At 41.1% G+C, this 70,795-nt stretch overlaps 5 protein-coding genes across 8 annotated transcripts in view; 4 read left to right on the forward strand and 1 right to left on the reverse strand.

Moving 5' to 3' along the window:
- The first annotated feature begins 9,273 nt into the window (after positions 1-9,273).
- sfrp2 (secreted frizzled-related protein 2) lies at positions 9,274-12,300 on the forward strand. The gene is made up of 3 exons (XM_080029042.1): positions 9,274-9,850; positions 10,117-10,197; positions 10,523-12,300. The coding sequence occupies exons 1-3, from the start codon at positions 9,349-9,351 to the stop codon at positions 10,825-10,827; spliced, it is 888 nt and encodes a 295-aa protein (XP_079885168.1). The 5' UTR covers positions 9,274-9,348; the 3' UTR covers positions 10,828-12,300.
- A 1,760-nt stretch (positions 12,301-14,060) lies between these two features.
- Positions 14,061-17,935, forward strand: tnip2 (TNFAIP3 interacting protein 2). Its single transcript, XM_080029213.1, has 6 exons — positions 14,061-14,697; positions 15,274-15,567; positions 15,860-15,949; positions 16,187-16,447; positions 16,595-16,711; positions 16,827-17,935. The coding sequence occupies exons 1-6, from the start codon at positions 14,380-14,382 to the stop codon at positions 17,106-17,108; spliced, it is 1,362 nt and encodes a 453-aa protein (XP_079885339.1). The 5' UTR covers positions 14,061-14,379; the 3' UTR covers positions 17,109-17,935.
- A 4,647-nt stretch (positions 17,936-22,582) lies between these two features.
- On the reverse strand, positions 22,583-43,967 carry fam193a (family with sequence similarity 193 member A). 2 transcript variants are annotated; one of them, XM_080030002.1, is made up of 23 exons: positions 43,593-43,967; positions 41,848-41,922; positions 40,313-40,555; positions 36,347-36,522; positions 36,073-36,240; positions 35,283-35,529; positions 35,049-35,173; positions 34,708-34,855; positions 34,509-34,583; positions 34,338-34,412; positions 34,139-34,251; positions 33,650-33,892; positions 31,936-32,092; positions 31,623-31,763; positions 30,900-31,184; positions 29,884-30,106; positions 29,172-29,531; positions 28,142-28,424; positions 27,495-27,681; positions 26,972-27,211; positions 25,731-26,667; positions 24,550-24,631; positions 22,583-23,616 (listed from the first exon to the last, which is right to left on the reverse strand). In XM_080030002.1, the coding sequence occupies exons 1-23, from the start codon at positions 43,812-43,814 to the stop codon at positions 23,523-23,525; spliced, it is 4,899 nt and encodes a 1,632-aa protein (XP_079886128.1). In that variant the 5' UTR covers positions 43,815-43,967; the 3' UTR covers positions 22,583-23,522. The 2 variants fall into 2 exon arrangements, with proteins under 2 accessions (XP_079886128.1, XP_079886129.1); XM_080030003.1 differs by lacking the exon at positions 41,848-41,922.
- Positions 43,968-45,426: 1,459 nt separating this feature from the next.
- Positions 45,427-57,381, forward strand: arfip1 (ADP-ribosylation factor interacting protein 1 (arfaptin 1)). Of its 3 annotated transcripts, XM_080029787.1 has the most exons (10): positions 45,427-45,672; positions 46,581-46,960; positions 50,477-50,578; positions 52,055-52,163; positions 52,726-52,827; positions 53,882-53,994; positions 54,193-54,414; positions 54,601-54,758; positions 55,043-55,217; positions 55,314-57,381. In XM_080029787.1, the coding sequence occupies exons 2-10, from the start codon at positions 46,583-46,585 to the stop codon at positions 55,470-55,472; spliced, it is 1,518 nt and encodes a 505-aa protein (XP_079885913.1). In that variant the 5' UTR covers positions 45,427-45,672; positions 46,581-46,582; the 3' UTR covers positions 55,473-57,381. The 3 variants fall into 3 exon arrangements, with proteins under 3 accessions (XP_079885913.1, XP_079885914.1, XP_079885915.1); XM_080029788.1 differs by lacking the exon at positions 52,726-52,827; XM_080029789.1 differs by lacking the exon at positions 46,581-46,960.
- Positions 57,382-70,248: 12,867 nt separating this feature from the next.
- Positions 70,249-70,795, forward strand: part of fhdc1 (FH2 domain containing 1) — a gene marked incomplete at both ends in the record, with an annotated part of 11,374 nt that continues 10,827 nt past the window's right edge. Inside the window, one exon of the mRNA XM_080030062.1 lies at positions 70,249-70,740. Within this exon, the coding sequence (XP_079886188.1) occupies positions 70,249-70,740 (492 nt within the window). The remainder of the gene's footprint in view (positions 70,741-70,795) is intronic.

Genomic DNA, 70,795 nt, shown 5'->3' on the forward strand with positions numbered 1-70,795 from the left:
AAGGACTGTGAGATTATATTTCACAACACAAACTGTCAAAAGGCATGATCCATGACTTTATGCCAGAGTGGTAATTTGTCCATGTCATGGGGAACTAAATAGACCTGATTTAATAAAAAAACAACAAAACAAACAAACATGTTTTAACCTCAACTCATTTATCTTTTATTTTGCATTTACATCCATCATACATGTTATTTTTTATTCTTAATATTACTATAGTATATACTTGTAAAAGTATTACATTGATTCAATAAAAAAGTATACAAGAGAATTATCTAAAAAGTTTGTAGAATTAAAAGCTTAGGCTACCCACTGCGCCAGGAGCACCCCCGCAATATGTTATTTTTAGATTTTAATTTAATTTGTGCAAAATCTTTAATATCTCCGACAGCACTTTATATGTTGAATCAACAACAATCCAATATATTTATAAGATATATATAGGGAAAAAATATAGGTAATTCAACAACTAAAAACTCAACTGGTCCGCATTGCCAAGTGCAGAAAATGGAAAGATGGCATAGACTATCAAATCGAACAGCTGTGGTGTTTCCACCCTTTTTAATGCAATCAAAAAGGAAGAAAAAAAGGTGTGAAGGTGAAGTTATTTATTATTATTAGTTATTATAGTTATTAGTCATTGTGGGACTAGCATGACAGAACTTCACATTGAATCTTGAATCTTTCATTTTAAAGCAGGTTATATCCCTCAGATGGCAGATTGAAATGGTTTCAACCCTAACACGTAACACATTCAGTTGAAGCTCATCTACTCATTAAGTAGTGAACAGCAACATCCTCTTTCTGAGGAATGTGTTAAGATGGCGAGGAGCAGGACAACGGGGTGCCCCTTCTCCATATGGGGGGAGATCAGGTACGGGTCATTCAGAAAACACTACGTTGTAAAATATCCCCATCAAGCCCCTTCAAAGTGTGAGTGTTCCAGTTTCAGGATTGCTCAGGGGTCAAAGAGCAATGGCCGACAGAATCTGTTCGTCACACTGATCAACTGACATCCTGCAAGCATAAACCTGCCAGTTTAAGCACTATGTTTTATGGTACAACAGGCACAAATGTGGACTTTTAACCAGCCTTCGAATACAGATAACATCACGAGCAATATGAGGAAATGTATTTACTTTTTGACAAGAGTTAAATGAGAAAGCTGAAATGGATTTATATATTTACGTTTACAGAAAGAAATGTGTTACACAAACTGGCTGCTGATGTTCCAGACAGAAGATGTTGGGTTTCTCAGAGTGCAAAGCTCTCTGTTCTCTCTCCAGTAAGAAGGCCTCACACAGGTTCCTTAGTGACAAGACCTTTGATGCTCTACTGTTACAAACTGGACACTCATGTGTTGTTCTTTCTCTCCATCAGTTCTTCAGACATTCTTAACAGAAACTGTGGCAACATGACAGAACAACAGGAGCTCTAAAGAGGTCATGAAGAGACCGGACAGCAGAAATACTCCTTTAATCTGGAAGCCATTTTGTCTGTGAGTGCACCTGAAAACGCCAGCCCCCCAGGAGCAGCGCCTTCTTCCTCAATCCAGCAGTGCTTAGTGATGAAGCCTGGTATTGAAATTGTTTTGGCTGGCTGTGAACGAGTGGTAAATTCCATACGAGCCCGGAAGCAGATATACCCGTTCACTCCAATACACGTGTCCAACAGGAATGTGTCTCCGCAAAATAAATCGGGATATCATCAAAGGCTTATACTTATCTAAAGACCATGTATTAATAAAATGGAAGTTTTCTCTTTTCAAAACGTTTAATGGCCGTTTTATTTTCAGTTTTAGCCGTTAGCCCGAGGAGGGGTGGGGCCTTCGCCTTGTAGCTTACAATGCTAGAGAACGAGAATATTTCTACATCCGGAACGCCATGCGCTAGAGGCGTGTTAGGCACCCATGATGTGGAAGAAATTCTGATCCTGTATGTTTCTCTGCGCCAATGAGCAGTTTTCATAGCGACGAATGGGCGCCATGTTTCAATCCAGTGTCCATTTCTTTATAGGTCCATGGACAACACAGTTAAAACAGGAAGTCAGTTGTTTCCTTCTCTGCTCAGTTACTTCCCCTTTGAATCTGAATGTTTTTCAGTGAGTTATACAAGTAGTTTAGCCTGTAGTACTGGTCATAAAGGACTGCAACACTCCCCCCTGTACCTCCCCCTAAGATGAAGTCCCAGATCTGTAATGAAGGTAAATCTTACCATGCAGGGTTCAACATAACTTTTTTTTCCTACTGGCCCGCCGGGCCAGTGGATCTGAGTTTTACTGGCCCCTTGTATATTTTCACTGGCCCTGCACACACTTTTTTTTTCTTCATAATTTAGTGTCAATAATTATAATACCTGTATTAGAAAAATAAAGAAAGATAACCAGATCTAAAGGGAATATCTATACTGTAACAGTATAGATATTCCCTTTAGATTTGGTTATTTTTATTTTAGTTAATTATATGAAATGTTGATATTGCTCATACACATAATATAAAACCAGGCAAACATATTGAATTAGAAGCCTACAACTGAAAGTATGTTGAAAGAGTCGGCCAGTATTTTAAAGTCCAGTAGTTTGATTTTATGATTTTTGATTGTTTTTATTCTTGAATTTGGGCAGTTTAATGAATAGTTCACCTGCAGAAGTCATGTTCAAACATAAAAAAAAAATAAGAGATGAAGGTCTGATCATTCTTTGTGGTGTGGTAGGCTGTTTTTTACTTTCTCTATATGCATTAGGGATGTGAATGTGTCGACCGAATGACCGGTTTTCCACTTGCGCTCAAGTTGACTTTAAAAATAGAATAGAAATACGAAAATCAGGGGGTTATGCCGTTTTTTTAATGGGATATTTCACCGTGTATGTGAGTTCACGTCTGGTCGTGAGCGCGCTGCAGGAGTGTCACTTCTCCATGAAGTGTCAGCTTCACATAAGAGTCCGGTGTGGGACCATTTTTTCAAACTATTGATAAAAAACAATGCAGTGCAAAATATGCAGCATAAGTTAAACGCTCGTCTGAGACTATGACGTTAAATCACCTTAGAAACACACAATGCGTTCGTCCGATCACAGCAGCGTTTCACCGTGTGATCTCGCCAGCGAGTGAGCCGCCGCGCAGATGAACTGTGGTTTGTGGCTAAAATAATAACCGGGGATATTCTCCCCGTTAGCGATTTCAATGGGAAAGACTTCCGCGATTTGATTGAATGTCTCGAGCCTGAAAACACAGTGCCAAACTGCGCGACTATAGGAACTGTACAGTGAGCGGAGTCCCTCCGTTCGTTTCTGTCTACAACCGACACAATCACCGGAGACGCATTCACAGCGTTTAAATAACGCCTCTCATTTGTATTACCATTGGGGCTTGTATGCAAATACTGTAACATTACGGTGGCAGATAAAGGAAAAGCGCAGTTATCACTTTCTGCACCTCAACCTCTGCTGTGGGAAGAAAGAAAGGGGGCAAAGCAAGTCGATTGATTTGTCGACTCGCAGGCGGACGGTAGGCAGCTCTGCCAACGGAGCGAGAGTGCACCCGCTTCTTGCTCCACCTGTCAAAACGCCCACGCATCGGTTGTCCATTAAAAAATATATTTAATATTAGGTTTATTATATTGAGTCTTAAATAAACACTGCTTTCATTACGACTCTCAACGCGCATTTCAATGAACCATGATAGTCTACAAAAAAGGTCAACTTGCCCTGCATATGATTTTACTGGCCCCGGGCCATCGGGCTATACGTTATGTCGAACCCATGGACATATAAAGAACCCTGCCATGTGTTCGTCTGTCCGTGAGTCGCTAAGTCTTTTCAGTCAGATCTGAACAGAAAGACTGTTTCCTCGTTTGTCACGGATGGTGTCATGTAAGAAGTGGAGCTTCGTCTGGTCTCTGATTGGTTTCCTCAGCTTTTCTCTTATTGGTGGAAACACACAACAAAATCAAAAATGTTCGATTTCACACATGTATCATGCCTCAATTGGAAGACAGATTTTAGAAGAAGTAGAATTTTTTTTAAATTACATAAGTTTAATATTAGTTTGACATGCTGAATATCAGATTTATAATGGATAAAAGCACATACTTAACATGTAAGCTGTTATGAATCCAAGGACACCAAACATTTGATATAACTCCTTTTATGTATAATATTATATTTAGTCGTTTGTCACAAGGGGTATAATGCTATATATCTTAGCTCTGCACAATGTGAATATTGGAACAAGCAAATCAAAAGATCATGACTTTTCTTTTTGAATCTATATTGTAACAGTCCAGATTATTTGTTCTGTAAAAATCATAAAGATTTAAAATTCAGCAAACCCTGGTTATTAAAAAAAAAGATGCTAAGAAAAACTTGTGCTGTAAACTTAAACTATTGATTTGAAACACCAAACACGTCAATTGATTCATAGCCGTAGATTTACAATAGATTAGTCACCTTCAATATTTAGAAGAGGTAAACTTGTCCCCCTAAAACAAAGTATGAAAGTCAAACGACCCCTTTCTCCCTAAAAAGAGCCTATAAAAGTTAATACCACTCTTGTGTCTTTGAGATAAATGTGAAGTTACTGCCAGCAGCCAGTTAGCTTAGCTTAGCATAAAGATTGGAAACTTTTTTTGACAAACTAAAGGTTACTCAATGTGTTTACTCACCTCTGAAGTTCATTATTTAAAACATTAAATATATTTTAAATCTGTATTAAATGCCTGTAAAAGTGTAAAATGGTTGATTTCTTTACACTTAAATAATTCATATGACCTTGTCCTCTTTGTATTTGCCTACTGCTATGTGCGCATACATCCCTAACATGCTTCTGGTTATCCCACAGTCTGCTTGTCCCACAGCTGCTCTGAAACCCCATACTGAGGCAATTAGACTTGTACAATAGGAACATCAATTACGCCATGCAGGCACAATCTATATGACTTTGGAACTCTAATGAGATTAATTCCTCTTGGATGGGATACATTCCTCCCCAAATCTCAATGTAGAGGGAGTGATTGAAGTTAACAAGCTCATTAGTGTACTTCAGGACAATGTGCAGAGCTGTATAGTTGATTCTCAGTTGGCAGTCAACGGGTCATGGAAGATAAAGCTAGTGGTCCTAACAGTGAAGCCTTGTGCCTTGTACTAGGGCATCCTTATTTTATCTGGCAAGTTCACGCCATATAACACCAATTTTGGAGAGGCGAGACAAATTACAGACCATCTTCACAAAGTCCAAAGAAAGTATTTTGATACCAGGTTTCTGCCCTTAACTCAGAACTGGCAGTGAATCAGCACAAACACATACATATTTCAGATAAATTAAGTTATACTGAAATGTCCGGCACTTATCCCAAAACCCTTTTTGATTTCTATACTGAAAACATACATTTTTACGATTAAAAAATCCAAAAATAAAAACACTTTTTAGAGAATGTTCACTTCATTGTTGGTTTTGTTCGTTTAATGGGGTTTGTTGACCATAAGAAAAATATATAATATCACATAATATAAATATATGGAGCTAAAGCCTGTCTGCATAAAAATGGCACTGTGGGGATACTTCTAAGAAACATGACTTTTGAAGAAGTTGGGTTGGTTTTGGTTTAAATTAAATGTCTTTTCACAAACATTTCCACTGAGAATTGACCTTCCCTAGAACCAGCATCATACATTGTGTGGTTGTTTTGGACATTCATCTAGCCCTTGATTCGCTATGAAAAAAGTGTAAGGATAAGGTCTAAGGGTGGGAGGTAGTGGAGGGCCTACAGATTGACTACTACTAGGTCCAACAAGCTGTGTCTCATTTTCACACAGAGTTGTAATGCGAACCCACTGGGGTGACTTTAAGCACAGGCCTAGGATCAGCTTACCTCTATCCAGAGCCTCTGACCTTAACTGTCTGTGAAATCGTTTTGTTAACAGAGGCTGTGTGTTATCTGTGTTTGGAGAACAGAGCCCTTTATTTGGAAAAGCTTCATCGAATCCTAATTGCATTCCATGTATCCCCATTTTGGATCCTTTCCAACATTTATAGCCTTTGAGCTGTGTTTATTGTCGTTTTAAAATATGCGCATGATTTTGTCAAACAAAGGTTAGCTCGTGACCTGCCACACCGCAGGTGCAGTTTGGCCGGCTGGCCTACTGCTTAGTTAAAGGGAGTCCAGTTGCAGGTTAACAGCATGCTCAATCCTTTAAATGGCCGTGTAAGTGTTTCTACAGAGACCTGAAGAGAATGAAAACACTTTGAAGGAAAAGGGGTACGAGGGGAAGAGTTTCCCTATAAAAGCAAGTTAAACCTTTTACACAGACTAAATAATGAGTTAGGTCCCATCTCAAACGCTCTTAGGCCGTATTCAGGGCGACATTGGCTCTACTTGAGGATAACTCAACACTCTGTTACTCAGACTTGACTTCCTGGATCAAATTTCACGTCTCACTGGTACCTGAAGCAAAACACCCCCACCCACCAACGCAGCTTTATTTCAAAGCAGGGTTTGTCCCTCTGAATGCCATCTTAACACTGGTCGGCTTTTTAATAGTTAAAACAGTAAAAACCAATGTTTTTTAAATTATTCGTAACCTCTTTACTTCCCTTGTAAAGTAGCATCTTTCCGCTCACTGTTTTGGATCACTCTCGTATAGGAGCGTTTTCAGCAAAAATGCTTTACAATCACACTGTAGGCTACCTGAACAGCACCAACCGTTAGACAGTTAAAGTGTGAAGGGACTACAAAACAGCGCTAAAAGACAGAGGATATTGGACTATCATTCTTCCAGTGGCCAAAAACAAAACTCCAAACCAATGCTAAGGTTGTTCCGAATCGGCAGGATGCATAACTAAGCAACTATTTACTAGGAAAAAAAAGATAGCCAAATCAACTTAAACAGTAATACATCATTGTTAACAGCTTGTTTCCTCTGCACCCAAGTGACCAAAAAATCACTCATTGCAGGTTTAATGGGTCAGTTAACGTAAATTACGGACATCATTGCACACAGTTTTAATTGAAACCAGATTCTCCTGTAGCAATAGTCTCTATGAAAAGTGTCCATGGCGTCTTCTCTGGATTTCAACAGAGTGGGGATGGGGATGTTAATGTAATTTTTCTTCTTTCACATGAAATTAGTCAAAGTTTTGAGCTCCACCTATTAAATTCCATGCACTTCCAACTTCAACTTATACTGTGTTGTTGACATAAAATTCTCAGATATAGGCAAGGCAAGTGTATTTATATAGCACAATTCAGACACAAGGCCTTTCAAAGTGCTTTACAGGGGCAAGATTAAAATACATAAAACACATTAGAAGACATTAAAAAAGTGAATGAAAAGAAGTAGAACATTTAAATAAAATAAAAAGTACAGGTTAAAATGGAAACAGAAAAGTCTTCACTCGATTTAAAAGTACTGAGAGTTGCAGCAGACCTCAAGTTTTCTGGGAGTTTGTTCCAAATATTTGGTGCATAAAAACTAAAAGCTGCTTCTCCTCGTTTAGTCCTAACTCTTGGGACTGTAAGTAGACCTGTCCCAGACGACCTAAGGGCTCTGGACGGTTCATAACGTATCAGCAGATCAGTAATGTATTTTGGCCCTAAACCATTTAGTGCTTTATAAACCAACATCAGTATTTTTAAATCAATAGCTCGTAACTTCTGCAAAAACATGTTATTTTGCAAGTCTTTAAATACAGTATATATACATATTCATAGTTGACAGAAGTGCCATAGCCCTGCAGTCAGCAGTTACAACATGTGCCTCTACTACTGCAGCTTTACTCTCAGGCGGTCATCAGTTTCTGGAAGTGAGCAGAATACTGTATATTTACTGAATGTCACTAGGCAATAATGTGGATGGATCATGAGTCAGGATGAGGCATCTAATTGGATTCAGACTCTTTTGTCCCTGACTGTATTTTCAGTGGCAAAACAATCTAACACCATATTTAGAAGGGTGCAGCGCTTTATTCATAAAAAAAACACTTTTTTTTTCTTTCTTTTTTTTTTTACGGAAAGAAAAACACATGAAGTGATTTGATGTAGGACATCTTGCCAAAGTATCCCCTTTGTTGAGTTCTGCTTAAGAAGAATTGGCACACGTCGAACAATAAACTTTAATGGCAGGTTTAATTCAGAGCAAATGAACTACAACTGTGTTTTGAATTCAAAATCTTTTTCCTAGCCTTTAAAACAAGTGACTCATACAACCCTTTTTGAATGATTGAAGGAGCTGCTCTTCTGAGGTTCTGAGAGAATGTATTGTGACAATACACAACATGTGGCTCTTTGCACGCTTGACAAGTTCTAGAATTTTTAAAAGATCATCAAATAATTGCTGCTTGAAGAAAAACATCTTGCCGTTGAATTTTCAGCACCACCAAATGTCCTTCCTTTGTACTGGGGTGGCAGCAGAACCAACTATAGCGGTGTTTCTAGAAACTGGTGAAATGGGAAAATATGTTTCTCTGATTTGGGTTAACTGGCCCTTTTAGCTAGAAATGTCTCCACCAAAAACTAACACAAAAACATCTCTTTCAAGATGTAAGCATTTGCTCATTTCAGTTTTCTTCTTCAGAAGGGGGGCAGGAGGAAGGTCAAGCCTGAGAAGAACCACACTGCTTGTCTGCAGCAGACTGGCTCAGGGGGGTCCGGGAGTGGATAGGAGCCAGAGCTGCAGAGCAGGAGAAAGGCAGATTCGGTTTCACCCTTGGGTGTGCTGAGTGGAGGTCTGCATCTCACTCCAGGGAAAAAAATATTTCACCATGTGGTGGTATGAACCTGCAGGACCGGCCCAGAGGATTTCACCACTAAAACGCCTAATGATGGAAAATCAACGCTCTGCTGAACTGAGCTAAATGCCCCCACTGACAACATCTCCAAACTATTTACAACGTGGGTCTAAAATCAACACGTTATAAGGGATCACTCAGGATATGTTTCTGTTGATTTGGGCGTAATGAGGGACGCCTGTCAGACACGTTTTGTTATTATTTCCATGAAAGGCACGAGATGAAATAGAGAGGGAAATTGTTGGGAAAACGACCGGTGATAAAATGCTTTAAGCTATAATTAGAAATCAAACATGGCCATCGGACCCAGAGGAGCAACAAGTGGGAATGTGGGCTTTTCTTTCTTTGAGCCAGAAGACAAATCTGTCCACATGAGGAAACCAAGTGCTGAATGCACAAGGGGTCTTTACGCACAATATCCAGACTCCTCCCAGACATGCCTGGAAGAAAACCTCTTGTTACAATAGGAGCTGGCCACTGACAAGAGTCTCCGTGCACGCTGACTGATGCTCAACAACCCCTGATTACATCGTTTATATTTTGCAGGTTTTACGCACATCAAAATGAGAGCCGTTATCTCGACACTGACACTGGTGTGGGCGATAACATTACCTTGCATAGAAGCTATCCACGGACTGTACAACTTTGGCCAGCATGAGTTTTTCTACAAAAAGAATAACTGCAAGGCGATCCCTGAAACTCTCCTCCTGTGCAAGGACATCGAGTACACGGAGATGCGCCTCCCGAACCTGCTCGGGCACGAAACCATGAATGAAGTTCTGCAGCAAGCTTCCTCGTGGATCCCGCTGGTCCAAAAGCAGTGTCACCCCGACACCAGAAAGTTCCTCTGTTCCCTCTTCGCCCCCGTTTGCCTGGACGACTTGGACGAGCCCATACAGCCCTGCAGGTCTCTGTGCGAGAGCGTCAAGCAAGGCTGCGCACCCGTCATGTCCGCGTTCGGCTTCCCTTGGCCAAAGATGTTGGACTGCGACCGTTTCCCACTCGACAATGACCTGTGCATCCCACCTGCAGGCATCGATAGCTTTGCGCCAGTCACCAAAGAAGGTTTGAAGGCAATCATGATAAAAACGGTATCTTAGAAGCAAATTTCCCAAGTTAAGTAAATGTTAAATTACCTTAGTGGCACATCAAACATGTCAGATTATGTAGGGACTTCAGCTTGCTCCATAAAATGCATGTGTGAACAGCACGATGTTCTATTCAATGTGATATATGTTGTTTTGTGTGTCCTACTTATTTTGAACATACACATTTGTGTTGAGTTATAGCACAGATTATGTAACTATTACCATGTCTAATTTCTGTTCTAGTGCCCAGAGTGTGCGATGCTTGCAAGGAAACAGATGAAAACGACAACGAAATTGTGGACAACCTGTGTAAGAATGACTTTGGTAAGTCCACCCACCTTTAGTAGTACTTTAGTAGAGCAGAATAGTTCCAAAGGTGAGGCTGGGGGGCCCAAGAGGTCACGGGAGGGAGGTTCCAGGAGGTTTCAAGCAACACAAGGAGAATGTTCACTGCTAAAATGGGCATACTTTCTCAGAAATTCTAAAGAAAAGAATGAATGTGTATGTTGACTCAAGATTTCCCTCCTCACTTGTATATTTTACTGTTGCATGCATGTTAGCACCTAACGTGTCTTAACATAGGCCTTAATTGTGAAAATAGTGCCATATGTGTCTCCATTCCTTATACTCTCTCCTGTTTTGCATCAAGCTCTGAAGATCAAAGTCAAGGAGATCTCCTACATTAACGGCGACACCAAGATAGTGCCGGAGACCAAGGGCAAGACCATCTACAAGCTGAACGGCGTGACGGAGCGCGACCTGAGGAAGACAGTGTTGTGGCTGAAGGACGGCCTGCAGTGCGTCTGTGAGGAGATGAACGACATCAACGCCGCATACCTGGTCATGGGCCAGAAGATGGACGGCCACCTGGTCATCACCTCGCTCAAGCGCTGGCAGAAGGGACAGCGTGAGTTCAAGAGGATTTCCCGCAGCATCCGCAAGCTGCAGTGCTAGGAACGTGGGTGATAAAAACTGCGTGTCACTATTGCAGAAAAAGTTCAGTTGAGCTCTTTCTTATTACCCCCTTCCCTGTTGTAAAACAAAATGCAATTATGGCTCATATTTCTCTGTAGCCTAGATTCCGGGAATGGTGCTTCTTTGACCTTGGAACACGTCCTGTGTTTTTTTTCATGGGTCATAGTTAAAAATCGCCCAATATCTTTAAAAAATAGGCAATATAGAGCATATATTTGACAACTATACTTGTTATGGATTTTCATGTTCTTCAAAGGGGTAATACACTCAAACTACATTCATAAATAAGGCCACAATATTTTTAGAAAAACATTTTTCAGTGGCTAAACGTCATCGTCTGAGTAGGGAACCGTGTATATCTGGCCAAGACACATACGTAGGCAAATGATAGAAAAAAAGTAATGTAAACTGGATAAAAGTGACATTTGATGACGTTTATGCATTGACTCCAATTCATTTTGCACTTATTGGACATGGGGCGCACCCTAGTGGTTAGTTTTAGAATGGCGGGTATTTTACTGGGGAGCTGTCTTTGCTATTGCCTCATTTTGCAATTAATTGCACTCAGCTGGTGTCCCATGTTTAAAGGCATCATTCTTATGTGGTTAGAGTTAAACCTGGCAGAGCTTTGAATCCAGGGTTAAACGTGATTGGCCCAGGCAGATCCTGCAATTTTCCTTTTCTCCTCTGGAATTCCATGTGATCAGCGTCATAACCTAACATTTTTACTTTTCCTTCATGGGGCATTCTTCAAACAAGGTTTATTCATAAACAGTTGTTAAGTTGGGACTTTCCAAAAGGTATAAAGGTACATCACCAGAGCCTCCATGATTAAAGAAAATGAAATAAAAAGTTAAAAAGTTGTTAAATCTTCCTAAATAAGATTTGTGTAATCCTACTAAAAACTATTATGAATGTGGATAAATAATGTGTGATGCATATTGAGTGAAGCTGTGATCCCTGTGTGTGTAGTGTGATGTTCAAATACAAAATATTTAGTTTGTGATTTTGCAGTCCCACCGTTTTCTCAAGCAAAAATGAGAGATAGCTGGCTATATTCTCTTCCTGTTCGACATTTTAATACTCTTAGTTATCTCTTTTTTAAAACTTGAGCCCCTGGATACTTTTCTACCACAGTATGATTAAAAACTAATATTTTTCTACTCCAGAATTTCCTATTTCATTCAAAAACGTTAAGTTTGGTTTTCATCCTGTTGTTCGATGAGTGACACAAGTTGTTTTTTTGTTTTTGTTTTTTAGGTATAAAAGTTGAATCTGAGTTTTGTATTGGTAGTGTTTGATTTGATGAGCAGTAACTTGTTAAGCGCAGATAATCATGAGGTCATGTGTGCAATGTAAAGTATTTTTTCTGAAGGTATTACAGTGTAAATATCAAATACTGTCTTTTATTCTTGTATAAAGGTTTCAGCTAATAAAAAGCTGCCAACAACATGTTTGAAAAGGGCTCGCTTCATTGTCATGGGTAACAGTAAACCAATATACTCACTCACCAATAAAATAACAATTGTATGACAAGATGGAAAATAAACCTACAGTATGCATTAAGAAACATTGCCACCTAGTGGAAGTTAATGTTCAAATCTGGTGATGGGGAACAATTGGCTGCAGACACAGGTCATTTAGTCACTTACTCCAACACACTACATTTTAGTGTGCCCAATACAATATTTATACAACTTTCTTTAAATCATGTATATTTGTGCAGCACTTCAAATCTGTATTGACATTTCTTTTTCCCTTTATGACATATTTGCACCATTACACTATGCAGGGGTGTTTACATTTGTAGTTCACGGACTAAAACAAAACGAAATTATTTTTGAGTGAATCATTAACTGTTCAGGTGGCTTTTAACTTCCTGTGAGGAATTTACCTTAAGGACTATTTTCACTTATCTGACACACCCAAAGTTACATAGTGCATCTTTAATCCAGGCTAATGCTAAATCAATGTATCCCCCTGAATTGTACCAAAAGTGAAAGGTCCCATAGGTCAACTGAAATATTAACTTAATTTAACACACCACTGCCCACATGGTTGGTTAGATACTGACACCTGTCACATGACTGCCATGTCACATGAATGACTCACCTCCACAGCCCTTGCATGAAATTATGGGTTTGACCCAGAAATACCTGGGACTCCCCACCGGCAAGTAGAACTGATGAATACCTAAAAGCCTTCGACTCCACACCTACTGTCTAGACAGTAGTTTCATTTTGACCAGATAGCAGGAGACATAAGAAGTAGGCCTACTATTACTTTTATTTACCTTCTGACTTGAGAAGTGTTGTATCTGGATAAGCCTTTCAATAGGTTATAACATCTTCAGAAAAAGCACATTTAACTTAAAAAAAACAGCATATTCCTCAAAAATTAGGTCAGTAGCCTAGCTTTTACAATAGGCTATATATAGGCCTACTATAACGAATAGGCTATGTTTAGGTTAGATCATTTTTAAAAAACGTGACGGTAAGAGATAGCCTATCTATTTCCAAATTTTCTGAATTCATCAAAACACTCTAAGAATTACTAAAAGCCAAACATTGGTCATTCATAATGCGTGAATCAGTCTGGGTAGCTACACACTCACTGGTGTTGCCGTAACTGCGCAATTCAGGTCCAAATGAAATAATTAAATTACATCATAAAAAACAATGAATGATGCCTTCACTAGCTATGGGAAAATGTAATGCACGATGAACAAACAATAGAAGTAATACAGTAGGCCAATGTGGGGAATTTGCTGATAGCCTACTACAATTCCTCTTGTGTGACGTTTAGGGGGCGGGGGACGTGAAAACCCTGTAAACTACCGTTTGGAAAAAATTGTGCTTTTGAATGACTAATAGGCCTACCATGAAAAATAAAACATTAGCTGACACTATATAGGGGGACTTCATGTGTAGGTTTAGGCTATTTGAAGCTAGTTAGCTGTAGCTTATCCTACAATGACAACTTGTACGAGATGATTGTTATGAACGTTTTTGTTACGTTTTCACACCAAAGTTATGTGGCCCAATGTGCAACAATATCGCAATCAACAACTGCTAATCAACTGCTAGTGTGCACTGCGTTTCAACTTCGCACCTCTCGTGTCTAGAGCCAGCGTTTACGGACGGCCCTGAAGGCAACATCACTATTCCCTTTTCCGCCTTTGGTGGCACCTAGGTTAAACTTTTTTTCTTGTTTTCTTTTTTTAAGTCTGTATTTTTATTTTCTGTTCCTGTGTTTGGTGCCAACAGGCTATAAAACCTTTTTTTAACCTCCCAAATGACGGTCGACGCAGAATCTTTTGACGAAGCGCAAAAAAAAAAACTCCGAGGGGAAGTTCCCTTGGAAAATCCCCCAAGACTTAGGGGATATTATTCTTCTCAACATTGATGAGCCAAAGCTACGGTACAATTGACCTCCTCCGGCTCAGTTTCTAAAAGACACAGGGGCAAGAAGCAGGGGCGTCAAATGCTGGATTATTAAAAGAGTCATCCCGTCAAAAAATCTACCAAAGCGATGGATAACGTCAGTTTGAACGCGGATACCGACGCGCTGAGAGACAGGATCCGGAGTTACAGCACGCTCAACTCAATGTACCATGAGACGCAACAGGAAATCGACCTGTTGAACAAACAGATCTACATAAAGGACAATATCATCGCCGATTTGAAAGCGAGGCTTGGGAGATATGAGAGTATCTACGTGACGGTGGGGGACGCGGAGTCGGTGGTCATCGGGCCGTCCAAGTCTCTGCTGGAGAGCCTGTGTAAAGAAATATGCAAACTGAAACAGAAGAGGAACGATATGGAGTTCAAGGCGTCTCGACAAGCCGAGGTAAAATAGGCTGGAAGTGCTTAAAAAATGGTCTCCAATGCAGATGACAATGTCCCGATGACAATCGGGATTAAAATGGTCTTTTGGAGAAAAATTAAGAAAAGAAGAGTTCTTTTTCAATGTTGGGATAATTCCAACACGTTTCCTGGCAAGAACTATTGAGCTTTACAAATAAATTGATAAACTCAGGTCCATATTCAATAGTTACCTTTTCTATTATTATTTTACACCCTGCTGTTCATTTTCTTTCGTTCTTTCTTTGTTTTGGTCAATTTATTGAAAATGTTCAAATAATATCGAAATAAGCAATAAAAAGAAAAAAAAAATTGTATTCTCAGCAACATATTGATTTTTACTGGATTTAAGATCATTACACGTGCTGTCCCGTGTATTGATCTTAAATTCTATACTAAAAAAGTTTCCAAGGGCATCCAAACAGATACCAACATAAGCTATAATTACTAAATCACATTTGATTTTTGATGTGTCTCTCTATCTTTAATACAGAAAATGCCACAAAGATTACACATCCAAAATCTTATAATTAATCTAATGCACTTCATAACTCCCACTCAGGAGGTCCAGAGGCTGAAGGTGCAGCTGCGGGAGAAGGAGTTGGAGCTGGACGGTGTCAGGTGTCAGCCCGACCACGAGAAGGACCGGGAGATTGTGAGGCTGCGGTCGGCGCTGGAGGAGAGGGAGCGCGCCGAGGCGACCAGGGCCGTTCTCTGCTCATCTCTAGCGGAGGAGGCCGACCAGCTGCGCGGCCAGCTCGGGGCCACGGTAAAGGTTTGCCAGGAGCTGCTAGCCAGGCTGGAGGGGGAGGAGAAGAGAGAGGGACACGAGCTGGAGGACCAAAAGGCAAAGGAGGTGTGTGTGTGTGTGTGTGTGTGTGTGTGTGTGTGTGTGTGTGTGTGTGTGTGTGTGTGTGTGTGTGTGTGTGTGTGTGTGTGTGTGTGTGTGTGTGTGTGTGTGTGTGTGTGTGTGTGTGTGTGTGTGTGTTGGATTTGTTTTGGTGTACTTTGGGTCTTTGAAATGGGTCGACCTGTGCCTTCTGTTTACTTGTACATTGGGTCTTTTTAAATCCAGTTTAGGCACAGTTGGTTTCTTCATCGGAGAGGGCCCTGTTGTAACAACTTCTCTTCTGCCATTTTTTTCACAGATGACAGAGTCGTCTGATATGAGTGCTGTGAACGCCCAGATCCGTCAGCTTCAGGAGGAGAATCAACAGCTAAAGCAGCGAGTGGCTTATGTAAGAATTCAGCTATAGAACTAATTCCCAAGTTAGGTTCAGATTTAGAGGCAATACTGTATCCCAATCTGGAATGAACCGAGCGCTAAAAACAAAAACAAATATCTATACAAGATTCTTTATAGAAAATACTTCAACATTACGGAGTTCAATAATGCTGCTTACATTCAACATTAGTGTGTAATGCAGAGCACGATCAGAAGGTCTAACGTTTTGCTGTACTTTGCTATTTTTCAGGTTCAAGGTCTGAACTCTCAGTGGCAGAAGTATGACGCCAGCAGGGAGGACTACATCCGAGGTTTATGTCACAGGCTGAAGGAGAGCGCTGGACAGGGCCTGATGCCCGGCCTGGGCTCTGTGAGCTCCGGGTTGCTCCATCATGAGATCTCCAGGCTCAACGGCCTATTGGAGGAGAAGATGAGCGAGTGTGAGCGGCTGGGAGAGGTGGAGGACATGCGGAGGCACGACCAGGAGCGGATCCAGACTCTGGAGCAACAGGTCCGTTACTACGTCGTGCTCTCAGTACATCTCTGTGATTACTACGCTGAAGATGAGATTTGCCGAAAATGACTGTCTTTTTTGACGATACATCAAATGATGCGTTTGAAAATGAAGAGTACATTTTCCTTCTTTCTCCTTCCTCAGGTACTCATCTACACAGATGACTTTAAGTCAGAGCGTGCCGACAGAGAGCGAGCACATGGCCAGATCCAAGACCTGAAGGAGCAGGTTTATCAGTTGAAACGGCAGCTACAGAAACAGGTGAGACGACAGGAGGTGAATGAGTGCAGCTTGAGACACTTGCTGTTTTTGTCTAGCATTCCTGTATTTGTTGGTTTGTGCAATCCTAACAGTGTATGTGCATGACTATTCTCAGCAGGGGGCAAGCAGGGAGAGCAGAGAGGTGGTCCCCATGTGCCGTGTTCACATAGGACACAGGATCTCCTCGAGGAGACACAAGGACTCTTCAGAACCTCTATTGAGGACTACAGCTGAGATGCAGCAGCAGCCCGCAGCTGCAGCGGCTGTCTCACCTAACCCTGCCTGGAGCGATTGCCCGGGCCTGTCAGAGTTACAGTGCCCGCGATGCCTGACCACGTATAGCGACAAGGACGCCGCAGAATACCTGAACCATTGTGAAGAGTGTGCCAAGCTGTAAGCGGAGCATCAACACTCATTTGGAAAAAGACATATCTCTCGCTGACAGTAACTGAACACTTGGAGAGCAGCACTACACATAAAATGACCCGAGTGGAGATTCCGAGGCTTGATGACAAATGAAACGACTTACTTAAGATGTTTGTACGCAGTGAAGCAAAACTGTACAACCCCTGTTGTTTCCTATGTTGCAAGAGAAATAAGTTCATCAGGGCTTTTCTAAGTCTCTGCTTAAAGACAAAAAACAGCGCTAGTTCTTAGTGTTCCCCTGTGGCGTTGCAGGGGGTTATTGTGGCATTTCAATGCAATATATCAAATATCATATACCTCAATGTGTCAAATTACAAACCTGCTGCACTTTCTTTAGCCAAAGACTAATCTTAGGATCGTACGATGAAGAGATTCATGATCGATAAGCTTCTTATTTTGGATCTAGACATCTAGTTGACAATGTGGTGCTATTTGTTGTTTTTTATTTTTATTGAACTTTACATTTCTATTCAGTAAATTATATATTCTTAATAACAGATTTAAAATATAACTATTATATTATTTATTCTCTTTGCATAAATAATTTGAAAAAGGCAAGTCATTAATGCAATGTTTTGTTGCCTTTTTCTCTATTAAAGCCAGGAAATAGCTGTTTCCTGTTAAACTTTTGGGATCAAAAATGTTAATTACATTACTGGAATAATATATGTTTGAGATCCCCTTTTTGATGTATGTAAAGATTTTATCCCAACTGACATTATGTTTATTTTTGGAGAGCCGGTGCTGTTTTTCCTGAGCTGGCAGTTTATTTTTGTAATAAAAGACTGTTAACACGCACATATCTTATGGTGATTTATACAGCTTTTAAATGTTTTAATGATTGCGCGGTGTATTTGACTTGCATCTGCAGCCTGGAGCTGTAACCACAGATCATAGGCCTTACCACGAAAATGTTGGCGCTACTTAATCTTAGTCTGTGTGCATGTCTTTTTTAATGTGTGTGTCTGTGTGTGTCCATCTGTGTCACGTGTGTGTGCTTGTGAGCGGTGGAAAACCCCTTCCCTGTGTTGCCTGAATAGGCACGCTGTAGTGTGACAGCCATATTCTCAGCTGTTGTGTGGCTGAAGCACTAACACTTACAGGGGTACGGAGGAGACCAGTGCATGACTGTAGCTCATGTTACACCAGGCAAGCCTCAATAACTGCCTGCAGATCAGTTGGGGACCAAAACAGTCTGCAGTCAATCACTGTGAAGTATCGTTTTGACACAAACAGGCAGAACACTGTTGTTTGGTGAATCAGTTGTCATGGGTTTAGTGCACATAAGCAGGAAGCTGGACATCCCCTGTTTTAGAAGGAAGTAGGCAGCAGTTGCAGTGCACAAAAAAGAAGCAGCCACATAACTGTGCTCTGAGTATGTGAGTGAGCTGATTCACGTTTGGCTGCTTTGTTTTTAGATAAGAATTTTTCAATTTAAAGCAACACTATGCAACTTTTAAAGAAAAAGGAATTAACAAAATTCTTCTTAGAAATGAAAAGTTGAATCCATAAGCAATAAAACTCGCCTTGCCCAATTCAATACTCAGTGGTTTCATCACTACAGACTTACTTGTCAGACATGATCAGTAGAATCGATGATGTGAGCTAATGCCTGCAAAGTGTAGCTATATTGATATTGGTAGTGACTGTATGACTCTTCTCTACTTGTGAATAACAGTAAATGTGGTTGTAATTCAGCAAAAAAAAAGTTATTAAAGCTATAATGAGTAACTTCTGTTGCCCCCATGAGGAATTCTGAGTAATTACAACAACACTGTCGGCACATCTAAATGAGATAAGCCTTGGGTGATCACGCATGGATTTTTTCAATCTCCTGAACATCCAGGTTTTTCCTTATCAGTAGAATAAACAACTGAAACATTTAGCAGGTGACACCAGTTTGTAAACACTGCCATACTGAGAAATATGAGTTTTTTGGAGCTGATAGGCTTAATCAACTTTGTGTCACCTTATTTGTCAATGGCTTGAATGTAACCAGCATTCATGTAAATGAAAAAGTTATGCACTTAAGCTTTAAATGTTATATTTCTGGATTTGTCATTCATTTTTAATAAACTATTTTTAAAGAAAACGTTGAAACATTTTGGCCAACAGCCAGATGAGAAGATTGATAAAACTTGCAAGTGTCATAGTCAGCACTTTAGTTAGTTAGCACAAAGACTGGAAATTGACAAGGGAAACGGGTAGCTTGGCTAGTGCTACCCGTGTGAAAACCAGAATCACAAATATTCTAGCACATAACCCTGTAAAAAATATACATTTGTTTCTACAATTCAGTTTTTGTATGGCTTAAAGACAAGATATACCTGATGATGATTATTGCATGAATTTGAGGTTCTGAGATATTGCAACCTGTGTACTGAGCCAGGCTCGCTGTTTAGCTAGCATAACGGCTACTAGTAGGCCTACTAGCTTCATATTTATCATACAGACAGGAGTTACCAATGTTCTAGTCTAACTTTATTTCTATACATTTATAGATTTTTAGGGGGGGGGGGGGGGGGGGGAATCTGCATTGGTCTTCTATTTCGAATTCACCAAAACCCACATTAAGTTTATGAAATTATTAGGCCTGTTTTTAAATGTCTTTTTAAAATAAGTGAAGTGACTTCTGAAAACAGGGCATTTTGCCCTACATTGTGAGATAACCCAGGTACCCAAGTCTTCAAATGACACCAGTCAGAATCACATGCCAACTTACTCATCCGCTAACTGGGGAAGATATTTGCTGCTGAATTGGTTTGCAACACATTTATTTCATTTACATAAACCAACCTGGCTCCAATTCATGTGCCCACAGAATGATTGGTTCCAATTGTTGTCTTTAAAGGGTAACTTAAGTATGCCTATCTCATCCTTTAGCCAACCACATGCACCTGACTGGTAGAAATACACACAGGCCTTAAAAAGGCCACAAGCTGTCTGCTAGGGATTCTCCCCCCAGCCAGCACACGCCCACACATTTACAATAGGGTCTATAAGTGACTGAACTTCCACACACACAAACGCTCTACCCACTAATCTGAGAGTGGAAAAAATAGGTCACAAATCCCCACCTGAGTGTCTGGGAACTTTTATTCTAAGAAATACAGAATTAATGAGAGAAGTCAAGTGACAGTGGTAGATCAGTTCCTGTTAGAAAACAGGTTCAAAGCACCAGGATGTACTGATGTAGCTGTCATATACTTTTAACAAAGAGGGAAAACTTCAGCCCGACACTTATCCAGACAAACACAGAATGGATAGTTTGGGCCTTTAATCTTGTGTGTATCCCAAAAGAACTGGAATTTCCCGCCATCACAAGGGAATTTCCCCCCCAAAAAGCAGACCAGTATATTTGAAAATGGAGTGCCGTCGATTTGAGCTGATCATTAATTGATGTGTTTTGGGCTAAGGTATTTGGTATCGAGGTAGATTACTTTTATTTTTTTAAAGGCTTTTTGGTAAGGAAGTCCGAGGTTTCGGCCATCAAAACACAATTGTGGCCATTTTTTACCCGGGGGGGATTCCCTCTTCAGAAGTGTATGTGATCCTGAAGCGCTCTAGGCAGCCACCAAGGAAAAGATCACCATTCTGATTACAAGTTGCAAGGCAGCTGTGATCCCTTTGAATAATCCTAATTGCGCTTGTCCCTGTCATTGTCAGACTGCTTTTAGCGCACCATTGTTGACTCCTTCATCAGTTTTTACTGCAAAGGTCAACTCAAGGAAATGTTTTGATAAGTCACTATGGCGATTACTTTTTTTAGGGGTTGACTCAAGTGATCAAAAAAACACAAATCTGTGCAAATGTTCACGTTTTATTTAGATCACGGCCCACGTTTGTCTCCCAGACATTTGCTTTTGCCTGCGTTAGCGTAGTTTTGTGGGGCATTTGCTTAAATGTGGTATATCCGATCTTGCATCACTGGTGACTGAGAGCGAGCACACTCTACGTACAGCCAGGCAGTCATTCACATACCTGAAATAAATAATGAGTCATATCTGCTTATGTGGCTCTATGAAAAAAGAGAACCTTTTGTCTTCTCTTTCACAAAGTACATTTACCACAATTTTGTCATTCATGAAAATTTGTAAGGGTGGTAAATTTCTAACTTTTACTTATAGTCACTCTGGGACAATAAAGCAGTAACTCACTTCCTCCAAACCATCCCAGTTGGTTTTGAGCACAAGATATAAATAGATTGTACATTTACAGCACCATATATAAAACATTTTTGGTATCTATTTACCGTTATATCCCTGTGCAAACAAATATGAAACTTGGTTTAAGTGACTTAAAGGAACTGCAAGTTGAAAAGGGAAGCTCAGCAGTCACAAAGCTTATTGAAATGTATTAGCCTACTGCCTAATTTTATTTCAAACAAACTTGTGTTGGAATAACACCAAGCACCATCTTTTACTGCTTCTGATGTAGGCCTACACTGTCAGTGTTGTTCAGTGAAGGGTGTGTATGAACTACTCATCTACATCTTGATCTAGATAAGCCAAAGCATGACCTCATTTCACACTCACTATACCCTGAGGTGATGTACTTGATTTCACTACTGCCTGAAATAAATTTTCATATATTGAATGGGGCTACATGTTAATGTCTGAAGTAGCCCCATGGCAGGGACCTTTTTTATTCAACGTAATTCACAACTGAAACTACGTGACTTTTACAGTGGCTTCCGAGATTGATTATGACTGTCAATTAGTGGATTTCCCAAAAGGAACATGTAACTTGAGGGTGTGTGATTCACCCTGCAACGTTGTGTAGCTGAAGACGTGCCGAGCAGCACATGCTACTTCCCAGTCCCATACAGGCACAATCACATTGGAGTGAATTGACCTTACAGGGGAGATGATTCAAATTTTTGTAATAAATGATTGAAATATAAGTCATGCATGAGACATTTAGGGTAATAAGCTTATTTGTTCGACCTATCGGGAAATAAGCGTATTCGTTTTCTTGCAGAGTTATATGAGAATTTTGGTACAATTTTCATATTTGTCCTTTATATGAAGTTGCAGCTAGCAGCCGGTTAGGTTTGTTAGCAAAGAGACTGGAAACAGGGAGAAATTACTAGCTAAACTATGTGCAATGGGGGTGAGGGGGGGGGGGGACCTGTCTTTCCAACCCGTTTAAAGCTCCCTCATCAATAATCTATATATTGTTGTTTTAATGACGTCAAAAAGACTTGTAAAATGAGTATTAATGCTAAGCTAACTAGCTGCTAGAATTAGACTTATATTTAAAGGACTTAAAGTATGAGAGTGGCATCAATCTTCTCATCCAACTCCCCAGTAGAAGGGGGATAAGCTTATTTTCCAGAACAGCTTCTTCACATGTATGCGCGTGGTTTTAGATGTCCTTGTCCTTCATAGGCAATCCTGCATGTAGGAAATAAGATTTGACACAAGACACATAATCCTGCCATTCTACTATATTCCATCTTTCAAAAAAGAAAGACAAGATTTAATATTACTTAACAATATGTTAAAAGTAGCCAGTTTGGCTTCAGTGTTAATACAATATACACTCTATAACAGATTGATAGTGTGAGTATTGTTCTTTTTCAATTTCATTCTGAAAGTATTCTGATACAAGCTGGCTACAGGTCAAAAACAAAGAAAACAAAAACTGTAACTGGTACACTTTTACTCAACAGTTTGTTAAACAGTACTTAAAAACCAAAAAAAAAAAATAACATTGTCAAGTATTACGCTCTCCTCCTTTCTGTGAAATAGGGGGAGGAGGAGGAGTAGGTGGTGGTGGGGACAGGGTGGGGACGGGGAGTGGAGACCAGCTGACAAAGCCCATTCCCTTGTCAATCATGTGGATGAGATGCCGTGCTAGGAACGGGGAACGATGGGATAGTAAGCCACAATATCTCAAATACAGCTTTTAATTCATTACATTTCTCTTCTTTTTTTTGTAGATTCCTTTGTCTCTTTTTTTTGGAAGGAAGCCATCCAGACATAGTAAAGCATCTTTTGACTACAGTTAAGCCAGTATAAGAAAAATAATTTCAGACCATGGCTTTTTCAGTCAAGAGAAATGCCCAACTCAGACTAAAAGCACACAAGCACGCAAGGAAAATTAATCAGATGTAACGTAGCATTTTGTGATTCTTTTTGTGTCGTCTCATTTCATTTTTGTTTTAAGTTCTGCAGGTGGATCAGTCCAGTATGTGTCTGTGTTTGAACCACACAGCGACAAGAACAAAGCAAGGCAGCGTGGGTGTGATTCGGGCACAGCAGGAGAAAGTTCTGGGAGGACAACAGCTGGGCAGAGGGATGGGTCGGGGGTTGTGTATGTGTGTGGGTTGGTATAGCTGTTAAGGTACTGATTGTGTCCTGACAGTCACTCACTAACACCCTCAGTGTGCAGCAAACGCAGCCTTCTTCAAACTAAAGTTTGACCAGTTGATGGAGAGCCGTTGGCGGGTCTGTCGAGCAGAATCCAAGCAAAACCTTCAGGGAAAAAATAAATAAATAAAAAATTAGCCTACAGCCTACTGGAGAGCCTTGGGCCTTCATTTTAAATTTTAAAAAAGGTACCATGTGATGTATTTACATTTAAAACCTCTGTAAACCTGGTCTCAAATAGTAACAAGCTAAATATGATATCAAAGTTGGCGGTCTTAATAAGCTTCAAAAGCTACAAAAATCTGATTGAAATTAAATGTTCATATTCATAAATATTATAAAACCTAAGTAAAAAACAACTTCACTGTCTAGACCGTTTGATAGGACTGTGTGGGCTTGGTGATATCAAAACAGTCACCATGGCAGCAGTCATTGTTTTTATAAAATGTTTGGGCAGAGAACTGCTGTGATAGGTTTAAAAAAACTTATTGTGTAATAGGAACCACAGCATTTGCCCACCTCATCTAAACCATGCTTATAATCATGCAACTTACTCCCAAAATTACATAGATAAAAGCATTTTGTGGATTTGGGATAACAGGTGCTTAAAGGTTTGTGGACAGAGTTTGTGTATGAATGAGGTGTAATATATCGGTTGAAAGAAAATCTTCCATCCCCTTTTTATGGGGACAGTAACACTTTTGGTGATAATAAAATGCACACCATCTATACAGCTACTTCAAATGCTAGCATTCATCTCCTTCATTGCCCTTGCTGGAACACTGATGCATGTCTACTGCATTGCCATCCGACTGTCAATCAGTAGAATTTCAGAATAGTCTAAAACTTTTGAAACTGTGCGCACTTTTGTGTGCATGGATCAGATGCAACTAAATGGGGACCCACTTTTGAAAACACTACCTCTAAGTGCCCCTAGACGTCAAGACCTACTCAGTGTAATTTTAAAAGGTTTGACAGAGAGAAAAGATTTCAGAAATCTCTCATCTTTTGGCAAAGTCAGTCACTTAATTCACATACCTTTTGAAATATTCCACCTCCCTCTCCGTTTCATCCATTTCAGTGCTATCCAGGTCGATGTCTTTGGGCAAGAATACGTCATCTAAAACAAAATAACATACATGATATTTGCTTCCATTTTAAATATATTTATACGGTCTCTCGGCATCTTTCCTACTAGCAATGTTAGAAATTGGACCGCAGTGGTTTCGAATACAAGTGAAAAATCTCCTGCACCCTGTTCAAGTTGTGCTGCCTTTTGATGCACTCTTCAGTCAGCATACATTTAGATGTGGTTACACACAATTTTTGGATTTATATCCCTTAGAAGTCTGACAGTTGGCTCACAGGCCCCATCCCTAACTCTGTTAAGAACACAACTGCTATATGCAAGTGGGTTAGCGTGCAACATATTTTGAAAGCAAAAATTCTTGTGATTTGATTGATACAAACCATTTTAAGATACAATCTTAACAGGAAGCACAATCAACCCCTCTGACTGTTTTTCTGTAATGCTATGAGGTTAAAATGTTTGGAAGTTAGTCACATCCACACTGTCAGAGAACAAGTGCGACACCAACATTTTTGACAAAGCAAAGCTTCAAAAAGTGCGCGTTAATTGCAGTATGACGTAATTGAGAGCAGCTTAATGCAGTGTCAACATTCACTAACTACACTGTGACGCTGTGGTTATACCGCAAAATACCCAAGAGACAAGGGAGGAAATAAATCAGGCCGTCACTGGTCAGAGTGTTCTGTTTAGGGCACAATTCTTAGTTCCCTAAACTGATGTCTACAGGGCCATAATGGTTATCTAAGCAGTTGAACTGGACAGGAGTTGGGTTAAAGCTATAGTGCATAACTTCTGTTGTCCGTGAGGAATTCTGATAAACTAAAACAACCCTGTTGGTGCATCTACATCAGATTAGCTTTCATTGATCGCGCATGTATTTTATTCCTTCAGCTGTATGTCCAGGTTTTTTCTTAGAAGTGGAATCAACAGCTGAAACATTTCGTGGGCAATTCTTGGGGTTTTGTGGAGCCGATAAGCTTTGGCAAAGGCTTGACTGTAACCGACATTCATTTACATAAAAAGGTTACGCACTATAGCTTAAAAACAAAATTCCTGGACATGAAAAATGTATTATGGTTTACAGAGAGCTGCATCTTCATATCAACTTGTGAATCACAATAATACCAACCTATTGAGCTGTTCTTGTCCTTCTTCTTCTTGCTTTTCTTGGTCTTGCCTTTGGGCTGTGGGGACTCTGCACTGGGAGGTTTGCCGTTCTGCTGCGTCTGCTCACACTGGGAGGCTGGTGGGGGAGACGGGGAAGGGTGTGAGACAAGTGGACTCCTCCTGTCTTCCTTTATTTGGGTCAGCAGTTGTTGCTGCTGCTGTTGCTGCTGCTGTTGCTGCTGCTGCTGTTGCGGCCTTTTTCCACTGGCGCTTCTGTTGTTGGTACTCCTGTCCTCCCGTCTTGGTTCAGTGTTTGGGAGTTGAGCCAGGGCCTCAGCAGGCCTGATTCGTGTTGCTTTGGTGTCTGTTGTAGCGATGTGGATGGTGCCATTAGCTAACTTTGCTGCAACATCTGAGCTCTTGGGTAACTCTGGGGCTCTCTTTACAGCGGCCTCACAAGTGGCCACCTTAGCAGACGGTTTGGCCTTAACCCTACTGTTGATGTCAAGCTGACATGTAGCAGTGCCATTGAGGAGGGTGGCAGGAGGGTAGGGGATGTTGGTCTCAGTAGAAAACCCCTTCTCGCTGCTAGTGCGTTTAGCGCCGTGCAACATGTGGGGCCGAGGTACGGGGTGGTCTAGTCTGCACTCCCTCTGCTCAGGGAGGCGGATGAGGCTTTGAAGCAGCTGTGACTTGCCGTTGTGTAGGTTATCCAGGACGTTCTGAGCCGTCTGTCTGAGGGGCTGGGGGTTGTTTTGAGGGGGAGCGGTGTTCTCCTTGGCCTTCTCTCTCTTTTTCTTCTTGGCGGCGCGGTGATGCTGCAGCTCCTGCAGCCGGAGCAGTTCCTTCTGAAGCGCCGCCTCTTCCTCCTCCTGTCGCCGCCGCCGCTGCTGCTCCTCCAACACAAGCTGCTCCTCTCGCTCACGGGCCTCAGCCTCCAGACGGGCCTTCTCCTCCATCTGGAGCACACACACATACTCTTTAGATATTAGGACAATGTCTTTGACCCAGAAAATCTTAGTTGACTAGTTCATTAATAATAATAGTATTTATTATAAAGCACCTTTAAAAACAAAGTTTACAAAGTGCTTTGACAAGACAAAGCTAACACAGTAATCAGAGAGAGCTCACATAAGGGCATTTTTTTATTTTTATAATTATCAAAAGTTATTAATAATTATAACTTTTTTTAAATGAGCCCACGGTGAGTTCAAATGTGACAGGAGCAAAAAAAAAAAAACGACAGAAATGGATTTCAGTTACCTTTTTTAGTTTATGCCTGGCTCGTTTGGCTGCTTTAGAACTGGAGGCCGGTTTATTGTCTGCACTGTTAATGAACTGCAACAGGTCCTCCACCCGCCTGTGGTCCTCCACCCCTCCGTCTCGCTCTATTATTGGTTGATGCTCCTCACGTTTAGGTTGCTCTTCCTTGCGTTTTGTTAGACGCAAGCGCAGCTTCTCCCGCATCTCTGCATAGTTTCGACTGGTAGGAGCAGCAGGGGGCTGGGAAGAAAACAGAGAATAATGTAATTAATAAGAATACTACGAACACATTCTGACAATAAACTATGATTTACAAGGCTATAAATGTAAGTAATGTTTTACTTCATGTACAGGGTATCAAAACCAAGACATATTTCAAATCAATGTATCACAGCTAATTTGAACCTAAAAGAATGCAGAATTGAAATAAAAATTCTTCCTTGTATTTATTTTGTATTATCTGCCAAAAAACCTATTGAATTGAGAGGATCACTCTCATTTCAGTGAGTAACGTGTGTCTTACCCCGCCATGCCCAAAGAACTCGCAGTAGCAGCAGTCACAGTACTTTCCTTCCTTCTGGTTGGTGGATGTGGAGGTTGAGGAGCTATGTTCTGAGCAGCTGTCCTCGTCCTGACTCTCCTCTCCATCGTACGGCTGGTGCTCGTACGCCCCGTTCCCCTCACAGCGATGGCCTTCACAGTCAGGATCACTGAAGAGAAAGATCCTTAAAATCTCTTTTCATCACAAGCAACAAAACCTTGGGTCTGGGTATTGGATACGATAAGCATCATGATACATGGGTGACAATATGATATATCACAACGATACATTGTGATACGACGCATATTGCGATATTCCACATGCTTCACTGGAAATGAAAAGACAAAGGTGAAATACAAATCGCTGTCTGTGATCTGGGAAGTATAAATACATCACATTATATTGATAATTCAGCACAAATTTTGTCCAAACTATTTAACTAGCTATTCCGTTAAATCTACATGAGGGGGGGGGATTGCACAATCCGTTTAAAAGGTACATTTTTTCCCCTTTTCAAAATATCGATTTTTAGAGCTGGAAATCGAAACAAATCTCACAATGTATTGCCTTATTGATTTTGTAGCACAGCCCTACAAAACCTGTAGTACACAGTGGTAATCTAAGCTCACCTGCAGACACTGGGTGGCGCACTGACAGGACCGTCTGCTGAGGAGGCTGGAGGTTCAGCGGGTGGGAGGCACAACCCTTGGTGAGCTTCCATGAAGTCTGGGGCAGGAGCGGCCATCTTTGGAAAGGGCTGGGATCCCATTGCGGGTAAGTGCGTGGTGGATGCTGGGGGCAGGGTGGGGCCTGAGAGTGGAGGGAGGGAAGTGAGTCCTGAAGGGCCGTTTCTAGGGGGGGCTGGGGCGGGTTGCCTATGGTCCTCTTTACCTAGACTGTGAAATACATCGTCTAGACGAAGAAAAACAGATATTGGGTGAGAACAATGTTCAGTTCCTATTTGTCCCAAAAACACGTTATTTAAAGAGGTTTCATACAATGGAACCGGTTACCAAAGAGAAATGTCTAGCACTGGAACTAGAAAAAATATAAACTTAAAGCTATAGTGCGTCATTTCTGTCGCCCCAATGAGGAATTTTATACCATCTGCATCAGTTTTTTCTTAGCAGTAGAAACAGAATTTTTTGGGGGATTTTTCTGAGCTCCCACATCTTTGAAAACGCGCCATACTGAGAAATACAGAGACATATTTGTGGAGCCGATAAGGCTTAGTCAAGTTTGTATCAACTTTTTTGGGCGATGGCTTGAATGTAACTGACGAAAAGGTTACGCACAATAGTTGACAGCCTTGAAGTTGAACTATTAAGCCCAGTTCAGACCAAAGATTCACCTCGCAACGAGACGGTTTTAGAACGTCGCGGGGGAGAAATCGTAGCAGTGTGAACTGCTCGTTGTTGCGCGTTGCAAGCCGTTGCAAGGCGTCGCAGAAGATTCAACATGTCAAATCGCAAGGTCCAGTTTTAGAACGTCCAGGTCAGCAGTTGCATTTGCGTCTCGTTGCAAGGCGAATCTTTGGTCTGAACTGGGCTTTATGAAACCATTTTAAAAAAAATTAAGTTTTTATGACTTTTCAGCGGTAATAGCTCCGCCTACAGTTGTGTGCACAAACCTAACCACCACTCCTACCTCTTCTATTACCTAAAGAGTTGGGTCTTTTGGATGCTAGGTGGATGGGTGGGTTATTACTTGACTGGACAGTGGTGGCAGTGCAGGACACAGAGGACGTGGAGGCAGAGGTGGCCATCGTCACCCGGTTGGTCTCCATGAAGGCATCCTGGAAGTTGTAGAGACACTTCTTCTTGGCGCCGCTCTTCTTCAGCTCTTTGGCTTCTGAAGAGCAGCAAGACGACGAGGATGAGGATGATGATGAAGACAATGAGCAGGAAGTGGAGGAGGAAGGGGGGACGGGGGTGGGCAGGGAGGCGTGTTCCCCTTGAGGGCCGAGAGATGATGTTGGAGGGAGGGGAACTTCAGCTAGGGGTGGTCCAAGCATGTCACCTGTTGATCAATAACATAAGAGAAGTCAGGATTGAAGCATTTGACCTATTTTAAAAGGGGAACTATTATGCTTTTCCATCCTTTCTGTTACGATGTCGGATATTGTTGTTAAACGACGCCAAAGCATCAAATGATGAAGTACGTGCATTTGGACTTGAGCCCTGCAGGCTGCACAGGCCGTTCTGAGGCTGAAAATGCATGTTAAACAGAAGGCGAGAGTGACATTTTCCGGAAGATCTAAAGAGTTAACTGTGCAGTCAAGGTCCAACATCAAAATCAATGACATGAAAATTTGTTTAATATATCCTCTTTTATGCATTGTCATTTCTGCGTTGCTTGAGAGGGGCCTTACCTGGCAGGGATTCGGGCAACAGCACAGACGGATTCCAGCTCTTCATCACCGCAGCATCCCACAGGTTCTCGAACTTGAGCGAGAGGCACTGCAGTGAACTGTTCCAGTCACCTGCTCCCCCTGCACCGCCAAAGCAGTTCTGGTAAACATGCTCCGGTAACGATGGGCTGAAGGCCGGCTGCTTGGCTGCCGAGTGGTTTGATGTGGGGTTTGGGGGCAGAGGCTTGATGGGGGGGGAAAAGAAGGAAAGGAGATCATTTAGAACCCAGCTAGTTCCATCGTGGGTAAACAATTGACCCTGCGTTACAATACCCATAGTTCCATACTATTTAGTATGTCAAATGCATGTCAAATGCAGTATGCCAAAAATACCCCGACGCCCTAACACATCCAATTATATTTTACAGTATGCAAACCAGCATGCTTTAGTATCTAGTAAAGTAAAAAGAAAAAGTATGCGATTTGGAACACATGCCCTGTGTTCCAATATCGATACTTCCATACTATTTAGTATGCCAGAAAAATAATTAGGATGTCCCAAAACATGCATGTCAATTGCAGTATGCCAAAAATACCTAGATGCCCCACTAACTCCAATAGCATTTAGCAGTATTCGTCTTTATTCTTGACATTGATCAAAATGAAAAAAAAAACTTCCTTATCTGATTTTTTCTCTCTCCCATGGTCCTAATACTCTTGTGTACTTTAGTATGTAGTGTAGTAAAAAAAAAAAAAGTATGTGAGTGATTTCGAAGCAGGGATGGTCTGGATCCTTTTGATTTTTCCTAGATTAGGTTTAGTCTGCCCCCTTGTGGCAGACCATTACATATAAACTAAAATTAAGTGAAACTAGAATACTACTACCGTAAACTCAGTATTGTTCCTGGAACCTTAAAAAAATCCCCGTGATAAGGAAATGAATCAATATTTTGCTTGAAGAGACTCTCATAGCTATTATTTGAAACACTGCAAAAAGAAAGTCATCTTGAGAGAAACTCATTCATGTCTAGCCTCACCTTGTTGTGTGAGAGGGGAGGACTGGGAGGGTAGAGTGTAGGGTGCAGTAGTGGGCGGGAGAAGTTGTGTAGGGGCAGGTGTCCGTGGATGTGCGGGTAGAGGTGTAGGGCTGGGTGGGCGGGGGGAGTCTTGCTGTCTGTGAAGAACTGGTGTCCCACAGCGTGAGGAGGAGGAGGTGCGGCGTGGAGACGGCTAGGGGGCAGGCATGTGGCAGGGCCCAGGGTGGAGGAGCCCGGGTCCTGGTTGCACACGTGGCACTCGCAGGCATGCTGGACCTGTTCTACCTGGGAGTGGTGATGACACAAGTTCAAAACACTGCCCTCTACTTTTAACCTGGACTGTGTGTGTTTTCCTCTGCCCTGCCCTTATATGTAAATAAAAGATGATAATTTACTTATATGTTGTCAAGACGAAGTTTGAAGTGTTCCTATACTTGTACTCAATACCAGAGTACTTGTACATAAATTATACTTTTTTGATGAATCTAGATTTTTTGTTGTTGTATGCCAACCCCCCATTTCCCAAAAGAAACAAGGAGCCTCAGCCAGCAACTCTCTGTACCAGGTTGTGTGGACACATTTTGGTCAGTGCCTGAAAATGTATTGAGGTTTCAATCCTCTTTGTAAAATAATCATGTGAAATGCTGTGTGTGTGAATAATGTGAACGTAGTAAGAACATAGTATGAAAGAAAAAAAGAAGCGAATTAAAAGTGTTTTAAAACCTGTTGGTGGCTGTAAGACGGTGGAGGACTGTTGTTGTTTCCTGAGGAAAGGTCCTCGTGCTGGCCTCGGGGGTCCCCGCCAGCCTCGCCATCAGCTTCCTCCTCATCTGATGAACTGCTGCTGCTCGTAATGTGAGGAGACTGGAACAGAAGTGCATTCAACAAAGAATACTCGATTAGGACATTTCCCAAACTACCCGTAGTTCACTCATAACGAACATCATATTCATCATCCCGAAACTCTGCAGGGAAATTCACAACTAATCTTGGGCATTTTTTTTTTTAAGTAACACATCACAAGCACAGGACTCACCCCTGCCTTGAGTGGCACGTTTTCAGCTTCCCCGTTGATGTCATTATGGAGGCCGTTCACAGCAGCGGTCACAACGCTGTTCTCCTCATAACCACTCATAGGGTAGATGTCCCCAAACTTACTCGACAATGGAGGCACTTCGTCATCATCAATAATACTAAAAGAAAACAGAGATGAGTGGTCAGGTTAGGGGGAAGTGAAAGAGGGGGAACTATTGGTGCAGTTATTGTGCGAAACTTTTTCATATAAATTATTGACGGCTACATTCAAGCCATTGCCAAATGAGATGACACAAAGTTGATTAAGTCTCTCAAGTCAACAAAACTCTCTCTGTATTTCTCAGTATGGCAGTGATTACAAACTGGTGTTGCCCAATGACACTGGCGCAGGGACTCGAGAAGTGGCCAGTAAATGTTTCAGTTGTCGATTCTACTGCTAATGCCTCGTTTCCACCGAGTAGAGCGGGTCGGGTCGGAGCGGCTCAGAGCGGGACAGCTCACTTTTAAGAATTTCCACCGCCGACCCTACCCTTACTGGCAGGGCGGGGTTTAGGCTGGACTGCGATAGCCGCCGGCAGAATGTGGGTCAAACTATCGGGCTGTGGAACAACTATGGTCAAGCCAGCGGTCCCTTGTTTTTGCTTGGTCAAACCAGCCGCTTCTTTATTTATTCCCCCCGTGTTGTTGTGAGCACAGAGACGGCTCGGTGCAACTGATAGACAGTGAGCGAACAGCGCTGGCTGCGGCAGCTACGTGACATCGTAGCAGTGGGACACAGTGTAGCCAACTGATTCATTTAATGACGAGGAAAGGGAAAAACACCACACTTATAAACAGTGCTGCGCTCACATTTTCGCCAAAACACAAGACTCTCTTCACTCTAGCCGAGGTGACTACACGCGGCGGAAATGATTCTTTCAACCCACTGTGGTCAAGCCAGCGGTCTCGTTTTTGCTTGGTCAAACCAGCCGCTTCTTGATTTATTCCCCCCGTGTTGTTGTGAGCGTGTATTTACTACATACTATGGCGTAAACACACAGAGACGGCTCGGTGCAACTCTTATAGAGACAATGAGCGACCAGCGCTGGCTGCGGCAGCTAAGTGACTAGCAGTGGGACACAGTGTAACCAAGTGATTAATTTATTGATGAGGAAAAACACCACACAGTGCTATGCTCACATTTTCGCCAAAACACAAGACTCTCTTCACTCTTGCCGAAATGACTACACATGGCGGAAATGATTCTTTCGACCAATCAATTGATGGCAGTGTGTAGTTCCGCCTTTTCGGCACCCTTTCAGGCGGCTAGTAACCCAACGGAGGAGTACTGAGATTAGGAGCGGCTCAGAGCGGTTAGGTGCGCATAAACCGTACCCTACCCAACTTTTGGCAAATGAAAAGCCAAACTACCCGGACCGAACCGCTCCGATCCGACCCGCTCTACTCGGTGGAAACGAGGCATAAGTAAAAACCTGAGTGTACAGCAGAGGGAATAAAATCCATGCGCGATCACTAAAGGATTTCACTACAGTGTTGTTGGTATGACTCAGGATTTCTCATGGGGGCAACATAAGTTACGCATTATAATTTTAATGGAAAAAGGTGTGTGTGTGCAAATAGGATCACCAGATATACACGACAGAGCTGTGGCTAAAAGCTTTGTTACCAAACATCAACACTCCTTTGCTGGGGCTGGCAGTGACTGGATGACTTACAAAGTGTTGTTATTCCCTCCAGGCAGCATGAGCCGCGGGTGCTGCTGTATAGTGATGGGAGAGCTGGAGTTGGAGCCAGAGGCTGAACTGCCGGAGGACAGGCTGGGCGGGTGCACCTCTGCCAGGTAGTCGCGCGGAGGTTCACCCTGTAGGGGCAGCTTGATGTGGAGGTCCTCAGCGATGGGAGAGTCCATGATGCCACATGTCAGGATGTGGGAGAGACTACAGTCGTCACATGTACACCTGTTGGTAGGGATTGGCGACACAAACATAATTCATAGTCAAATAATGATCACAGCATTATCTCAATGCTAGAAGCCTTCAATATGAAAAAATTAAATGTTCTGAATTCGAATACATTTTTTTTCCTCCCAGATTTGTCCAACAAAATCTTATACCTATTCATGTTTTTGAGATGTTGTGCTTCATGACAGATATTTATGGCCACAAGACAAGAATTTGGTCAAAAACTGAATCCTGGAGACTCACCTCCTTCGATAATTGCAGTTTGGACAGTCGGGAATACTAAGACGAGATGAGAGCATTCTCATAGTGTCTGTGAAGTTGTTATCTCCGCTGGGGGGCTTCTTACTGTTGGGTAACTATAAAGAATATATTTTTTTTTAAACTGCTCTAAAGCAATACACATTTTATTCTACCATGATGGCTCCATATTCTTGTTGTTTACCTGTTCTTCTATAAATCTTCTCTGCTTGAAGAACTCCCAGTCCTCCTTCAGCATCCGCTGTTTAGTCTTCAAAGTCTGGAAATGTCACATAATGAGAAGGACGTGAACATCTATAAATGAATGACGATACGATTTAAATATAAGATAATATATGGACAGACATTTTCTTACGTTTTTGCTTATCAAGGACTTGTGTGGCTCTGTTCTTTGGTTGGTGATACCCTGACCATCCACCTTAAAAAGCAGCTGTAAAAGAGTCACAACAATAAAGCTTAGATAACTGCTTCTTTTTGATGCTCTTTTTGTACAAGTAGTAATATTATTTTATTTTTTCAATCAAATCTGTTTGTTTTGTCTTGGATGTGTGTACCTGTTCATCAACATAGTCATCAATCCTCTTCTCACACTCCTGCCATTCAGCAGCCACTGATGCCATCTGCTGCTGCAGCTGTTGGTAGCTTTCCAACAAGGTCCTGTACATATCTTCATTGTATGATTCATGGGAGGCTGTGCCATGTCTAAAAGGGAAAAAAAAGGATGCAGAATAGGACACAAGTCATTAAAGACACTTTTAAAATATATTGTAGAATTTGGGTCTAGTATGGTCAACAGTTTATTTGAAAAATTACTTTTAGTTTAGAAACTTAGTGTGGAGCATGGGTCTAAAGTGACTTATTATATCTTTCTTTAAATAATAAAACTATGTCTTACTTCAGCTGTGCAACCAGTGCGGGTAAACTGCTGTGCAAGATCGGTTCAGAGAACACCAGATTCTCAAAAAGGTGCTTGTTGTGCAGCTCCCATGTCACCTGGAATTTCTGGAGGTGCTCATTCTCCTGTTCAAAAAAAGATATATGGTGAGATTCCTGGTTGAAGGCAAGACAATAGAACAGGTCACTCATTTGCCTTTGCCAGCTACCACAGTATCTGTGTGGCTCAACTGACCAGGGTGAGTAGGAAGCTGCTGATGGTGCGTGCAGCTTGACAGAGGGCGCTGTACTCCTCCAGCAGCAGGGAGATGAACTGATAAGCCTGAGGCGGACCCTGGGCTGCAGCCACGCTCCCCGCTGCTCCCGTAGTCTTGGGGCCTGTAGACAGGTGCTTCAGTAGCCGCACCTTCATTTCCAAGACGTATTCACGGGCCTGCTGCTCCAACCGTTGATACAGCTGGTAGGGGTCCTTCTCACAGAGTCTACCGGGGGAAATGAAGCAAAATGCTAAGAAATTGAGATTGACTCCAGTGGATGTTCCCACCAAATAAAAACACCATGATCTTCAATTGCTGTACAGCTTCAAATTCTCTATCGGTGAGTCATGGCACAGTCAAACCCCTTGCTTAAACAGGAAATTCATCATATCAAGGAAATAAAGAGGGTATTTTATGGGACTTTCAACCGGACGGATGAGAGTAGAAGATAAAAGCAGTGGTTTGTTGACCTCATTACTTTCCAAGGCTCTCAGATTTCTAACTGTTTTACAGAAGCCCCTATTTCAGAGATTCCAGCATATTGATAGAACGAAGGTCCGCCAAAATGCCGGCTTTGTTCATTTACACTAGATCGAGCCGGCACATTTGGAAACGTCTCTCTCCTCACGCCCGTGTTCCCCATTGAAGCAAATGCATTTCACACTCCAGGAATTATATTACCTCTGAACGGGTAAGAGGCTTTTGCAGTTCAATAGAGACCCCTAGTGGGCAAACACCATATAAAATATAACACTAAAGTAATTGTACCTATCGACCAGCTCCTTCATGCCGTCCTTGTCTCTCTCAAGGGGCTGGTCGTGGTCGTCTGCTAGTGGGGTTCCCGCCTGCCGGTAGATGCAGCGCACCAGGTAGCGGACCTCTGACCAGTGGTTCTGCAGCTGCTGTGACTCCCTCTCTGACTCAGCAGAGATCTCCCTGTTAATCAGGACAAATTATTCATAAAGATCACATCAACTTTAACACCCATCGATTAAAACAATACATAGAAATTCAATTCAAATGGTAATCATTGTGGACTGACCGCCTCTCATTGCAGGCTTCACAGCTGCACACTGTATCAGCAGGCATGGGTGCGGTGAGGTCAGGGGCAGGGAGCATGGGTAGCGTAGGCACAGCAGTGGTCAGTCTGTCGCCCGGGGCTGCCTCCTGGACCAAGTTTCCATTCCCCACAGGCATGTGTAAAAGGAAGTCCTGGCTCTGTGGGGGGGAATGTGAAAAACAGCAAATAAGACATGGAATAATATTGTACTTTTCCTCAAGATGCAAGAGGGCATAGTTTTAAAGAAACGTATCGATTACTGTGTTGTTTACTGCATCGCAAAAAAAAACATGTTGATGTCTAAAGTCCAAAACATACTACAAAGCCACATCACATGACTAACATGTAATGTAACTGTGGATGGCCTCTCAGTATTTAGGAGTATTTTACATTGTTCAAAACTGTGGGTTGCAGAGGTTGGATATTGTTATTTATAACTAAGCAATAAGGTTTAGTAACTGGGTTCAAGTCTTGTTCCCATTTAAAAAGGTGGAGTCAGCGATTCTGGAGAATGCGTGTCAAAATACAGTGTTAATAAACAGCCTTGACTTGTGCTAGGCTTGCTTTGACTACAAGCATTCTCCACATTCTACATGATGCCAACATAAAACAAATGGAATGGAATAAGAGTTTCTTACTTAAAACACAAGTTGGAGACTGGAGAATAGCAGTCAGTCAGTGACTGACTGACTGCTAAACTCCGTACTGAGATAGGAGCCTTGCTGTGTTTCTGTCATTGCCAAGCTATTGGAGCTATAATTAAGTGTTACATTTGTGTTCAGGCAAACTTTCTGCAGCTGCTTTACAGTAAAAGCTTTTCCAGTGGTTTGGCTCAGGTTACTACAGGGCTACAACATCACGAGTCAGCATAGTGCCCCACTGCAGTGAGGATGCAATGGAACAATACATTTATGAGGAAACCAAACCCAAGCCAAACAGCCAAGGCACAGGCACCCACACCCACAACTGAGGAAACTCAACCCCTCCCCCCCCCCCTCCGACATACCTTAATTAAAATCTGATCAATAGAATATGAAGCAGCTTCGTTATATCACAATGACAACTACTGATACTACGGAAGGTTCTGAGTTGTACAACTACTAGTATTCACTTGCACTTGTACAAGTATACAACAGGATGAATGTAAGAACTAATGCACGTACTATTGTATTCCTTGCAGTATGGATTTGAATCATAGGGTCAGTAAGTATCTAAGAGCGTTATAAAAAATATCATTGCACCAAATACTCTGTATATGCCTACCAAGCCCCAACCTCAGCGATTTTTACCAGCATCCAATAAGGAAGTGACCACAACTGTAGTAACCCGGGAGTGCCACTGGGGGTGGTACAAAGACTGAGCAATGTTTCTTTGACTCACTTGTTAGACAGGCCGTTTTCAAAGTCTTATTAAACCTATTTACAGCCTGGTCCACAAAACCATTTTAGTCTGTATGTTTAAGTCATATCTCCATGACAACACTGAGGGGGGTGATTTTTTTGGACCACGTTAGTTTTTATTCTTTTGGAGGTTAAAATGTATTGGCGCGATCTCTTGAGTGACAGCTCTCCGCCCGTTGTCCCTCACTTTGCCTCACATAATACGTCAGCTATCTCCCTCCCCCCGACGTGAGGCGGAGTAAAAATCTCACAAAATGGCGACGCGCACAAACCAGGATTATTGGATGCCGTGTGAATAACTGAGGTCAGCCCGGATGCTACATCCATATTATTTACTATCTATGATGCCTACCAGCACAAATGATGTTGTATGGTTTTGTGTGTGTGTGTGCGCGTGCGAGTATATATAATATACTTATAGTCTATATATCAACTGATATTCCTACGTATTATGTTTCACTTTTAATCAAATCCGACATGGATATAAACAATTTGCAATAAAGGGAAAATATGATGGGTGACCTACCTTTTAAATTAAGTGTGTAGCAAAGAGTTAATCATATTTAACAGCTGCTTTAATAATTACAATCAAAAATCTCAATATAAACACAATCAGAGGAAGAAATGTGACTTTGATTTCATTTTTTTTTCAGTTCAACCACAAGATTCTTCCACTTTTAAGTTGCTGTTTTCCTTACAAAGGCCTAAGCTGAGCACAGAGCCAGTTCAAGTAACATAAAGAAACTCTTTATATGAAGAGGCTTTAGTCGTGCACATCATGGCATTTATCAAACATGGCCCTCATAGTAATGTACAGTCATGATCTGATGTGTATCTAAAAAGTATAAAAACATTGGAAAGTACATTTGAAACATACTGACCACTTCATTGGCCTTTGTTATAAGAGCTTTGACAGCATTAGCATATTTTTGACCTAAGTACGATTATCTAGCTGTAGTTTACAGTGAAGGCAGGTTGAAATACTAAGTTGTAGTACACTTTTATTATTATTATTTTTTTACTGCAACAGCTGTTGATTTTAATTGCTCCATCTGTTCTGGCAAAGAAGTAGAGGTGAGTGAACACTACACTGCATTCCAAATTATAAGGCAAATTAGATTTTCCCAGATTTTCCTAAATAGTCGATGCAAATCACAGTCAGTATAATTTTCAAGTCATCAACCGTTAGAGTATATTTCAAATTTTATTGAACAAACCTCCCAATAATAAAAGTATTTTTTTCAAAAATAAAAAACTCCAACTGCACTGTTCCAAATCATTATGCACAACAGAGTTTCAAAACATTTTATAGGTTGTAAACAACTAAAAATGGTCATTTTTTGAATTTGCAGCATTAGGAGGTCATATTTAGTGAAATCAAAAGCTATTTCAATCAAAAACATCTTAACAAGCCAAGTTACATGTTAACATAGGACCCCTTCTTTGATATCACCTTCACAATTCTTGCATCCATTGAACTTGTGAGTTCTTGGAGAGTTTCTGCTTGAATATCTTTGCAGGATGCCAGACTGGCCTCCCATAGCTGCTTTTTTGATGTGAACTGCCTCCCAACCTCATAGATGTTTTGCCTGAGGATGCTCCAAAGGTTCTCAATAGGGTTGAGGTCCAGGGAAGATGGGGGCCACACCATGAGTTTCTCTCCTTTTATGCCAAAAGCAGCCAGTGACACAGAGGTATTCTTTGCAGCATGAGATGCATGAAGATGATTTTACTACAGAAGGCACTGTCCTTTTTGTACCACGGAAGAAAGTGGTGAGTCAGAAACTCTACATACTTTGCCGAGGTCATTTTCACACTGTCAGGGACCCTAAAGGGGCCTACCAGCTCTCTCCCCATGATTCTGGCCCAAAACATGACTCCGCCACCTCTTGTCTGCTGTCGCAGCCTTGTTGGGACATGGTGGCCATTCACCAACCATCCACTACTCCATCCATCCGACCATCCAGGGTTGCACGGCACTCATCAGTAAACAAGACTGTTTGAAGATGAGTCTTCATGTATTCCTGAGCCCACTGCAACTGTTTCAGCTTGTGATCATTGTTTAGGGGTGGCCGAATAATAGGTTTATGCACAACTGCAAACTTCTGGATCCTACACCTTGAGGTTTGCGGGACTCCAGAGGTACCAGAAGCTTCAAATACCTGTCTGCTGCTTTGTGATGGCATCTTAGCAGCTGCTCTCCTATTCCGATGAATTTGTCTGTGTCTATGTCTGTGCTCTGAATCAGCCACAAATCTCTTCACAGTACGAGGTCACACTTAAGTTTTCGTGAAATATCTAATGTTTTCATACCTTGTCCAAGATATTGCACTATTTGACGCTTTTAGGCAGCAGAGAGATCCTTTTTCTTTCCCATATTGCTTGAAACCTGTGGCCTGCTTAATCATGTGGAACGTCCTTGTTAAGTAGATTTCCTTTGATTGGGCTTACTTAGCAAACTGTCTGAGATTGATTTCAATGATCCAAAGCGCCCTGAGACACAATACCATCCATGAGTTTAAATGAAATACAAAAATAGGTGACTTACCCCCAACGACTGCTCCAGCGCAGTGTGCCGGTCCTCCTTCTCCACTGTGCGCCTGCAGTCGGAGCACACCCACAGAGGCAGCTGCAGGGCACTGGGCGTCTTGTTGGGCGTTGACGTACCGTTCAGGCCCGAGATCCCTGCCTCCGAAGGCACGGCCCCGTCTTTCCGCTCGCATCGGCACAAGAGACAGCGATCCCCAGCCGTGTACGGAGCCCGCTGGTTCAAGCCGAACGTGAATGGGGTCTGTGGTGGGTTTGATCGAGAGAAAAATACATCAGAGAAAGAAAATATGTAAATATATGTAAATAATAATAATAATACGTAAATAAATGACAGGCTATTTAGAAAGACAAACTGAATATTTCTGAATGGTCTTTAATGAAATCTAGTGGGACACCTTATTTGTGACAGAAAGTGCGATAAACATTGCACTATTTCAATTAATATGGACATTCAAACCAAACCCTTTCCCTAAAAGAATGTTTTTAATATGTTTTTTCTTGTGTGTTGATTAGGTTTTAAAAGGAAAACAGCAGCTTTAAGATTGAGCAGTCTGCTACACATTACACATTATGCCTGCTATATGTTAAGCCAGGTCACATTCTATTCCTATGTAACCCATTGCACTCCTGGCACACACTGTCAAAATCGTCCAGCTGTTAAAACATAGGAACCTTTTCTGTAAACGCTCAGGCTTGTCAGTGAGTGAACCACAGAGTAATGTAGATGCAATATTAGCTGCCAGGAGTTATAATTAATAATATCCTAATTAAATTGCCTGTAAGCAAAATGGCTCCAGAGAATAATAATCATAACAAGCAGCGTTTTCTAACATGAGGAAAACAACCAGTTGTGATGACAAAAACACAAGGTAGCTCAGGGCAACAGCAAAATGACATATATTGAACAAACATGGCGTGGATTATTTGATTCAGTGTTTGACGATAATATGTGTTGTTTCGAACAATCGACACAAAAAGACAGTTAGAGCCCTTCGGATTACTCACTATGGCACAAGTAAATATGACATCATATGTGATTGTAAACATGGTCATTGGACAGTAATGCATATGATAAAACTTTTTGTAAAAACTGGTCATCAGAATCAGGGTCTGCATAGATTTTACAGGGATAATTGTGCTGTTCCTTACAATTAAAATGTGTGCAGGAAGGCATTGATTCAAATTAAACTCATTTGAATATTATGTCATCAATTATTGTCAAGACACCGCGGCCAGCGATACCCAGTTAAACAGTTTTTTTTCTGTCGGAGAAGATAAACATCACTGCCCAATATCATTGCAGTGGGACCATACAAAGTTTGGATTGGACTATAAGTTTAGCTTCAAGAAAACGTATTAATGACTGTCACTTGAAATATGTCTAGAAGCTAACAGAGAGCTCTGTTTGAAATATCAACACTATAACTGTACGAGTACTAATTATTCTCTTAGGGCAGACAGTCACAATATGATTAAAAGACTGGCTCCAACCATGTCGCAGATGTGTAGTCGGAACAACAAATGTAAATGTACCTGAAGGACTCCGGAGAAGTCAGCATTCACTGGTCCTTCTGTAAACTGTGGTGTAACACTGTTGTTCACCTTGACCTGAGAGATACAAACAGCTCAGTGTTTACAAAGAACTCCACACCTACGTCCTTGATTGATTACTACAGTTAGTAAAATTTATATTAAGAGTCATTGCCTGTCGTGGTGAATATTGATACATTTTGTTAAGGAACTTTGACTGACTTGTTGAATGGGAGAATTATAACATCACATTTCAAATTCTTAAGTGGTACAAGAAATTTGTATAATTTCTTAGTTTCCACGCTACGTGACAGGAGCAAATTCAAGGCAGAACATTGTTTTTACATTTTAAAATATGTTTTGTCCATCAAACAGCACCTCTCAGAGTCTCAAAGTTATTTTGGCGAGGGGAGGTAATTCTGATGATGTGCCGGATGGAGAGGTCACATCCAGGAAAGGACTTTTTTTTTTTTTTTTTTTTTTTTTTTTTTAAATGGTATGTAGGCTGGTTGTGAGTGCATGTATCATAAACACATGTGCTGAGTTAAAGCCTTAGATTACCTTCATAATACAGAGATGACACATTTCACTTTAGACTACACAATTGCAGGTTACATTTTGAATGAAAGTCACTTTTAATCCTATGTCTATAAGTTGAACTATTAAAACAAAGCTATGTCTCATGGTGTCACTGGTTTCTCGTGTATTTGCTGCCTTAATTTATCATTTTCTTAAGGACATCTTCTTTTATTAAGTGATGACTTTTAAAGCTTTGTAATGCCTTTCTATTAAGCTGATCTTTTAGATAGCTTGCCTCCCTGACAACACTAAGCAAATCAATGCTAACTTATTTATCTAATTTTTACCATTTTCATGATCAAGTGGGTGTTTATTTCCCATTTTATTTTATTATCAGTTTGGGCTTATTTTCTGAATTCAATGTATGTTTATTTTAAATCTAAAGCACTCACATATTATTTCCTCATTATTGAGATGTATTTCTCATATGAAAAGAGCTGTATAATAAGTGTATTATTATTATCATTACGGTATAAGTTTTGGCTCAATGCTAACCTAACAAGGTGTCAAACTAAGCCACCTTGGACAACTGAATTTTGCAAGATGATTTAATCAACGTTCTTGCCAGATAAAAAAAATAAATTAAAAAGAGGAAACCCCTTTATTAGGCAAGAAAATTGGAAGGTCAGCTTGTAAAAACACAGCGAGGCCCAACGGGGCTGAAGTTGTTGCTACTCTTCACTGTTAGCATTAGCTTGCATTTATGTTTATCTGTGAAACAGCAGTCTAAACGGGTTAACTGTATTGAACCCAACAGTACTTTCGAATAATCTTGTTTTGAACCAATATAATGTACACCTTCCTGGACTGAATCAGCCCAAACTAATGCTTCGTGGTGTCTTAAGTTGTTGTCAATTCAGCTACGATGTCTTAACTTAAGCTAATGGTAGTTACAGCGTTTGGTGTAAGTAGCCAAATGTTTACGGCAGTTTCATATAACACAACAAGTCTAGTTTGACGACACAGCTACACGACGTATTCCCAAACAAACAGCATTAGGGGTTACTTAAGACAGTTAATGTCTAGCTACGTTGCATAGGTAAGTTAGCTCGCTGCCTTCCTCTCATCAGTGTCGGGCCCGGATCAGATATGTTTCGTTGATAACGCTGCTAGCTACTCGCCCCCCGTTTTTTTGACATCCACTGGTTCACATCGCGTGACACTCTTACCTCTCCGTTTAAGCCCGTGATGGACCCCATATTCCCGCTGCCCGTGCTGCCAGGTGATAGAAAGCTGACGACTGAGGCAGGTGTTGCTGCTCCAGCACAGCCCAGGGCCGAGGCAACCCCGGCCTTGCCACCGCTGCTGTTGCAGACAGCACTGCAGCTACTGCCACCGCCCCGCTTGTTCTTCCTTCGTTTAGCCCCTCGTTTAGCATCGGTTGGACTCATTTCTTTTCTTTTTTTCCACAAAAGAAGCGAGACAACTTGCCGACCAGACGTGGCAGGGTCTCGAGTTGAATGCCAGGCGCAGTATCTCGGGTATAAATCCGGGATAGCGATTCAGAGACTCCCAAAACGACGGCCACTCAGTTCCATCAAAGTGCAAGCCGACTTCATAGATTCCAATATGGCCACTAGCTGGACTGCCTCAGTTCAGCCTGCGTTGCAACCACGCAACTCTACGTCACCGACCCGGGGATTGTGGGAAAATGAGTTTGTTGTGTTTAATATGACATTGTAAGATAGGCAGATAGATAGATAGATAGATAGATAGATAGATAGATAGATAGATAGATAGATAGATAGATAGATAGATAGATAGATAGATAGATAGATAGATAGATAGATAGATAGATAGATAGATAGATAGATAGATAGATAGATAGATAGATAGATAGATAGATAGATAGATAGATAGATAGATAGATAGATAGATAGATAGATAGATAGATAGATAGATAGATAGATAGATAGATAGATAGATAGATAGATGGATAGATAGATAGATAGATAGGCAGGCAGGCAGGCAGGCAGACAGACAGACAGACAGACAGACAGACAGACAGACAGACAGACAGACAGACAGACAGACAGACAGACAGACAGACAGACAGACAGACAGACAGACAGACAGACAGACAGACAGACAGATAGATAGATAGATAGATAGATAGATAGATAGATAGATAGATAGATAGATAGATAGATAGATAGATAGATAGATAGAGTATCTCACAAAAGTGAGTACACCCCTCACATTTCTTCAAATATTTCATTATATCTTTCCATGGGACAACACTGAATAAATGACACTTTGGTACAATGTAAAGTAGTCAGTGTACAGCCTGTATAACAATGTAAATGTACTGTCCCCTTAAAATAACTCGACACACAGCCATTAATGCCTAAACTGCTGGCAACAAAAGTGAGTACACCCCTAAGTGAAAATGTCCAAATTGGGCCCAAAGTGTCAATATTTTGTGTTGCCATCATTATTTTCCATGGGCGGAAGCTCTGGTGAACTACATACCCAAGAGGGTTAAGGCAGTGCTGGAAAATAATGGTGGCCACACAAAATATTGAGACTTTGGGCCCAATTTGGAAACAATTTCTTACGGGTGTAGGCCTACTCACTTTTGTTGCCAGCAGTTTAGACATTAATGGCTGCGTGTCGAGTTATTTTGAGGGGACAGTAAATGTACACTGTTATACAAGCTGTACACTGACTACTTTACATTGTATCAAAGTGTCATTTCTTCAGTGTTGTCCCATGGAAAGATATAATGAAATATTTGAAGAAATGTGAGGGGTGTAGGCCTACTCACTTTTGTGAGATACTGTAGCCTAGATGGAGTTGGAGTTAGCTAAGATACACATTAACAACAGAGGTTTGACCAGAATATTGGTTTAGCATTTTGACTATTTGGTCGTTTGAACCCTGAATTTCCTAGGTTATAAACTTCTTTGGCGTATTTTAGACCTTTGGACACAAACTGAAAGTACCATGTTTTATCAATAGGGGGCGCGCGGATGCAGCAGATAATGTGGTTTGCAGCTGATGACAGCCGAGGCCCCGCACCGTGGATCACTCTTTCCGGGGTTCAGACATCAGGACTACTGTGCTTGAGGAGAGACGAGGACCACATATGATAAATTGCTAGTTTATTCATGCATCGATTTCAGTGATAGCCGGCAGGCTGCCCTTTCAAAAGAAACCTCAAGTGCGGCTCGGCACGTCCCCAAGGATTTCACTGAACTACCTCGGCTAACAGTTCACAGCTAAATAGTTAGCCACGGCCGCAGAGAGGTAATGTATGAAACCTAAAAAGTTTTTCATCGTCGCCATTCCCTTGTGTGGCGTTGAGCTGAATATCTGGCGACATACTAACGTTAAGATAACGTTTACACATTTTAAATGTTTTAATTTAAGTATTTCATCAGTTCCTTATCAGCTGCTTAGCTACGTTCACGTTAGCTAACAACACGTCAACGGCTCCAATACATGCAACTCACATTAGTTGACAGTTGTGCGCTAAAACTACTCAAAGGTTTGTTGAATGCTTTCTTTACGAATAGATTATGTCCGCCTAGACGTATGCACTGTAACTACTATAGTGCAATATAATGTCCTTGTTTCTACCATTAAGAAGCATTGTATCACTTCTGGACGCACTCTATAGCCACGTGACTGTGCTGCAACAGGTAATAGACCAAATCATGCCAAACGTAGCCAGTTGCGGTGTGACAGGTAACAGCATCCACGTCGTTTCCTGTGCACTTAAAAAACCTTTAGTCAGCAATCAATCCTTCAGCGAGCTGAAAGCATAGCAATGTAAGGCTCAGTGACTGCTGATATTTACTGGTTTGTTTTATGTTTTTAATGCAAGCTGTAGATTAGATCATCAGATGTAGCATGTGCAAATCAAAGTCTTTACAAAGTGACAAAAGCAAATGTGGTAGCTAGAAATATTATTATTACTTTTGAATAAAAAAAAATTCTATATTTACTTGGACATGTGTATGGATGTTTTACATGGCTAGTATTATGTACTGTGTGGATCACTGTTTCCTAGGCAAGGACGATGCCCACATTTTGAAACAAAGGTCCAACTTGGGGGGGCGACATAAATTCGATCTAAAAAAGTATATATCTTAACACTCGGCCGGCTTCATCAGACCTATTCACACAGCTTCCCATCATCTGTCTGTTTCCAGGTATGTCTGAAGTTAGTCTTGAGGCCGAATCGGGGAAGAACTCGCCCGAGGACCCTCAGATGGAGTGTGAGGAGGCTGACAAAGCAGAGGAGAGTTTGAGTGAGGGTGTAAAAGAGGAGAGCGTAGTAGACAACAGTAAGGGGAGAGGAGTTTGCAGGGACGAGGTGCTGTATGACATCAATATCGACAGCGCAGAAGAAGAAAATGGTGACAAGGATGTTCAAAAGGAGGATGAGGGCATTCAGAGTGAGAGTGCGGTGGCATGCAGCCAAGGCGGCGATGTCACGCACGTGTCTGACAGTGTAGAGGATGCGGGACGCGAGACAATTCGCCATGTTGAAACGCCAGAGGAAAGTGGAGGTTCTGACACCGAAACAAAGGTGACATTTACATTCGCTTTTGGACAATCGATCTCTTCTGGCATCTTTACCGCGCTCTGGTTCATGTTGCTGTGCTGATCTTTACCTGCTGTGATAATGGTGCTGGTGGTCTCTTTCCCTAAAATAAATCAATTTGTTGTTAGATTTTATTTTGTCATGGCGCTTTATCTGGTATACAACAACATGAACCTGAGCTTTAGCAGCAAAGTGATTGTGTTTGTTTCTCTCTTTTGTGTCAGTAGAGGGAAGGTGTGTATCAGATTTCATTCTGCTTTGGTGGAGGTTTTAGAGCTCTGTAGCAGGTGTAGCTGTTGCTCTGTGTTGATGGTGCAGTAGTTGGCTTTCTTTCTTCTACTTGTGTGTTGATCTGTGAGGCCTTTATGTGTTTGGTGATGATCAACGCTTCATTTTCTCTGCTTTGTAATTGCTGGCTTATCCCAAAGTGATTTTGAGTTTGTTTTGTTTTTGCTGACTACAATGATATAAACTGTATACATGTATGTTATTATAACAAGTCAAGTGTAAGTAAACTCTCTCTATGTTCCCGCCCTCTTTGGTTGGAGTGTGTGTGTGTGTGTGTGTGTGTGTGTGTGTGTGTGTGTGTGTGTGTGTGTGTGTGTGTGTGTGTGTGTGTGTGTGTGTGTGTGTGTGTGTGTGTGTGTGTGTGTGTGTGTGTGTGTGTGTGTGTGTGTGTGTGTGTGTGTGTGTGTGTGTGTGTGTGTGTGTGTGTGAATGATCGTCTACATTATGTGCAAAGCTTCGATTTCCTCACAATGCTTCCCTGTTTGCAAGTCCAATGTACGTACGTACGTACAGCTCCACACGCTGTCAGTCACATGGCTGGGTAAGTGAAACGGATTTGGACTCCTGGCTGCACATTCTCAGCCAGTGCCACATCTATTGTATTGCTGGAATGTGTCACTCCTCAGGCTGTCGATTCACAATCTGTATAAGGTCTCTGTGCCAGCGCCACTCGTCAGTTTGCAAGAAATTTTGCAAGAGACAGTTGTAAAGAAATAAATATTTCCCATTCCATTTTTGCAGCCTAAACCTGACATTGTGCAATACGGTTTTGTGAAGTTCTTCCATTGATTTTCTATGTCAAGACATGATTATTTCCCCTTCAGCTGACGCAGCTAATTGGACAACTAGTTCATGTTTTTTTCCCTCCCTCCCATGTCATGGTAACCTGTATCCAGGATACTGAGCTGTAGGGAGCAGCACACAATGACGTGCCATACCTTGCCCCTTTCTAAATGCTTGATTAATTTACAGCCACTTTACTGCTGTCAGTGCTTCCAGTAGGCTGACGCTATTAGCACGCGTCCTTGCAGAATGTTTGCAGATGGTGGGTGGAACCATTTTGGCTCCGAGACCCCTGATTATCCAGGATCCACAGTTGAATCAGTCCCATCAGGGTTTGTAATATAATGAGGCTCTTAAACGAGGATACATGCATCATTTTGCTATAGTTGCAGATAAAAAAAACACACACAGTGCTAGTAGTCAGCAAATTTTGTTATCCATTTTATTTACACCCTTTCTTTGAATAGCACGTAATTGGAGACGTGTCTCTACCAGACGTCCTGTTTGAACTTGATGCAAACAGAGAGTACACTCAGACAAAAGTCGTTCTTATCTGCAGTCATATGGTGGTTAAACAAAACTAGCAGCGCATGTATGTGCTGCCTGCCTGCTTTAGGTATCATATAGCCTTTAAGTATGCATGTGTCCATCACATGACACAACACTCAAAGCTAAACACTGTATCTTTCCGTATTTCCAATAGATGACCCAGCTTTCTAGTAAGTTAAACGATTATGAAGAAGATTGATGGTTATGTATGCTGTATCTTTTTTCATTATGTATATATATCTTTTTTTTCTTCTATCAATGATACTGTCTCTAAGGTCACTAAATCCCCTTACAGGCTTGGCACTGCATGTAATTTGGGGATCACACACCATTTTATTTAAAAAGGAGCAAACTACAAACTATACTATGTATACTATATATACTATATTTTCCCAATACTCGATGGAATTTTACCTGGTGGAAGGTGAAGACATAATTTACCAAATAATCTAACACTGAAGATGTACTATTTAAATAATGATTTAAAATCACTTGTTTTGCTCACACAGTGAAACCTGTCTCTCTTTAGACTCAGATCTTGTTACCTGGAGATCTGGTAGCTACTTGCATTATTTAGACACTGGTCAAGGTCCACATTTTAGTTGAAGGATCTTGTGCAAAGATGCAAATTCACAGCTATTGATAATTTGTTGTTTCAGTGGTATCCCATTTTGCCAGGTGTGTCACTGTACACTAACTAGCTTTAAGCTGTTAGACCTCACTGTCACAGAGTATGTGTGAAAAGCTTTATAGTCCTTTGGTCAGTGCTCTAGTTCACAAGTCCAACCTGATTAAGTCACAAAAGTTGTACTAAAAATAGCAGCTGTATCCTCAGCCCGCGACTACAGGCAGCTGCTTTATTACAGCCTAAACAATACTGTCGTCTCTCCACCCTGTGGCTTGCGACGAGCCAATTTGTTATTGTGCATCCAAGCTATGCCAATTTATCATTGTTTAATGTTGATATACAGGCCAGATTAAGGAGAACCATGATTGATATATTTTCATAAAGACCATAACCAGTCTGTCTACATGTTTGTTAATTATACTAACAGCCAAGAAGAATTTTGTTCCATGCGTTTTCCTGCATGAAAAGATCTTCCGAGGTGGATTGCAAAATGACCATTTACAAACCGTTATACACAGTGTTTAATGTGGTCTGGCATAAGTGACAACGCTTTAAAACATAGGCCTATAGCTTTGTATCTTTTGCCAGGAAACATTGGCATGAGCATGGCAAACAGATACCAGAAACAGATTCATAATCAAATCAAGAGTTTAAAGGGTGAAGATGGTACAGTGCTATTCCATCCTGCTTCGTTTAATAATTAAGCAGAAACAGTGTTGTAAAATAGGGGAGTGTCCAACATTGATGTCAGTTGTTGGGTTGTTGCACAAGTGAACTGGTAAATGCTGTAATGCTGCAACATAACTGACTTAAGGCTCACCATGGTCTTAGCTCTGTCCTGGAAAAAGTTAAAAGATGGTGGATTGATCAGATTACTGGCATATTTATTACAAAAAGGTGCTGGGCTGGTACAATGTGGGTGAAGTTAGTGTCAGAAACTTTTTTTTCTTTGCGGTGCATTTTTCTAATGATCAAAAAAAATCTTATGGTACAGTAAATATCGGTGTTTTTCTTCCTGATATCCCACCCTCAAGCCATCACCATATAATTCTGCAGAACAATTGAATCCTGGCCTAGGCTTCATTCATTTTCACTATTGCTGTGTCCACAAGATGGCAGCCCACAATTATTGTGTATCACTAGCTCATCCTAAATCATTTTGTTTTAAATCGATCTTTCCCTTTTTGAAGTTGCTTTGGACATTTTTATTGAATAACCTCCATCACCTAACCCCTAACCCTAACCCCTTACAGGAGAGTACGATGGCTGAGGAGTCCCATAGAAGCTCAGCCGCAGAGATCCCAGTCACTAGCAATGGGGAGCTGGATCAGAGCCCTGAGGCGGTGTTTGAGAGGGTAAGGGGCTCCTTCAGAGACTTCTGAGAAGATATATAACTGACGATGTGAGCCCACTGGCTTCTCAAACAAAACCGTGAAGAGTTCAACAACAACAACGACCAATGGTTGTGATTTTTGTCTTTCACGGTTTCATCAAGTATTCTTTTTGCACACCAAAAAAAAAAAAAGTAAAACAATACCAACTTTGCTTACTAGATGATGACAATTAACAGTGCAAGAATTGTGCAAAATCAGTGTAAGGCAATGTATGCAAAATAGTTGCTGCAACTCACTATTTTCATTAACAATCATCTTAATTATTTGATGTCATTGTTTTGTCTACTTTATATATTTATTTAAACTGTAGCCTTTTATGATTTCCTATAGCACACATTTTTTTTCAAATTGATTCTTTATTTCATTGATCCAATCCAAGTCTCAAATGTATTTAGTCAGTTTGGATTTACAGGAGCTTTTGCTAATCGTGGCACCTTCACAACACATTTTCATTTTGTGTAGAATGACACTCAGATAGTCAAGCTGAGCCCATTCTGCAGTGAAGTCATTTTGATGGAGACCTCAGGGTGCCCTCTCTTTGCCCTCTATCTGACTGTGAGCTGGCGGTGCTTCCACAACATGGCCTGCTGTTTGCCACTAATAGCTCACGGTAACACTAATGGTCTGTGTCAGGGTGGACACCACAGCCAGTACAGAATGTGTGCTGCTTCAGAACAAAAGGGAAAAAAAATGTGTTCAGGAAGTGATAAATGGCCCCAAGTGACATATTTTCTCTCTTACATTGGTTATTCGTCAGACATGACTTGAATGTTAATGCGTACACACACAGGTCTGTCAATAGAGCACAACATGCAGTTCACTACTCTCAGGTTTGTGATGTTTTAACTAGTGAACTTTACATTTATGAAATGTTTTTCCCCAATCACATCAATAACAATACCAGTAGCAGCAGCCACATTAAACTTATGACTCAGTTGTTTACATTTAGCTGATCTCTACATCTGTGTTCTTGCCCCTCTGCAGTTGTATGCCCACCAACCTTCAATTTAAAGTTATGTTATGTTATAAAATCATTTTCTTAATAACAGTTTCTAAGGTAAGTCATTCTAGTATGAATAAGAAGAGCCATTCTTAGATTTTTAAGAATAGTTTGGTGATAATGCAGATAATGATTGTAATTATCTTGGCCAGGATAATTGTTACATAAAAATGTCATATCGCCCCACGCCTACTGCTGACTAACGAGAAAGACTTTCAGGGAAACAATTAGTTTTTTTATTGGGAAGTTGATCTAAATCTTTTATTGCACTTCCTTTTTTTTGTGAGATTGGATCATTTTAACACAGGTGAACTGGTTTGGTTTTAGAGTTTCAGGTGCCCTACTGAATTTTTGGTGAACCCTAAATGTGAAGCACACATCAGAAACTACACCTGTTGTACACCAGTTTAACATAAGTACCGGTTTATTTTTCACAGGACCCTTACCCCGGTCGCCCTGTGGCCCTAAACCTTTCAGACTCCTGTGTCACCTCCAGCAACTTTGCTTCAACAACAGAGGGCATCATTGAATCGGGCCCATACAAAGGTAAAACATTTCCACTGGTGATCTCCTTGTTTTCTTCTGTGTTTTTTACTCGAGTTTTGTGACTGAGCTGCTCATCAGGCTTTGTCAGCTTGTTACATCACTCGATTGCTTTGCCTCATTTTGTGTTTACAAACAGTATTTATCTCTGTGTATTCCCTGTGCTCCACTTTTGGTTTTTAATCTCTGAAAATTGAAAGGAGGACATTTGAATTTGTAAAGGTGGACATCCAATTGAATTTAATGAGCTTCCTCTGATCTCCAGGTTGTAACCCTTCATTTTCCTTTTCATCATCATGACCGTGTTACAAATGCAAATAGAAATCTCCCCATAGAGTGGGTGAGCTGTCGCAGCCTGCTTACCACAATGTTGCCATGGCTATTTTCCATGTAATTTACACTGGTTGAGGAAGGCTTTTGTCCGGCGGTAACACACTTAGCCTGCAACATGGAAAGAGCCACTGTTATAAAATAATAACATGGATGACAAAGTATCCGGTTACTCTTGTGTAGGCGGAATGGTGACATTGTAATAAATCCCACTGTAACTCTGAATATCTCCCAGGGTCAGCAAGCCTGCCCACGTCTCCCGTGGCACCTGTAGCTCCCAGCACGGCTGTCGCTAGCCGCCTGGCACGCTCTTCCAGCGATAGTCAGGCTGAGAAAGGTACCGGCAGAGTGGGAATCAGACGATGTGGAATTGTCGCCGTTTGCACACTAAATTAATCGCAGTCTACTGTACCCTTCTTGGTCTACGTCATTTTCTTACCTGCTCCTTGTCCCCACAGGCCGTGCTTCACTCGGAATCAAACCTTTCCCCCTCACCTCTCTGAACTTTACCTTTCGGCTAATTCCAGTAGTTTTTCTGCTTAGCAGTGGCTAATGATACGTGTTCACATGCACTCCTCCTAAGAGTCATTTTCCTAAGATCTAGATCGTAAGATTTCTAGATCTGACGCAACATCACAATGCTTAAAGCATTGGCTTGGCTTGGAAAGAAAATTGCTTTTACGTTTAATTCCGGTGTTTTTTTTTTCCTGCTTGCAACCTTTGTCCTTTGCAAAAGTTGCCTCTCAATATAGTGTCTCTCTCTTTGGAGCCCTGAAACTGACTGAATGTTTTTTAAAAGGTTTTCAGAATATTTCACAAATCTAACTGAATCCATCACAAGATCTCTTTTTTAGATAAATAAGACGTACAAAGGGATCTAAAAGGTAATATAAATACAACATAAATACCTCATATCCTAGAAATATCAATGCCTAAGACTATTTATTTACAAATAGTTTAATCATCACAACAGTATATATACAGTATGTATCTTAGAGGTTATCAGACAAGTACCCTTAACTTACATTTGTCAGTTTCGGTGCTCAATATCTTTCAGCATTTTCCCTTTGTGTCCACACCACAATAAAGCACTTTTCATCCCTTTTACTGTTTGGCATTTTAATCTTGGTAAGTCAGGACTGTGATTGTATTTAAATGTTAATTTTGATGTGAATAATCGTAGACCTCATCAATGTCCACTAATGCCTTTTTTTAAAGTTTTAATATTTGGTCCATGTTGACGTTTTAGTGCTAACATGACAATCTCATTACACCCTTGGATGATTACAGCACTTGAATATTACTTATCCCCTAATTTTCACAACAGCTCTCTAGCCTAGCAAACCCAATAACTTAATCACCCACTAAGTGAATGACTTTTAACTGTCCAGGCGCCATGCAAGCACAGCCTAAGAGCGGAGCAGTGGTCCTTTCAGATGACTTAAAGAACCCCGCCATGGAAAAACTGGACCTTGTGAGAAAGTGGAGCATCAACACATATAAAGTAATCCTCACTGCTCTTGATTTGTAATTAGGATGTTGGCAGAAAAGTGAATTATATGAACCACAGCTTTATTTTGACTAAGAACAGTAGAAACTCCCAGAAATCATTCGTTATACATCTTAAATGGACCTACGTTCTTATTAGTGTGTATGTATATGTATGTGTGTGTGTGTGTACGCAACCTGCTGTCCTCTGCAGTGTACCAAGCAGATCCTGTCAGAGAAGCTTGGTCGGGGCTCGAGGACAGTGGACCAGGAGCTGGAGGGTCAAATCGAAGTCCTGCGCGACAACAAGAGAAAGTACCAGCATGTCATCAAGCTGGCTCAGACGCTGGCCAATCAGCTGACCCAGATGATCCAGACGCAGAGGCAACTGGGCGACGCCTTCGCCGACCTCAGCCTCAAGTCACCGGAACTTCATGTGAGTCCCTTTTTATACAGATACATTGAAAATGATCAACTTAGTTTAAAGGGAAAGAGGTTATGTCATTATAGTTTTGTTGTTGCGTCGGTATATACTGTATACGTCCAAATACTACGTGCACAATAGTGACGAATAAGGAAATTTAACAAGATAGTTTGAATTTTGTTAAACCTGTTTCTTTAGGAGGAGTTTGGTTACAACGCTGAGACCCAAAAGCTTTTGTCCAAAAACGGAGACACACTGCTGGGTGCAATCAACTTTTTCATCGCCAGCGTCGACACACTCGTGGAGAAAACAATCGAAGACACCATGCTCAATATCAAGCAGTATGAATTTGCCAGGTAGGTGATGCCTGATGACGTGTTGCTTTTGCCTGCGCACCATCTCTAAGCCACAAAGGATTATCTAACCATTTGGAGAAAATGTGTCGATCCGGGCTAAAATAGTTTTACTTTTTGTCTGGTTAAAAGACCTCCACAGAAACTAAACTGTCTAAAATTCTTCATAAAACATTTGGAAGAGTGGTGTGCAGGGATTACGACTAACAGACTTGCACTGACCATCATAATGTCTACTACACACATTAAGTAGTTCTGACACTGTTTAAATTGTAACACTTTCCTAGAGTTGAGTATGACGCGTACCGTACTGATTTGGAGGAGCTGAATCTGGGTCCACGTGACGCCGCCACCCTGGCCAAGATCGAGCTGTCCCAGCAGCAGTTCCAGATCCACCGGGAGAAGTACGAGAGGATGAGAAACGATGTCTCCGTCAAGCTCAAGTTCCTGGAAGAGAACAAGGTCGGTTAACAGGCTCTGCTTTGCACCACGATACTGCCAGTCAGTTCAACTGTGCTTATCATCTCTCCATTCCTCCTTTTCCTTGCTCCCGAACAGGTGAAGGTATTGCATAACCAGCTCCTCCTGTTCCACAACGCCATAGCCGCGTACTACTCTGGAAACCAACAGCAGCTGGAACAGACACTCAAGCAGTTCCACATCAAGTTGAAAATGCCAGGTGGGGACACTCCATCCTGGCTGGAGGAACAGCACTAATCATTCCTTTACGAAAGCCATATGTGGCTCAGTTTGACGGGAAATGTCAAATTCTACAGAAACTACAGAACCCCCCTCCCTCCCTCCCTCCCTCCCTCTCTCCTTCTCCTCTTCTTCCCAACTCCACTGTCACTGCCTTTCAAACTTTCAGAATTAACTCGATACATACAATGAAAAAAGAAAAGAAAAACAATCTATTTCACTATTGATGTTAAATCATCCTTCTTGCCGTTATTTCAAATCATACAAGTACTTTTATACTGTGTGACAAATCTGTTGAACAGGAGCTGCTGCAGTAAACACATTTGGAAACTGTAAATGGCCTTCTTTTCCGTTTTCCAGCATATGAATGTTGTATCTCAAACACGGCGGACATCTTGGCTCTGTGAGGTCAGCTCCGGGATACAAATGCCTGTCATTTTACTCATAATATTTACATTGCTGTTATCAGCTGTCTCACATTGGAAAAAATGCTTTATGAAAATCTAATCAGGGAAGCTTCAAGACACTCTGAATATGAATCCCCCCGCCTCATGATTTGACTTTACACCTGTTGTAACTTTTCTGGATCATCAAATACAAAATTGGTCGCTTTTACCTGCAAAATCTTGATTAAAGTGAGTAAAGATATTTAGGGAAATACCCCTATTTGCTTTTCTTGTTGAGAGTGAGAGGTCTGTTCTGGCCTAGCTTAGCTTGGCATAAAGACAGGAAACTGCTAGCACGTGTGAGTCAAAAGAAGGAAAAAAAACTCTTCACCTCGATAATAAAAAAAAGACTAAAGTGTAAATGATCAAGTTGTGATTTTGCATGAGGTTATGTGCCTCAGGACAGCGCCAGGCTAGTGATTCCAGTCTGTATGCTTAGCTAAGGCAACCACACAACAAGTTGTGCACGTTGTGATATGATGAAGTTGACTGATCAATATTACCCTCTGTTTTTAAGCTTCTCCCTATTTTGTCTACACTTGTTGTTGCATGCAAGGTAATGGGCGAAAGTGAGGATTCTCTTAAATTCCACAGAGAAATTGGAAGTACCAGCCTTATGTGACTAAATGTGCCTTGATTTCATGAATTTATTTCCTCCCTCCTTCCCCTCTGTGCTTTTATATTTCCGGAGAGTTAGGCAAAAAGCTAAAAATGTTTAAATATTCATTTGTAAAGAAGAGAACGGACCAATTACACACATACGCACAGATACACACTCTTGAGGTCGTACAGTAGGAGCCTGTACAACCTTTACGTTAACTTAAAACACTCCCAAAACGATAGATGTTTCATAAAAAAGACAAACTACTGTAACACTAGGAAGTCTAAATCTATTATAAGACTTGTTGTTCTCAAAGATATTTATCCGTATTGCACATATGCACATTTATGCATTTGGGACTAATTACAAAAAAAACTTGAAATGTAAGGTGAAATAAAAACCAAAATGCGATTCACTTGAAACACTTTTTGTAAATTTGAAAAACCAGCATCCTTTGCCTGAGCTGCTAGAAGTTTCCTGCATTGGGATATGTAATTGAATATTTTCACAGAGGACTTACGGCACGTTCCGCTGGTATTGATAACCAGCTGTCATGTCCTCACTTTGTTGATTTGTACTTTTTTCCTATGGCTCTGCTGACCATAGCAGTTTGAGAGTGTGAATCATGTAAAATGATCTATTGTTTCCCTGAAATAGATTGATATATATATATATTTGTAATTTTCTCTATTTTACCTTGAGCATGTAGTCAATGACCAATGCTGCAGTTTGGCTTTGTTTTTTCCTGAAGACCTATAATGATGTGCTAGTGGATTTCTACCTTTTATAATAATGAACCATTAACAAATGCTGAGTTAAGAAAGGTTTCTGAATGTTGTGTAACCTCTTTGGGACAATAAAAACTCCTATTCTTTAACGATCTGCAGTGTGTTTTTTTAGGGTTTCAATTGCCACAGCTAAAATGAAAAGTCACCACCAGGGGCCAACAAAGTCATACAAGGCTAGACAAAGCCTATAATACATTTAGCTACAGCCAACAAAAAAAGAAACCAATACAGTATCAGGGGTGGTAAGAACAGTTTCTGACATGCTTGTTTTGTTTTGTTGTTTTAAGTCTTCCCCTCCAGATAGCCAGCAGTGGTTTTATATTCTTTTGATGCATGGATTCAAATGGACTTATGTTTACACAAGTCCAGGTGCTTTTAGGCTCCCCTTTGGATTTCCATAATCACAAACCCACCACACCCACAGGTATACATTTGACAGGATCTTGTTAATCCTCAGACAAGCATCGAGGATTTTAATCACAGCCTCAGTGATGTTTTTGTTTAGTTTTTTTTTCTGTGGCTCTTTATAACACCACGCTAAGCAAATGGTTTTGCTTTAACTATGCTGCAGCAGTTTTTAACGTTTTCCAATTATATTCCTCGTGCAGTTTTAAAAACAGGCTCCCCATACGGAAAAAAATATATTTAAAGTATAAAAATACTTCGCTTAGAGTTTAAAAATGAAAAGAAAGCATAGTTTAAAATGTTTTACAATACGTAAACACCTCTTCATTAGGCCTGCTGAATGCCATTCATTCAGTAACAAAAGTTGTGTTTTACTGCTGTAGTTAGTTAATTTGAAGCTTACATTACTGCCATATACATTTAGAGTAAATACAAATATTTACCTCTGAAAGTGTATAAATGGAAACACTCTATGAAACATAGGTACTGTAGGCTGCATACTACTCTTCTCAAACCTGATTAAATGTAGCCTACCAAGTAGTTTCATTAACTCACCAGCCTGTTGCACTGGTCGCAACATTAAGATTGCACTAGTACTAGTGGTCACAAGCTGCCAGTGGCGCGTGCGCATGGTGCACGTGAACGCGCCTTTTTCTACCTGGCCCAATCGCGTACGAGATAGCTCACAACACGGCCGCCTGCCTCTGCCGCTGGTGGTGGTTAGTATCTCTACGCGGTGCGTGCTGCACCTGACTCGGCTCATAATCAAAAAACACAACGCAAGATTTTCTCCTCTGAAAAGTATCTTCTACTAACTCCAACGCTGCCGGAGCGCACAGCGTGTCCCTCCCGACGACCCTTCTCATCCCCCGGTAAGTCAAACAGGACGGCCCCGCCGCATCATCATTATCATCATGCTGCTGTGTGTTCAATGGATGTGGAGGATGTAGCGAAAGGACATAAACAGTGCTGTGAAAAGTCACTGTACCGTGAGAGTGGCGTCTGTACTGCAGGAGCATTTAACCCTCTACTCCTATACATGTTCTTGTCTCTCTTTGAGCATTTAAGGTGGCAAGCCAAGGTGTCCTGCAATGCAGTTAGGTCAACTATTACATCATTATTTAGTATAGTTTGAGGCCTGAAATAATCTGTTGCTCCACTGCATGCTGGCCATGCAGGCTAAACACCATGTAAACATTAGACTGTCCTCAGCATCAGATAATTGATTATAGCCATTTAATTGTACTACCTGAGAGCTTAAAATGGTACGTAGTAATAAACAACAAATCAAGAGTTATGTATCAAAAGGTTTGACAAAGATCAGTGTCAGTGTTTCTTCTGCAAATATTTTTCTTCTCCAACCAGTAACCACTGGGCTATATAGTGTGACATACAGTGACTATTAAAAGTAATTATGCCCCTTGGAAGTTTTCATGTTTAATTTCATTTTTCAATAACTAAATACTTCATAGGCACAATATTTAGTTAGTCATAGTTTGATGTAGTTGTCCTTTGCTTTAATTGGTAATTCACATATTTGCATCAGCTAGGCCTATATATATTGTTGTTGGGCAGCATATAGTTGGACATATTTTGATATAAGTGTAGCTTTTTATTGGATGACACAGTCCTATAACTCTTGTGATACTTTATGTAAACATGTATTCCTACAAATCCTTCTTTTTATTTGACAAAAGTAGCCAAAGCTCTTCACTTTCACATGGGTAGTCACAGCCAGTCTTGTAAGAAGTTTACCTTAAAGTTAAGGATTGGCAAACGTTTGATTTAATTGAACTAATCAGAGCACATTATAGGCTAAGTAAACCAAACTATGTAGGCTATCTGATATTTTATGCCAATGTGCTTTAGTTTAAATTGTTTGATACTCTGGGGTGCTAGGGATGGATTAAAAAGGTTAAAACACAGCCCTTTATATTTGATTGACATTTCTATTTCACTTTGAAGTGATCACTGGAGTAAGAAGCAATGTTTAAGTGTTTTGGTGGTTGTTGTGGATTCACTATCAGAGCTTACCGCCCCCTTTTAGTTCAGCGTGTAGGCCCATGGCTTTATAACTCTGCTCCTCAGACCCCCGGCTTCCTTTGTACATAGTGCACATGCTGAGATGAATTAGAGGGCGACCCATTCAAGTGTTGGGAACAATCCCCCCGCGGGAAAAAAAGAGTTTCTCCCCGGGTCAGGTCAAGGGAGAGAGGGCGGTGTCAACCCCCCGGTTGCCGTGGACGCCATGGAGTAACATGGAAAACTCAATTCTCTGACGTCATACGGAGGAGGAAGAGGTTGGGGGAGCTTGATTTATTTCTGTGGGAGCACGGAGGGGCTTGCCAACTTTGGGTCAACTCCAGTGGTCTTTATTGCTCCCGAAAAATCTGTCCTTGTCTTATAAATTCAAATTTTCTGCTGCAATGACAAACAGTTAAAAGAATTAAAAAAGCGTGACAAAAGAGGAAAGAAAAGAGGAAGAAAATGAAAGCGTCCTTGGTTGCATGCCTTTCAATTTTGGCACGCCCAAAAAACTCCCACTCTTGTTACCACCCAGCTCTCTTGGCTATGAATGTCTCATAATGGGGGGTGAAAAAGCCCAACATTAATTGAAGGAAATAAAAGCAAAGCAATTTTGATAAACCTTTGATATCTGTATTTAGAGCCAGAATAATAACTCAAATAAAGATGGTTTCTTGATATATTTTGTTTTGGGGATCAGTGAACTTTGCCCAGTGGCTCCTGAGTTGTGTTTCGTGTGAGTCTGTAACGTGATCTGTGTAAAGGCTCTGCGTGTAAGTAGTGTTTTGCAGGTATTATAGTATATTCTAATGAAGCCTGCTGAGTCTCTGGTCCCTTGGGCAAACACTGTTCCCTATACCACCATGTAAACATCTTTCAATCCCCTCCATGTTTCCCTGCGGTCGTCTCCATGGCGACCGGAGCACCTGCACCTGCTTTATTTGTCACCTGTGCATGTCATAATAACCTGTGCCTTGCTCAAGATCTGTTGGCTTTAAGCAACCGTTAAGCTGAATTTTGTACTAAGAGTGCGTGTGTTGTTGTGCTCAAAACGCTGTAATTAATCTGGTAGCTTTCCGTGGCAGACGTTGGTTTTTAATTCCGCACCAGTCTGTGAAAGCAAAGAGGGTCCAGTGAGATTTGCCTAAAGCTTCTGCTGGCACCAGGCTCAGATTGCTGAAGCAACAATTGGAGAGCAGAGCCAAAGGTGATAGAGACGCAGAGGTCTGCTGCAGGCCAGACACTGATCGCCATGTTAACAAAAGAACAAACGGAAGAAGATTCAAAGCTCTTCAGACGGGTGTCGCATCACATCACTCCATCTTGTCATTACCTCGCCCGAGTGGGTATTGTTTCACCTGGTTTACGTTTTCCCTCGGTCTGTAACGCCTTTTGTATTTTTTATTAGGAGATTCAGTGGCATATACTTCTGGAAAAAATGCTCTCTGGAGTACGTTTTAAAACTGCTGTGTCATTGAAAAGTATGGTTCCTGTTAGAAGTGGATACAAATTTAATTTTATATTATTATATTATAAAGCTCAGCAAACAAAGAGCAAGGCCTTTCGGTCCGATCTTCACTCTACTTTTTTAGCTCTGTTTTGGTCTCCACCAGCTCCTGGGGGAAATGTCTCGCTCTTCTTTAGCAGCTACATACTCCAGCTAGCTTCTTATTTTGCTCATGTCTGTTTGTCGTTTGGTGATGGGACATTTGGTGTAAAGCCGTCAGTTTGTCGCAGAAGCTTTAAAGTTGTACACACTGTTGCCATTTTATTACACCTCGCTAAAACAAACAGTCCTGCAATAAATCCTACTGCAGTTCAGTTTTTGTTTAACCTGTTGTAAAAATGTGTTGATTCAACTGTATTATCATTTGGACGTTGAAGTTTGTTTTTGTACTGACAGGTGTTTATTTATGTACTATTTAGTCTATCCATACATTGATACAATAGATGGTGTGGACAGTCTATAACCAAACACCTCTCACTACTGGTGTATCCAATAAACTGGCAATTGACTTAAGACACCCTGATAAAGAAAAATGACTGACAAATATGTATAGCCTTCTACAGTATATAGTAGTATCCTCATGACTAACCCTAAAGTTGTAGGGCTAAAATAATAATAATAATAATAATAATAATAATAATAATAATAATAATAATAATAATAATAATAATAATAATAATAATAAAAACTATTTTATTTTAAGTTCAACATGTCAACTAGATATGTCAGTGAACTGCAGATGTAGTATTTAAATAAAACTATTCTTCATGATGAAAAAAAAATGTATCGATGCAGGCCATGTAGAAAGAAATCAGATTTAGAAAAATGTTTTACTGTTGGTAATACGTTTGAACTTTTATTAGATTACCTCTTCAGTTGCAGGTTAGCTGCCTGACAGGTGTGATATAAAGGTGATGTATGCGGGTGAGACAGTCATTCATAAGTCTTAGCTGAAGCCTGTTTAAACAGTCATTAACGGTGTAGGCAGGCGTGTTCCGCTTTAATCTTTTCAAATCTTAAAACATAGTTTCAGACACAGGCTGTTATTACCAGATTTATGCTTAGCTTGGGGGGATTGTGTGTGTGTGTGTGTGTGTGTGTGTGTGTGTGTGTGTGTGTGTGTGTGTGTGTGTGTGTGTGTGTGTGTGTGTGTGTGTGTGTGTGTGTGTGTGTGTGTGTGTGTGTGTGTGTGTGTGTGTGTGTGTGTGTGTGTGTGTGTGTGTGTGTGTGTGTGTGTGTGTGTGTGTGTGTGTGTGTGTGTGTGTGTGTGTGTGTGTGTGTGTGTGTGTGTGTGTGGAGGGGGCTCCTGTATCTGAATATTTATGTTGTCGGTCTTTAAAATCCTTCGTCCTCTGACTCAGCAGGTGTTTGTGTGACAGTTATAGGCGAACACAGGGAAGTGTCCGCAGCTACAAGACAGTTTTGTGGGATTTGCATTCCAATTAAATGTTTGTGCATATGAATGCACATCTCCATTAGATTGTTCTCTTCAGGCACCTTAGTATGGAAGAACAGTATTTATATTCTTACGCCAAGGTTTAAGTATGATGCACTTTATAAGAAAAGCCTTGTTAGGCATTATGTCTGACTCAGCAGTCTGCAGGCAGACAGTTTCTCTGTGCAGCAAAGATAAGGAAAATAGGGTTTTAATGGGCTGTGATTTTTTATAGATTTCCATGATAAATCTGTTTGAGAATGTAAAGTATCAGTCAAAATAGCCCATATAAAGGAACAGAATACACAGCTTTTCTTGAGGAAATGTGTACATTGTAAAAAGACGAACTTCACATTACCCTTTAAAAAACAATCTCGAACCTATCCTTAAAGAATAAAATTATGGTATCTCCAAAATCAGTCAGTGTTATCACAGGCTATACATATTATTTGTAGTAAAATGTGTGTTATTGTTTGTACCATCATCAGGCCAAGAGCCTCAGTCAGTAGATGGCACAGTAGTCTGCAACCCATCTCCATGACTTATCAGCAGCGGAACACAATGCCGTTGACGTGATCATTAATCAAAACTTTAGGTGCACCAAATACTACTAAGTCTTTGTTTTTTTATATTCCAAAGTGCACTACATAACCCAGAAACCCACATTGCTGTCACACGAACTTGTGGTTAAATCTCAGTTCAGTCACACTGATGGTACAAGCTAACCACAAACACTCTCCCGTAGATCTGCTCTCTCTGTAGAGGATGAGGTTGCTGTTACAGTTTATACCAACTTGTTCATAAAATATTCATCATCATCCAATTATTGTAATACTTTTTAATCACTTTATATAGTGTAAATGAGACACATGAATTCAGTATTCCTCACTGAAGTATAGAATAAACTAGATAATTGGTGTTGAAAGGTTCATAATCGAGCTGCCTATAACACTTTATGAATTAGAAAGACACTACTGTCACCTCCAGCTGACAGCGCTTCTCCACACTGAAAGGGACAGTGATGAAGTGAGAGATGGCAGGGAGATTGCAGTCTATTTATAGTAAGGTGCGTGACTTGTGGGCCATTTTGAGTCTAGGCAGAGGAACATCGGGGACAGTTTTAGTTGGATTTAATTGCCATGCTCAAGATCGAGCAGCACTTCAATTGTGTTTTAATCAATTTAAGAGGACAGCACTCTGCAGACTTTAAAAAGATGCGTATCACTTTTTTCCTATTTCCTGCTACTTGGCAACAGCAACGTTTAAAAGTAGATCCGTAAAAATCGGACAAGCAGCTGACTTTTAGCAGATAAACTTAGGATGGAAAGATGCAGGTTTGTCAATATTTGCAGGTTGAGTTTCACATGGCATGAGGTGCCATGTTCTGTACCTTGACCTTATTAGTTAATTCCACACTTTAGACAAATAAGATCAAGTAATAATCTTTGTTAAACCGATTTTGCAGATTTGAGCGTGAAGGGACTGCTGAGTTTTGTTCCAGACACGTTAATCCTCCATGCAAGCCAGCTGTATCACACGTGGCTAAATTGCAAGTGTAACCGAAATAATTTTGTTTTATTAAGAGATCCCTCTTTGGTCCTAATTAATGTCTTCTGAAACTCTTTGAATAAAAGTTTAAGGATAAACAGACAGGTTAAAGTGGGAAGTGAAGCAGACTCCTGTGATAAGGATTATATGATCTGATGGCTTGTAGGGTTAGGGTTGGTAGTACTGAAACATTCATATTTTTGTTCATCCTGGATCCAAATCTTGATCATTTTGAGTCAATGGAATAGGGCTGAACATGAGTGTTCAACTCATTGATCCTTCAAATGGGATTATTAAATAAACTAATTAGGCATGAGCCTAACATTTAAAAATCTCAGAAAGCATCATCATGAAACGGGTATTAAATAGTTTTCTATTTGGTATTAACATGTTGCTTCCTAGAATCTAGATTATAGATATTTCAGGAGGCCATACATTTACACAGGTGACTCTTCTGAGTACCATTGAGTGTGTATCCGCCCAGGACATCAGCAGTGGGGTTGGAAGAGGGGTTACTTTATTCATGGGGACAATGAATAATTTACTCTGTCAGGTTCTGCCAGGGTTCACTCAGAAAATACAGACATAACGGAATGGTACCAAGTGCTCAATCTTTGAAAATATTTGATAAATCCAGGATTTCCTGAATAATAGGCTCCTTGTCCCCGGTGTTTCCCAATTAGACTACTTTGCGTTACACAACCATTGGAATGAGGTGATAAATCACCTGCACTACATCAAATATTTGATATATAGTTTGAAACTTCAGCACATGTTGTCTGTCTATAGATATATAGAGCAACATCTTTATAAAAAAAACGTGTGCTTAGAAGTAAGTGACATTACATTTATTTGACAAAGCTACATTTTGTTTAAGGATGAAGTTTGAGCCTTAATGTGATTTATGTAACACACCAGATTTATATGGCTTGAATACATAAGTGATCCTGCTACAGTCTGTCACCTTCTGCTCTGAATGATAAACCGCAGTCCCTCTGCTGCTGCCAAGAACCACCGTACTGTAAATGTTTGTCTCTGTTTGCTACTTCACCTCAAAGGTGTCATTTCATATCCTCTGTGTGTGTGGAAAGAGAATTTTTGGCAACATGGTCCCTTTGTCTTTGGTATCTGGGCAGTTGTAGCCAGGGCAGTGTGTGTGTCTGTGTGTTGTTGCTCAACTCTGTCTATTGTATGTCCTCCCCATTGTCAACAAGACATGGAAATCAGAGAGATAAGCCAGGGCTGTGAAGAGAATTCCCCAGTCGACATGAAGTCCTTTTCACTACACGATACAGGAACACACAATCCAAGTGGTAAAACACAGCCATAAACATGGCCTTGACATTCATGCTGGAGGAAGGGGAGGGGGTTTGGACCTCAATGACAGGAGAGAGACAACATAACTCAGCTACGATTATCATTGGTTGTCAGGAAAGCCCACAAACAAGTCCCAAGAGGCGAAGGCAACGTTTGATGACAAAGTTTGAATGCATCTTGATCGAACTTTTGCTAAAATCATTAGAAACAGGAAATGTATATAACAATTCTGATAATTATTCAACTCCTCTATCAAGCAACAAGGCTAAAAGTATTTAGCCATGCTAGCTATGTGTAGCTCTGCTTAGGCATGCTTCAAGTTCCATTAGCATGCCAATAATGATGATTGTCGCATTGTGATGTTTAACAGGTCTATTGTTAACCAAGTTCACTCTTAGCAAGTAAAGGCGGCTGAGATGTGCTGGGATGACTCTTAGTTTTGCAGGTATCCGGCCACAAATCAAAGTAGTAAAAATACGAAATAATGAAATGTTGATCTGAAGATGGTGCTATAGATAAAAGGTCAGTGGGTCAAAGTGGGTCTGTAGTCTGTAATTATGAATATCTTCGGGGTTTGGACTGATGGTCGGACAAAATAATCTAAATTTGTCTCAGAAATCATTCTTCACAATTTCTTGGCAGTTTGTAGACTCAATGATTAATTAAAGGATACAAAAATAAAACAATCAATAGATAAATTATCATTTGCCATTAGACTGTACTAGTATCCTATGCAATAGTCATGATGCATACCATAAAATCGCATTGCCACTAAAATCCTATCATGACTTCCCCCTCACCACTGTTTGATCGAGGTGGTCAGAGCAGGAATCAAAAACAAACAGGCGATGTCCCACTGAGGCCTACGAGAAACTTCTGTCTTCTATGCTGCTAACGAGCGTTCCCATGGTAATGAAGATGGAGCAGGGCTGGCCACATTCCTTGTGAACACACCTCTTTGCCCCTTCGGTGTGACTGAAAGACCTCCGCTCGGCAGGGTGTTCACCGACTCTCAGGAAATTGAACTGGAAGTCAGCAACAGGGGATTATTTTAGGAGGCGGTGACACCTTGACCTTCAGCTAACAGGATTGTGAGTGAGAACGGATTTTATTTGTTTTGGGGTTGGTGGCTCCCTTGAAGCTTGTTGACAGTTACCTCCGGTTACAATCCATTTTTTTTATAGAACAAGAAAAGTGAAGAATCCTGCTTGCAGCTTGAGGTCTCTCTGGCATCACCTTTTTGTCTATAACGAAACTAAAATTTGTGACAAAAAGTCTCTAGACCTTTAGTTTTCGACATTCTTTAAAAACATGTCAAATAAAAAATGTAAATAATAAAAAGTTAAAAGTTTTACATAGGTGTTCAGTTTGGTTAAGATCTGGTGACTGCAGGACCCATCATTCTTCTCAGTTTCCCAAAAGGCTTCCCAAAGAAGCTTTTGGACTTATCTTCTCTCTGTTGTTCATTTGTTCTTTAAGTAATGTAGTCACACATCAGCAAACGTTCCAAACTATTGAACTTAATATAATCACACCCCTTAAAATTAGAAAATAGGTTGTACAGTGAAAAAGATCATGGCACTTTCAGATGATAGGTCTTCTTGGGACATAATATCCCGAAATCACTGTGCATTAACTACATTTAAAAAACAAATATGTCATCTAAAAGTGATGTTAAGACAGTCAGAACCAGTCCAAAGCCAGACCTGAGGTTATAAAGACCTGATCCATAACGAGGCTTGGCCCAAACAGAGAACTCTCTTGTCATGTTAGTGAGTTATTTGTTGGAATAAACTGTTTCCCTTTTGTTTCATTTCCAAAAGGCAGTTTAAATTTTTACTTCTTTCTTACTTACAGTGAAGTATGTTTTCATTAGCTAAAGTGGCAAAAAAATAATCGGTTGTTACTTCTTAAATGTGATTATTTTCAGTTTTTCTTACTCTACAATGGTAATGTTGATATTTTTAGATTTTGGACTGTTGGCCGTACCAGACATTATCAAGACTTTATAGACCAGTTGATTTAATTATTTGATTGCTCAAGAATTTAAATAATGTCAATAATGAAAAGAATCAGTTGCAGTCAGGCCAACAGCAGTGGAAAGGCATTCTACCCAGACCCAATTAGTCTGATTATGACTTTGACCTGGTCTGACTCTGGTCCTGGGTGGGGTCTCACTAGGAAGGGGAGCATTTATACATATACATGTTACCTTTGACCTGTGTTGTTCTGGGCATTGTAACTGATCAAAGCCTAATGACAGTGGGTGGGGTGTTCCTTGTCACTAGTGAAGACGGATGAAAGCGGGAATGCCTGCAGGTTTGACAACAGGTGGAACTTTTGTGAATCTGTCGCTGTTCATTCATGGATGTGTGGATTCCTGGATCTGTCAAACACACACTGCGTTCTCTTCCTCAGGGCTTCTCTGTATAGTGTTACTCAAAGGTGTGTTTCCTCCTCTGTAACTTTTGTAATTGGATCTCAGTAACAGCCTTGTTGGTGGCCTGTTGTCCCCTCCATGCAGTTTGAAATATAATTAAATGAATGTGAAATTCCACAAATCAATAACTGTCACCAAGCTGATTTCTTTAAAGAGGCAGGATTAATGTTCCTGAAACCTGAGGACAAACACAATGGATAAAAGCAACATGTGCGGCTGTTCAGATATTTTTTTTGTTTTGTTTATATTATCTGTTAAGAGTAGCCATGTTGTTAGCGCCACAGAAGGGGATGGCTCGGTGTGAGGTCAGTTGTTCTCACAGCCTCATGAATAAGACACGAGTAACGGTGTGGTCCAGCTCTGAGGACAGGACATGAGCGTAAAGGCTGACGTCGGCAACATGAGGCCATTTGTGACGTCTGCTTATTAATTAGTAATAATCTCTGGGGTATCAGGTGGACAAGGCTGCTGACTAATGGGAGAAGATTACCGCACTTAGATGTTGCTAAATGTTATGAGAGGCAGAGAGAGGATTGTATAAACCACCAGCAAATGTACAAAGTATACATATATATATATATAAGTATTTGTATTATTTTGCGATAAAGCCCTGATTGATTTTGCTCCAAAACTGATTTTTTTTCTGTTAACATGCCAGAAGCAAAGTATTATAACCCCCATCACCATGTACCTCTGATTAATCTTCTTTTTTTGTTGGTCAAAAGCACCATTCCTTTCTTTGTTTGGACCAGGAAGAGTATCAGATCACTGTAGCCATGTCAACTGTGGCAGTTAGAGATGTGTTGCCCTGAAACAAGAACCAGTTCCCCTCCAACTGAGAACAACCGTGGATTTGACAAAGACAGAGTGAAGGGAGAGGAGAGGTGGGCGACTCAAGTACTTCCCTTCCTTCTCGTCGGTTAGGTCAAAGACTGGTTGGGTTTTCTCATTAGCCAAACCATCGAAAAACACTTACCGGTTGAATCTGTTATATTCTGGTGTTTTTGAAATACGTGTATAATAAGTGTAATAATATAATTGAAAATTAAATATCCAGCAACATAACATGTGTAGCTGTGGATTGTCTGTTTGTGGGCCTGTCAACCTGACGGAAATGTTCTTTTGAATTTATTTGGTCAAATCTGCTATTAAAGGCCAGGGTGACATTGCAAAAATGTTTCCTGATGTTTGCAACCTGCTCCTCTCTATGGCAACAGATGAGGATGATGATGTTTATCTGAGTACATGAGAGGCCTGTTGTTTAAAAAGGTTACAGTCAGTAATGGTTCCTGATGAGCCACAACTATTTGTTCCTCTGATTTCAATCATAAAATGTGTCTATTGGATTAAAGTAAGTGTTGCTTTTTACTTGTCTGGAGTTCATGTTCTGCTTTATCTGCTAGGAAGGACTTAAATGTATGAAATGAAGCTCAAAATAACTGAACAGTATCAGGCATGCATCAGACATTTATTCAAGTTCATCTTTATTAGAACTTTTCTTTTACTTTTCCACTTTTCTCCTTGTGACCAAATGTGTCCACCTGATGCAAGAGCAGTAGAGACAACCACTGCATTACATTAGACTTAACATTATTATTGTTAAACTTGTAATTACGTGTTTCCTGTCCTAGTTACCCACTATATGTTAACTTCTTCTGAATAAGAATAATGCCAAACTATGTAACAGTCGCTAAGCTGTGCTGTGGGTGTCATGTCTCTGACCATCATACACCCCACAGCCTGACTTCAAAGCCCTTCAAAAACAGAACAGAACAGGATTTGCCATGTCCCTCATTGTGAGCCTCTTTGACTGGGTGCCCCTTCTCCTTTGATCTGTCGCACCCCTTCATTTCCCCTAATATCAGATTGCCCACGACAACATGCATGACTACCTCTGCATAATCCTGTCCTGTGTTGTTTTTGTTTCTCTCATAGCTCCATGGCCGTCGCCGCCCCCGGCTTTCTCCCGCTGGGAGGTAACCTTCAAAGGTTCTGCTCAGCACGATGGAGGATGGGTTGAGTGATGGAGACAGACAATATCAAAAGGACATGCTCCCTTCAGTCTGACTAGATGAAGGGACTCCTTCCTTCTTCCGGCAGGGAGGGGACATATTGTACACTGCAACATTTTGATGTTCACCAGAGTGAATTGACACACTTCAAAGAAAACAAATTAGTTATTTTGGAAATCATTTTGAGGCAACATTGATCATCTGATACATTCAGTTTGTTAACCATAGTCCCTCAGCATAGAGCTCATATGCTGACTGCTTATCCCTGTGATGCTTGTTATGAGTTGTCCATCCGCCACCAATGAGCCGGAGAGCTGCAGCAGCGAGGGAAGCAGCTGCACCACTTCCTCCGTCTCCACTTCTGACCCTTCCTCTATGTCTGGACACACTCACGCCGCCCTACCTTCCCTCAGTGACGGCCCCAACACCTCCAAGCATGAAGCTCCCCCTCCTCCCCCCCTCCCACCGCCACCTCCAGGGCCGCCCCCGGCAACCACGTCAACCAACCACAACGCCAGGAAGAAGCGCCGCGTCCGCAGCTTCTTCTGGAAGCCCATCCCAGAGGAGAAGGTGCGCGGGAAGCCCAACATCTGGACTCTGTCGGTGCGTCAGCAGCAGTACCAGATCGACGTGCGCTCGGTGGAGGAGCTGTTCGGCCAGCAGGAGGAGGCGCTGACGGGCACACGGGGGCCGACGCCGGGCATTGGAACCTCAACACATCTCTCCAGGACTCGCTCCTTCAAGGAGAGCAGCAAAGATGAGGTGAGAGATGTCTGTTATTACACTCAAACAAGCAACACTGGATGATTTGTTTTGG

Source organism: Ammodytes marinus (assembly GCF_949987685.1).
Source record: "Ammodytes marinus genome assembly, chromosome: 6".
NCBI lineage: Eukaryota > Metazoa > Chordata > Actinopteri > Uranoscopiformes > Ammodytidae > Ammodytes > Ammodytes marinus.

What these genes read in the sequence shown, in the direction of transcription:
- sfrp2 (XM_080029042.1), top strand. Translation starts at nt 9,349, where the DNA reads ATGAGAGCCGTTATCTCGACACTGACACTGGTGTGGGCGATAACATTA. An exon ending in TGCGCCAGTCACCAAAGAAG is followed by an intron (nt 9,851 to 10,116) that starts GTTTGAAGGCAA and finishes TTTCTGTTCTAG; the next exon opens with TGCCCAGAGTGTGCGATGCT. An exon ending in CCTGTGTAAGAATGACTTTG is followed by an intron (nt 10,198 to 10,522) that starts GTAAGTCCACCC and finishes TTTTGCATCAAG; the next exon opens with CTCTGAAGATCAAAGTCAAG.
- tnip2 (XM_080029213.1), top strand. Translation starts at nt 14,380, where the DNA reads ATGGATAACGTCAGTTTGAACGCGGATACCGACGCGCTGAGAGACAGG. An exon ending in AGGCGTCTCGACAAGCCGAG is followed by an intron (nt 14,698 to 15,273) that starts GTAAAATAGGCT and finishes ACTCCCACTCAG; the next exon opens with GAGGTCCAGAGGCTGAAGGT. An exon ending in AACGGCAGCTACAGAAACAG is followed by an intron (nt 16,712 to 16,826) that starts GTGAGACGACAG and finishes GACTATTCTCAG; the next exon opens with CAGGGGGCAAGCAGGGAGAG.
- fam193a (XM_080030002.1), bottom strand. Translation starts at nt 43,814, where the DNA reads ATGAGTCCAACCGATGCTAAACGAGGGGCTAAACGAAGGAAGAACAAG. An exon ending in CTCCCCTCTCACACAACAAG is followed by an intron (nt 30,107 to 30,899) that starts GTGAGGCTAGAC and finishes CCCCCCATCAAG; the next exon opens with CCTCTGCCCCCAAACCCCAC. An exon ending in CAAAAGACCCAACTCTTTAG is followed by an intron (nt 28,425 to 29,171) that starts GTAATAGAAGAG and finishes TTCTTCGTCTAG; the next exon opens with ACGATGTATTTCACAGTCTA.
- arfip1 (XM_080029787.1), top strand. Translation starts at nt 46,583, where the DNA reads ATGTCTGAAGTTAGTCTTGAGGCCGAATCGGGGAAGAACTCGCCCGAG. An exon ending in GTTCTGACACCGAAACAAAG is followed by an intron (nt 46,961 to 50,476) that starts GTGACATTTACA and finishes AACCCCTTACAG; the next exon opens with GAGAGTACGATGGCTGAGGA. An exon ending in AAGCAGTATGAATTTGCCAG is followed by an intron (nt 54,759 to 55,042) that starts GTAGGTGATGCC and finishes ACACTTTCCTAG; the next exon opens with AGTTGAGTATGACGCGTACC.